The 72,089-nt window shown below is 37.3% G+C and overlaps 1 protein-coding gene across 1 annotated transcript; it reads right to left on the bottom strand.

The window, feature by feature from the left end:
* Positions 1 to 11,820: 11,820 nt before the first annotated feature.
* LMNTD1 (lamin tail domain containing 1) lies at positions 11,821 to 69,909 on the bottom strand. Its single transcript, XM_027838578.1, has 10 exons — positions 69,787 to 69,909; positions 65,542 to 65,750; positions 57,424 to 57,619; positions 51,556 to 51,742; positions 45,546 to 45,665; positions 32,565 to 32,764; positions 31,265 to 31,437; positions 17,170 to 17,267; positions 15,988 to 16,049; positions 11,821 to 11,905 (listed from the first exon to the last, which is right to left on the bottom strand). The coding sequence occupies exons 1-10, from the start codon at positions 69,891 to 69,893 to the stop codon at positions 11,821 to 11,823; spliced, it is 1,437 nt and encodes a 478-aa protein (XP_027694379.1). The 5' UTR covers positions 69,894 to 69,909.
* Positions 69,910 to 72,089: the final 2,180 nt, after the last annotated feature.

Raw genomic sequence — 72,089 nt, 5'->3', positions numbered from 1 at the left:
GAAGACCTACTGATTTGTTTGGGTGAAGGCAATTCCACACTGGGAGTTCCTCACATCAACGCTATAACAGATTTGGAAATGTTAAGTGAAATCAGGCTTTTTGTAAAATACATAACTGTCAGTCTAGGGAATGTGGATTTTTGAATATGATCATGGGAAAGGGTAATGAAACTTGAAGCTTGACCCTTGAGACTCAACTTTTCCTAGAGGAAATGAGAAAAAGAGGGCTCTTTACTTTTCATAGTTCTCATTTGATTATGAATTTCATGTTATGGGAGTCCATTTTCTAGGGAGGGATGGAATCTCTTATCTAGCTATTTTTAAATAACAAGCAACGGAGGTAGTGTGATATATGTGATAGATGATATGGATGTGTGATACTTGATTTTGGATATCCACGGCAGGGAATGATTTGGCAGTCAAGAGACTTTCAGGCCATTTCTAAATAACCATGCTATCTAATTTTTTTATTGACTACTGCGTAGGTTTTCTTTTTTTAAGCAGATGTTTATCATTTTCCTTAGATATCTGACCTATGCCAATAACTAAAAAGAAAGTGGGAACTGCATTTACAAACCTGACTAGGGACAGACTTTTTAGTGTATGAGGATGATTCTATGGAAATTTTTATTAATGGGAAGACTGGTTGTCAATAGATACTTGTGCTCTTGGCTTTCTACCATGGAGAATTCAAAGAAGGGGCAGAGAATAATACTGAATTTACTAGTGTAAGAGGAACTGGTGAAAATTTTCAAGCATTTATTTTTCTGATGCTACTACATTTGTTAGTTGACACATGCAGAGCATTTAAGTTACTACTGTCCTCCATGCCATCACCACTCCCTTCTTTCCCCACCCAAGGAAAGAGGGGTATATGCAGAGACAGTGAGGGGACACATGAAGAGGCCTGGGTTGAAAGTGTTCCCCTAACTTACCTTCTTCCTACCCATTTGTGACACAGTAACATGAGGAGTAGGGAGATAAAGGAATAGGGTATTAGCTGAAATTGGAAGGAAGGACAGTTGAGGAATATAAAGTACGCATAGAAATCAACAGGATCGTTTTATGAACAACAGATATGAAAGCTGAGAAGAAGAATAGAATATCAATGAAAGGGGAAAGAAGAAATGGTAAGACTGAGTAATGAGGCAACGAAAACTGGCACAGAATTTAAGACTGGAGACTAAACCAAATAAAGTCTCCCTTTCAGTCCTTGGTTTATGCTTCAATTTGCACAAATAACCCTTTAACAAAAATCCAAATGGAAAGATTTTAAAAGAGATCCTATAGAATTGAGAAGCTGGTTTTTTCTTGGCTGAGGAACTCTCCAAGGAAAAAAAAAGAGAGATAAGCCCTAAACAGCTACTCCTCTGTAAAGAACAGAGCTCAGTATTAAGTGCTTTTTGTTGTTCAGTCATGTCTGACTCTATGTGACCCCATTGACCTTTGTCCATGAGATTTTCTTGGCAAAGATACTTTGCCATTTCCTTCTCCAGTGTGCCTCCAGATGAAGAACTGAGGCAAATAGGAATTAACTGATTTGCCCAGGGTCCCAGAGCTAGTAAGTGTCTGAGGCTGGATTTGAACTCAGATCTTTCTGACTTCAAGCTTCGTGCTCTAACCACTGCACCACTTATCTGCCCCACAATAAGTTCTAGGACCCATCATATTTAAAATCTATAAATGATCTGCTGGAGTAACTGGACTTTGAAATCCAAGTTTGCACATGGTACTTTCAAGGTCCTATAATATCTGACTGCAAGGGTCCTACAACTTTTGCTGCATGTAAGGTCAAGAGAATATAAGTACACAAGATGTTTTTGCTTTCAAACAGGGTTTTTTTTGACACTGTGACTCAAAGTTATCACTATCCAGCGCTACTGATAGCATTTTACAATGTAGTCCAAGTATATAGCACATAACCTTGGTGTAGGTCCTTGTATTCCTCATATGGATAATTTAAATAGCCTCCTTATTGGTCTCTTTACCTTTCATCCATCCTAAACACCAAAGTAATCTTTCTAAAGTACAGATCTAATTTTACTGATTTTTGATCAAAAACCTTCAACTGCTCCCCAGTTTTATCCTCAGGATAAAATAAAAATTCCTTAGCATGGCTTTCAAGGCCCTTCAAAATCTGACTCCAACCTCTTTCTGTCCCACTCATTATTACCTTTTACACATACACATTGTAACCAATTTAGACTATTTGCAAAGACAAAAACCTGAACTCACCTTGCATTTTCCTATCTCCATGACCTTCCCTGTGTGTGTAAGGTAGCTTGCCCTGCTCATCGCCACAGTGTCTAATTGTAACAGGGTACCCTGCTTCCGTGTTTCTCTACCGTGTGTGTGGTTGGGGGGAGGGGGAGGTAGTCTCCAGTTATTAGCTGTGTAACCAGAACAAACTACATCTTGAGAAACTGCCAGACTGGACAATATTTCTTCTTCAAGTTCTTTCGTGCTGAGCCCAGAGGGTGAAGATCACACAATTCACCCACAGCTTGGTGTATGAACTGCACTGGAAATGGGGAATATCTTCCCTTTCTTTTGTCACAGCTCCAAGAAATGGACCCAGGTATGTTTTTGTTCTGTGTCATTTGTCCCCAGTTTCAGGTACTGACAGCAATTCCCACCAGACCTGGGAGTTTGAGCCATTGGCAGCCCTTGGAGGCTGGATTCCAGGTTGGATGTTGTAGTCGGCTAGCTTGGCACAGAAGCCCTGAGAAGCCAGGGTATCTGGGACTGAAACCCAAGGGGAACTTTGGACTTGGAACTTGAGACTATACTCTATAGGAATTGAACTAAGCTATAAACCTAATCTCCTTGTCTTTTTCAGTGATTGAGGTCATTGGCAGAAAGGTAGGAGGGAGATTAAGGTCCATAATTAGGAAATAAGTTTATACATTTGTAATTATTTTTGTTGTTCAGTTGTTTAGTTGTGTCCAACTCTTCATGGTCCCATGGATCATAGCACTCCAGGCCCTTCTTTCCTCCACTATCTCTCAAAATCTGTCTAAGCTCATGTTCTTTGTTTCCATGACACTATCTGTCCATCTCATCCTCTGCCATCCCCTTTTCCTTTTGCCTTCAATCTTTCCCAGCATCAGGGTCTTTTCTTTCCTTTTTAAAAAAATTTTTTTTTATTATTTTTAGTGAGGCAATTGGGGTTAAGTGACTTGCCCAAGGTCACACAGCTAGTACGTGTCAAGTGTTTGGTCTGAGGCCGGATTTGAACTCAGGTCCTACTGACTTCAGGGCCGGTGCTCTCTCCACTGCACCACCTAGCTGCCCCTCATCAGGGTCTTTTCCAATGAGTCCCATCTTCTCATTATATGGCATTATATTTAAGCTTCAGCTTTAGTATTTGACCTTTCAATGAATAGCCTGAAATAATTTCTTTTAAGTATTGACTGATTTGATCTCTTTGCTGTCCAAGGGACATTCACAAGTCTTCTCCAGCATCACAATTCAAAAGTGTTGATTCTGTGGCACTCAACTTTCTTTATAGCCCAACTCTCACAGACATACATTGCTACTGGAAAAACCATAGCTTTGACTATACAGGCCTTTGTTAGCAAGGTGATATCTCTGCTTTTTAGCATTTGGTGCAGATTTGATATAACTTTCCTTCCAAAGAGCAAGCGTCTTTTAATTTCATGGCTGGAGTCATAGCTAATCTAACTCTAAGTAGGTAAATGAATGTAGGGTGCAGGGGACCTGCCCCCTATAATTGGGGGAACATCATCAGTCAGGGCTGGAGCCATTGGCAGAGAGTCTAGACATGTTCAACCCCTTTAAGGGTACCAGAGAGCCCAGAGGAAGGGTTAAGATCAAACACACCTGTCCTTCAGGCAGAAGAGGTCATGGTAGTAAGCATTACACTTAGAATGCCTTCCCCCCTGTATATTTCTGTTAAAATCCTATTCATCCTTTAGCTTCATTTGAAACTCCCCCCCCCACCACACACACACACACACACACACACACACACTGATGAAACCTTCCCTGAGCATCCTAACCATAAGGAATTTCACCCTCCTCTATGCTTCTATAACATTTTGCAATTTACCTCTTCTATTGCAATGATCACGTTTTGCCCTGTGTTATAGTTACGGTATTCTTACCCTTCTCATTACTAGACTGGAACATAATGAATGGAGGATGTAGAGGTGAGTATTATGAAAAATATCTGGAAAGGTAAATAAGTACCAAATGATGGATGACCCTGAATGCTAGGCAAAAGTGTTTGGGTTTTATTTACTAGGCAAGGAGCCATTCAAGGCTTTTGAACAAAGGAGTAAGTCCAGAGCTATGCAGAAGAAAGATTTTTCTGGCAGAAGTATGAAGGACAAATTAGAAGGTGAGAGGAGAGGTGAGAAAACCTGTTAGGAGACAACTCCAATAGTCAGCTGTACAGATGAAGAGAAGGTATGATATCCTAGAAAGAGTGCTAGGCTTGGAGTCAGGAGAGACTTGGATTTGAAGCCTGTCTCTGATACTTAAATACTTTAATCTTGCTGAGCTACAGTTTCTTCATATGCCAGACTGGGATAATAATATCCATTGTAGCCACCTCAAAGGGTTGTTCTTAGAATCAAATGAGATAATGTATATAAAAGCCTTTGTAAACCTTCAAGTGCTATATAAATGTCAGCAGCCACATAGTAAGTGTTTAATAAATGCTTGCTGATTTATTTACTGATTATTAAAGGTGGTAGTTGAAGTTGTAGGAGTGGATAAGATTGCCGAAGGATAGAGTATAAAAAAAGAAATAAAGAGGTTTCAAGAACAGATCCTTGAGGAACATACATATATAGGGTCAGGTAACAGGTGAGGCATGTGATAGTACCAGGGTTCCCTTCTTCCCTCAACAGGGATTAATTTTTCCAAAAAAGCATCAAAGCTGGTCCCCAGGACCTGATTAGCTCCAGATTCCTGGTCATCTAAAGGCATAAAAACCCACCTACATGGAGTTGGGGCCCTCTAACTTGATGAACAACTTGAAGTTGCCTTTCCCTGTTGATTATATGCATTTCCTGGGGGAGGGGATGTATACTGAAGTGGGGCTGTATCTTTGTTGCATATCCTTGCCTCCCACTCACATGGAGAGAGGAGCTCATTGAGTTCTGGAGAAGGTGTTTGGGAGGTTAAAGAAAATGCCATATCCAGCATTCCTTGATTGCTGTGGACCATGTTACAGAATTTGGACTGCCAGCATAACAAAACTGAAAGTGAACTGGCTCAATATATTCAGCAACTAGAGACTGAGATTTTGACTTTTAGAAACCATGCAATGAAAGCAGAGGGGTTAGTGGCTACGGAAGTGGAGAGATCTTTTCTGTTGTGGATGGAGACTGACAGGTTGAAACTAGGAATCCACTGCATTGTTTCTGATTCAGAAGTTCTAGTTCCAGAGGTTCCAGTTCCATTGTATCTTGCTGAGATTGGAACCATGACACAGGAAAATGAGAACAGAAGTGGGGAAGAGATTTGGGAGTCCAAGAGATTGGTTAAAAAAAGTCCCAGAATTACTTGTGCTCTAGGGAGGAGGGTGCCTGCCTCCTCTGTGGGAGCAGGGAGTGAATTGGGAAGGTTTCAGGAGAAGTTCAAACAGAAACATGATGAATCCCTGAAGCAACAGCTCCTGAGGTCATGGTATAATGTAGCCAACGCTGAGACCCTCCTTGCAGTTGAGTTCCATAGGCTTGGAAACTCTCTGAAGATTTGTTATTACAGTCAGCTAAATGGATTTGAGCCTCCAGAAGGGGAGCTTTGGTCCCTTTTTCAGATCACCGAAATGGATGCTTATTAGCACTTGGCCCCATAAAGATGAATTCCTATTGTAGTTGCAGCTTGCTGCCCAATTAGGATCTACAAGGGGATCTGAAGTTCCCAAAGGAAATGAGATAGAGAGATTCATACCCTAACCCAGGCTGCCTTTGACATGGTTAGAGCCTGCCTTCCGGGTGGAGCCCAATCAGTGGTTTCAGACTTTAGTTATGGGTCTCCCCCACCAGACAGCTACAGTATTGTGGGCTAAAGACCTGGTGAAATTTGAGAAGGAAGCTGGAATAGTTGTGGCTTGGGCAAATATGGCTATCAGTGTGAAGAGAGGTTCTGGGAATGGGGAAGGAGTTATAAACCCTGCTGCCCTACTAGGTGAGCAGAAGGAATAGATGGAACCTTTGGTGTGGCTCTTAAAATATGAAGTTGATAAGAAGTAACTGATGACCAGCCCATGAGGATGCTAGTAAGACTGCTCAGGGAAATTTAGCACCAGAATACGAAGGGCCCTTTAGCTCTTCCTCAACATAAAGCATCTTCTAAAGCCCCTCTCCCATTGGATCACCTGGAGGCTATGAAGGGCAGCAGTATTATGAATTCTTACTAGTCAGTACCTGCGAGGGCCCTGTACCACTTCTGAGAAGCAACTCAACACTTGTTATGAGATCTTATTTATTACTGATACTCATGGTCATACAATCACCCTTTATCTGGTGCTCCTTATACACTGGGTGATTCAAGATGGCTCCTTTAACAAGATGGGTATAGCATAGGAGGCTACTATTATTAAATGGAAATGGCACATTAAAAATCACACTTGGCTATGTCCCTCTGGTGTTAATTCTTATCATAAATATGCAGCGACTATAGCAGAGACTGGGATTTCCAGTGCAGTTCTTGGAACCCTACCTCCTCTGCTAACTCAATGGTCCTCCACCTCTAAGGACCTAGCTCCTGAGGAATGCCATTTTTCCTAGTTTACTGATGGTGCCATCTGCTCTGAGAGCAGCATATGTAATGGACTTCAGCAGCAACTAATCAGGTAACAGAGATATTTGTTACCATAACACTAGTAACTTCCTTCCATCATGTCCCAGGCACTTCTCCAGCCACAATTCCAGATCAGTCACCTCACCTGAGCCTGCTCTCATGAATAGCCATTCCATTAACTTGGTCATTTCTTACGCCCTACTTCTTCACCCCACCACAGCTTTAGACAAAGATGTTTATACCTTGAGCTTGCCATCACACACAAATGTTTCACTTCCATTTCCATATTCATGAAATCTAAAATTATTTTATCTGATCATAATTTCACCTCTCCCTCTGCCTTGGAACTCCAGACTGTTCTTTGTCCTCAGCGCATCATCCAATCCTTCCACCCATCAGTTCTGTCCCAGGCCATCAATCCTACATTGGCTATGCTTGCTTCCCTTCCTCTTCTTGATTCCTTGGTAAACCAGTTCCAAATACATTATAACTCTTCAGCTTATAAACTGGTGGTTAAGGTGGAATAGTCATCTGTAAAATTATGATGGTGCAGATAAAGTAAACAAAGATTTGATCTCCAAATGCTAAAATGATTAGACCAGAATTCCAAACTATATGAATAAAGTTATGAATGGTAGCTATAAAGCTACTAAATAATGTTGGAATAATCTGTCCCTTGGGGCTGCTTTTGGGAACTGACCACTAGGCTGGATGGTTATAGGTCTGATATATATAGTATGACACTTTCTATATATTTACCTTGTAAGAGCAGATATGGCAAAAGAAGCAGCAGGAGATGAAAAAGTAGGAAATAGATTTAAAGTTGGAGGTGATGCCAACATATATCTATATGACATTTTAGCTTCTCAAAACAGGTTCATGACTATTATAATGTTTACAGATGATGAAATTAGGATCTATAGTTGTTGTTTTTTTCGGCAAGCCTCAGGATATGTGGCTAGTTTGTGACAGAGCTGAGATGAGAACCTAGCTCCACTGACTTTTAGAATGGTGCTCTTTTCCAACATGCTCAACTACCTCCTCATTATTAGAAATATTACCTTGAGAAGGAGCCATCATGGAAAATTCCAGCTTTGGTTGCTTTAGAGTTCTGAGGAAGAGTCCTTGAGGAGTACAGGGGCCTGAACAATCCTAGGCTGTATACCCTGGTCCACTGAGTAACAAATAAGTGTGGATCCAGAACATGTGCTCAAAAGATTAAAATACTTAAATACTTCCTATATGTAAGGCAGGGTAGCTAGGTGACACAGTAGATAGAATGCTGCGCCTGGAGTCAGGAAGAGGAATCTTCCTGAATTCAAATCTGGCCCCAGACAGTTATTAGCTGTGTAACCCTGGGCAAGTCACAATTTGCTTCAGTTTCCTCATCTGTAAAATGAGCTGGAGAAGGAAATGGCAAACCACTCTAGTACCTTCGCCAAGAAAACTCCAAATGGGGTCGTGAAGAGTTGGATGACTAAAGTGACTGAACAAAAAAGGTATATAAGGCTTTTCTTGAAAACCCTCCTTTGATGCTTCATTATCATTATATGAGGATGTGGGGGTGACTGAATTCCTGATTGCTATGCCAAGTCCTAACACACACACACACACACACACACACACACACATTGATCATTTGGTCCATATCACCTCCCTCTACATATATTTATATGCACACACACACACACACACACACATATATATATAAATTTATATTTGTGTATGTATATATATGTATAATGTCAATATGTGTCTAAATACACATATAAACAATCCTTCAGGCAAGGCTTGTACTGGCTGCCTTGTGAAGGGACTTAAGTCACTAAAGACCCCGGGAGTTCTATTTTTTCCCAACTGGAACAGGCCTGTGTTGTACAGAGGGTATTTTAAAAATCTCTTTGGAGAGAGGGACAGGGGAGAAGGGTTGGCAGTAGCAGATTCTGCCTTTTCCTTTTCCTGGCTAGCTGGGTTTATTAAGAGAATCTAACAGAGAGTGACAGAATTCTGGCTTCTTTGAGAAACTGCTAGAACAACAAATAGTGAATCTACTCCATTTTCCTATTGCCTCATTCAGTGGGAGACAAGGTTCATTACTAAGGTTTTTTTTTTCTATTTAAAAGTTTTGCTTACTGACAATTTATATTTTTAAACATGGTTGCTAGAAAAAAGATAATTTTAAAATGATTTTTCAGTTTTTGTTTTTGCTTTTGATAGTGACAGGGAAGGGTAATTTGTGGATATCTGATTATGCTAAATTCTACTGGCTGGGAGATCACCCTCTTCCATCTGGCAAGAAACCAATTGCCTGGGGGCTCAGAACATTTTACTAGTTATTTGAAGTTTGTTATTTAAAGTTCTTTTTTAATTTTTAAATCATCACAAGCTAACTTCATTACCTATAAGTAAACAGGTATTAGCTCCACTCACTGAAGCAAATGAGAGCAAAGGGTGGCAGAGACCTAGCAGAGACCTCTAGAGAAGGTCATATTATGAGCCAGTCAAGGTGACTTTTCCTGGTGTGTGTGTGTGTTTTAATGTGGTAGCAAATATATGGGCATTTTTTTTCTTTAAATCCTTAAGACTTGGGTTCAAGAATTGATATATATGAGAGGTACTGTGGCATAGCTGATAGAGACCCAAATTTGGAGTTAGGAAGATTTAGCTCAAGTCCCATCCCTGACTCAGCTATGTCATTTAATCAATCTCTCAGTGTCTGAGGCAATTCTCTCAGACCATAACTTGTAAAGCAGGTACTGATATGTATTGGTAGAGAAAATGTAATAAGAGCTAACATTTCCTCATCAGGTGTCTCCCATTTCAATGAAACCATAGGTTTGGTCCAAATGTATGTGTATGTGCATATCTATCTATATTTGCTACTGCAACTCATTAAACAACTACTAAGGTGTGAAAGGACTATTATTCATATTGGTAAAGGAAGAACCTATATGGATGAAATCACAGATCCTTGAAGTATTTGTACGAGTCAAGGCTTAGACTCTTCCTCTGGGAAGAAGGGTAGAGTCTTTCATTCAATTAAGAACTTCTTCATATCTGGCTACGCATAGCCTATGCATCTCAGTGCTTCAGAACCCTATAGGTCATCATCCAAATCCCATTCCTAACTCTTTCTACTTGACTCCTTATTCTCATCGCCCTCAAACCTCCCACCCCAAAGTCCCAACCAAAAGTATCCAGCCTTTTCACTATGCCCTCTGGAATGCCTGTTGCATGAACAACAAACTTGTCTCTGTAAAATCTTTTCTTCTTCTACTCCATCCATCTTCTAGCAGTCACCAACAACTGGCTCCCTACTGATGACGCAGGCTCTGTGGCCTCCCTTTTCAGTACTGGCTGTACCTTCACTCATTCCTCTCAGCTCACTGGGCAAGACAAAGGAGTTGGGATACTCCTTATTCTACAATGCAACTTCCAGGTTCTTGCCCTACCTCCATCACACAGTAACCTCTCCTCCTTAGAGGTCCATACGATCCACATCTTCGATCCTATCAAAATATCCTTGATCCTGCTGCATTCCACAAATGCATCGCCTCCATGTTCAAGAATTCTGGAGACTCTTTATCTGACCATAATCTAATGGCTTCCCACTTCTTGCTTTGCTTTCCCTTATTAAACCCTGCTTTTCATCTGCATCATGACCTTTGATCCCTTGGCCTTTCAGTTCTCATTCAAGCCATTACTCCTGCACTATCTATTCTCTCTTCTTTTCTCTTTCTTGACCCCTTGGTGAATGAGTTCAACTCTACACTATTCTCTCCTCTAGAATCTCTGGCCTCCTTTTCATATTACTTATTTCACCATTTCCAAGGCTCAACCTTAGATCATTCCTTTTACTCCTACATAAGTACTGGTGAATAAAGATAAAGAAAATCATACAACTATACTAATTGAGTCCACTACAATTTTATGTTATATAACCTCAACTGGGCCTTCACTGTTGCTAGACAATCTTCTACACCTCCCTTATTAACTCACTATCCCATTTTCCACAGTAGCTCTTTTAAACCTTTGTATCTTCCCTCAAACCTCCACCCCCCAGATGAGAAAAAATGAGGCCATTTACCATGACTCCCTCTTCTCTCTTCTCCCTCATCTCATTCATATGGTTTTGCCACTATCTCCTCCTTCATTTTTGTCTCACACAAAGAGGTAGCCCTACTCCGCACTAAGGCTAACCTCTCTACCTTTATAAGCAATACCATATTTCCATACTCCAACAGATTACCCCCTCTGTCATTCCTACTCTATTACTTATCTTCAATCTCTTGCCTACTGGCTCCTTCCCTCTTGCCTGCAAAAATGCCCATGTCTTCTCCATCCTCAAAAAAACCTTCACTTGATTCTTCTATCCCTGTTATCATATTATATTTCTTCTGCTCTTTGTGACTAAAGTCCTTGAGAAGACCATCTACAAGAGGTGCCTTCCATTTCCTCACCTCATACTCTCTTCTTAACCCCCTACAATACATCTTCCAATCTCATCATTCCACTGAAACTATTCTTTCCAATATTATTAATGATTTCCTTAATTGTCAAATCCAATGACCTTTTTAAAATCCTCATTCTTCTTGAATTCCCTTCAGTCTTTGATATTGTTGGATCACCCTCTTTTCTCAAAATGTTCAAGACACCACTCTCTCCTAGTGTTCCTCCTACCTACCAGACTGCCCTTCTCTGTCTCCTTTGCTGAATCCTCATCTGGGTCACACCCATGTACCATTGGTATCCCACAGGGTTCTTACCTGCACCCTCTTTTCTTCCCCCTATATACTACTTCACTTGGGGATCTCATCAGTTCCCATGGATTTAATTATAGTCTCTATACTGATGATTCTCATCTACATAGCTTGCTGTAACACAGGAGCTTCTGGGCTCCAGTCTCTAGCATGTTCACTCTGGATCCAGGCAGACAGGAAGATAGCAGCGGAGGCATGATGAGGGGTTAATTTACTTTATTCTTCTCAATTACTCTTCTTGTAGGGGCCAGCGAGAATAACAGTAGGAGCACCAGCTCCTACATCATCCCCCTAAGTCTCGATGGTGGTGAGTCAAGACAAGCACAGCTTTCACATTCCACATTCCGCATTCATTGACCAGTGCCCACCTGATTTATAGAGAAACAGACAAAGGAGGCATTTTGCCAGCAGTAGGCTCATAAGTTTACATTAACTTTAGCAGTATCATGGTGACAGCACAGAGCAGGTGCAGTGGACTGTTTACAATCTAAGCTCAAATACTTATATGACTTATGATTATATAATGAGGCACACTCGCAGTAAAACTGTTTACAGGCCATGATCCTGGAAACTAGTATCTAAAAAAGAAAACAAGTCCATATCATTTTACATACACTTGCCCTAAGTTTTTTGGTGATCTCCAATATCACATTTCTATCTACCATTCAGACATCTCGAATTGGATGTCCCATAGACATCTTAAATTCAATAGGTTCAAAATTAAACTGGCTATCTTTCCCTCTAATCCCTCTCCTCTATCTAGTACTGATAAGGACAACATAATCCTTCTAGTCCCTCAGGCTCACAACCTAGGTGTCCTCCTTAACCCTTCTGTATCTTTCACTTGCCATATCCAAACTGTTGCCAAGGCCTATCAATTTCACCTTTGCAACATCTTTCTAACATGCCCCATTCTTTCCTATGATACCGCCATCACCTTGGTGCAAGCCCTCATCACCTCATGCTTGTGTGATTGCAATAGCCTGCTGATTGGTCTGCCTGCCATAAGTTTCTCCCAACTTAATTCAGCCACCAAAGTAATATTTCCTAAAGTGCAGGTCTGATCCCTACTCAATAAACTCCAGTGGCTCCCTGTCACCTCCAGGATCAAATACAAAATCCTCTGTTTGGCATTCAAAGCCCTTCATAACCTACCTTTGTAGTCTTTTTACACCTCTCTCTCTACCATATATTCTTCTTTCCAGTGACACTGGCCTCCTGGCTCTTCTATGAATAAGACACTCTATCTCTTCACTCCAGGCATTTTCTCCTGAGGTCTCCCATGCCAGAAACATTCTCCCTCCTTATCTTCACCCCTTGATTTCCCTCAAGTCCCAAATAAAATCTCATCTTCTAAAGGCAGTCTTTCCCAACCACTCTTAATTCGGGTGCCTTCCCTCTTTTAATTATTTCCTATTTATCCTATATGTAGCTTGTTTGTACATATTTATTTGCTTGTTGTTTCCTCCAGTAGATTGTAAGCTCCTTGACAGCAGAGACTGTCTCTTGCCTCTTTTTGTATTCCCAGTGTTTAGTCCAGTGTTTGATGCATAGTAGGCACTTAACAAATGCTTATTAACTGACTGAAGCTCTAAATACATGGTTGAAATTTTGGAAGACGTACTCTAGCGCTGCTCTTTTGCCTACAAAGACTACTGATGATTCATAAAGCCAGTTCTGAAGATGTTACATATTCTAGCATCTCATTTCATTTTTCTTTGTCTCCTATCCTTCCAGACTTTTCTAGGATCTTTGCTACCACATGTTGCATTAGTTTGCCAAGTGGAAAAATAACCTCTCCCCTTCTAAAATTCTTTAGTTATCCTCTGCTACCCTTACTGTTATGGGAACTCTTGAGAAAGTTGTATATGCAGCTGGTTTTCATTTTTGCTGCATCACCACACCTATGCTATCCATTAGTCTCACAACAAACTCCCCCATTCCCACTGGAAAGCAAGGGGATCTGGAAGTTATTGTACTGGGGGTGGAGCACATTTTTAACTGCTGCACAGGAATGTGACCCATAGTCAGAGGACCTTGAATATTGAACATTGCTTTTGTTTTATTTGTTTCAAACTATTATTGTTCAATTTGTCACTTTGGAAATAGGCCCTCAGTTTATTTTGTAGCAAATATCAGCATTAAGACTTTAAGACTGTTTAATCTTTTATTAGTGAATGCAAAACATCCTTCACCATTTATTAAAAGGATCAAGGAGAGCTAGTGATCATAAATGTTATCATTAGTGTGAAAAGGGAAAACCAAAGAAAATCCAAACATCTCTTTACTTGTATTTCCTTCAGTCCCTAATTTGTCACTAAGGAATGTTTATGAATTTAGTGTGTACTAATGAAAGCTGAAAGATGCCTTTGTTTCAGAGAAGGATTATAACATAATCTTTAGTGAAATGCTAAACTGTTAGGACATGTACACTTCAGACTAATATGCTTTGGAAAAAAATTGTTATTTAGCTGACAGAAACTCCTTCATTCCCTCCTCCAAAATCCTCCCTGCCCCCACCCCCAAATCCCAAATAGCTTTTGTTTCAAGAAAATATCCTAGGATATGAAAATGGCCAGACCTAAAGACACCACCAGATGGAGGTGGAGGCTGTGAAAGATGGAGCTAAGATATCTTCAGGGGATTATAACTTTGCAGAGTAGGATGCTTGGGGCCTGCTTGGGGGAAAGAGGATTTAAATTTACCAATGCTACCAAAATGAAGAGGACCAACTAAAAAAATTTATGGACATTTCCTAGTGAGTCCTATTAATAACAATGGAGGTAATAAAAAATAAAAGGTTTAGGTGCTTAATGACTAAGAAGAACACTTGACAATCTTTTCTTTCTTTCTTTTTTTTTCCTTTGGGGGGGTTGCTAATCTCATGTCATTTCCTTGCCTTGGTATGTAGTAAACATACCAACACCTCTTATTCCAAAAATTAATGTCATCTAAGAATATTTCCAGTCTGTATTGAGCCAGGAAACTGAAGTACAGTTGAATTGTGGATACAAAAATGTTTTCTCAGATGACACAATAGTCCAGAGGGATAGAGACTGGGAAGGTAACTAACTCCCCAAGGGTGGTTGTGGATACCTATCATGGGATGTTGAAGGTGCTGGATGGTAAGTGGTGATTAGTGGTAACTGCTGTTAAGTCATTTCAGTTGTGTCTGACTCTTCGTGACCCAATTTGGGGTTTTCTTGGTAAAGATACTGTAGTGGTTTGTTATTTCCTTTTCCAGTTCATTTTACAGAGGAGGAAACTGAGGCAAATAGGATTAAGTGACTTGCCCAGGGTCCCATAGCTAATAAGTGTGTGAGGCCAGATTTAAACTCAGAAAGAAGAGTCTTCTGGCCAGATACTCTATCCACTGACTCATCCAGTTGCCCTGGTGTTAAGGAAAGTATAAAGGACTTGGAGGTTATGCTAGAAAAAGAAAGAAGAGAGCTACTGAAAAAACCCAGGAGTAGGCAATTAAGATTGAAAGTCAATCTAGAATTATTAGCCTGCTAGAAAGGCATCAGAATCAAGAACATGTGAAGATGATCAAAGGACCCAGCTAAGAAAAGTGATAAAAAGTAGTTTGGAGTTCCTACATAAAGAGGAGCTGGTTCTGGAAATTTCTGTAGTTAAAGTCTTGGACATACTATGGAGTTGGGGTTTAGGTGGTTTTGTTTTTGACCTGAAATCAAGGGATGGATCTGAGTTCCAATCAGAAAAAGATCTTGCTGGTTCAGAGATCAGGGAACTGAGAAAAATAGCTCAGGCTAAGGATAACTTAGCAAAGAAAGCATAGTGACCAAAAATTAATTGGGTCACCTGGGGGAATACTGAGAAGAGATTGCATTACCACTTTACACTATCTCAAAATACTAATATATGGTCCTTGAATTTGTAATCTACCTATAGACATCTGTTTCTCCAGCTTTCCTAGCAATGCAAAATACTCACTTAAAAATAGCTGCCTATTTGAGGCATAATGAAGTGAGCTCTCTGGGGAAGAGATAATAAAGAATAAGCCATGAATTCCAGGGATATGGTCCTTGGAAGAAAAAAAAACTAACTTTGATCTTCTGAATAGGGCAGAAGAAAATTATTCGAATAGTGATGGGAATTGGCCAGTAAACCTGATGTTTGGTGAGCCTTATATCTTGTAGTATAGTGAAAGAATACTGAGCAAACAGTCAGGACACTTGGGTTCTAGACCCGCCCATGTCACTAACTCGCTATGGGATCTTGGGCAAATTGCTTAACCTCTCTGGGATGGGCAGATTAGATGCTAGTCCTAATGTTTAATGAAAAGGCAATTTTTAACATCCAAGTTTTCATTTTTTAGATGCCAAACATATTGGCATGTTAATATATCATGTAACAACAGAGCAATCAAAGATATCTACATGGCTTTAATTTAAGTATTTCATAATTAATATATAGATATAGATAGTGCTTCATGTGAGGTAGGCAGATCTCTTCATAGGGTGAAGTATAAAATATCTTTCTCAGTGTCAACTAAAATAAATGTGTAATCCTGGAGCACATATTGAAATGTTATCACCAATATAGCATAATTTACAAAGGCTTTAGATATAGATTCCAGGAAGACCATAGTCAACTTCCCTTCCTCCCAAATAATAAATACCTAAGAAGGATCCTTGGAGCCAAATCTCATTTTCAAAACGTCTTTAGCCTCTCTCCACCCCTACAGTCCTCTAGTTTAATTTTAAGAAACAATAACACATTTGATCCTCAAGGCAATTTTGGTAGTGTAAATATTATTCTCCATTTTACAGATAAAGAAGCTTGTCCATGCGCTAGTAAATGGCAGAGCATAGACTTGAACCTAGGTCTTCTGGCATTATATCTAGCAATCTTTCCATTATCTTCAGACATACCCACAATCCCATCTGATTCAACACAACATTTTCATAACAAGTTATTCCAACCCCATGCCAACTGTAAACTTATAGTACTGAATGGACACCATCAGTTGGTAAGCAATTTGCTGGAAAAGGCTCAACACAGAACTTTAGGGATAGGTGAAGGCCATTTGTGATTAGCTCTTCCCACTGTAGTTAGGAATTGGGATTTCTATTTAGTAGATAAAAAACAAAACAAAACACTGAAGAAATTTGTCATGATCAAAGCTTAAAAAACCATTTCATGGTAGAAGCAAGAGTTTCTAATGGAAATAAAGGTACCACAAAAAGATTCATTTTGTATAAAAATGGACCTACACTCTCTTTCACCTAAATAATTTCAGCTAATATTATGTTAATCACAAGGGGTCAAAAAAGACTGTTAGTGGAACTGCAATGTACTTTCAAACTATTTTTTCCAGGTCCTTCTAGAGAAGTTTTATGTTTTAAGCAGTTCTAGGCAGTGGGGGATAGAGTATAAAAGTGAAGCTTGTGTCCTACCCTCTTAGACCTTGCTAGCTAATAGGGAAAACAAAATAAGTGTAGATAGATCATCACATTTTTATGGGAAATTAATGACCTGAGACTATTACAGAATATCCAGTTCCACAGTAGGTTTTAAAGAGACTTCTAATGATGAGGTTCCCGCCCCTCCCCCCCCCCGCCCAAGAGGAAAAAAAAATACACACAGGATTTACAACACTGTTACTCACCCCTGGAGATGGAGCTGATTTCCTGCTGCTTTTGTGATTCAGGTGGCTTGTATTTGTAGTTTTGTTCCTTCGGGTTCCAACAGACAAAGAATAGGGGGCTAGGAAGGGAAGATGGAATATAAGAATGTTAATGTTTCAAGATGAGATTTTTGTACTAAAACAAATTCTCTAATAAACTAACAACAAAAATAACAAAGGATTTCCTTTTTATTTACAAACCAAAGCCTTCAGAACCATTACATAGTGATTTGAGACACAGTCCTTAAGCTCTTCAATGCTTTTTAAACTACATGAAAGGAAACTTTTAATTATCATTAAGTTTTCCATAGGCTGATTTTAAAAAAAGGGAACAAATATAATATTTCAAGTCACAAATGATCACAGCTTGGGTGGGGGAGAGGCATCCTGAAATGTATCTTTTATCATTATACAAACATTTTAGTTTGCAAATTAATTTTACCAGCCAGAAAATTTCCTCATAAACTTCATTAATTATCTGGTAGGGGAGGTGCCAGGAGTCAACTGAAATACACCACATCATAATTTCTATTGTAATCCAAATTTTAAAAATATTATTTCTGGTTCTGCCTTGATTTTCTTTTCTATCCTTAGCTTTTGTTCCTTGGTCAAACCATGTTACTGGTCTTAGAAACAAACTGAATGTTACTAGTTTTGTATCATTTGAACATCTACACATATCACAGGTATATGCAAAGTTGGGTTGTAGTGGTTGTTGTCCTTTGTTCTCAAGGAGGACCAAAATGGCATCATTATGTTAAGAGTCAAATTATACTGTGTCCGACTGTGGCTGCTCAGACCTATATAAGCTTAGAATGCTCTACCACAGGTTGGGCACAAATAGTCCATGTGAACATTTGGGGTGAATTCTCTAAATTTGTGCATCTCATGTTTCTTTTAAGCTACTTCAGTTCTGCTTTGCTCATATAGCACAGTGCCTTCTTTGATGCAGGTACACCATGCTGGGTAGTCCTTTCCCAGCATCTTTACATCACACAACCAATTTGAAAGTTCTTCAGAGAGACCTTGAGAGTGTCCTTGTAGCAGTTCTTCTGACCATTATGTGAGTGCTTGGCTTGTATGAGTTCTCTGTAAAATAGTCTTTTAGGCAAGTGTACATTTGGCATTTGAACAATGTGGCCAGCCCACTGGAATTGTGCTCTCTGCAGTAGAGTTTGAATGCTTGGCAGAGTTGTTCGACAAAAGACCTCAGTGTTCAGTACCTTATCCTGCCAGGTGATCTTCAGAGTTTTCCTAAGACAATTCAAAAGGAAGCAATTCAGTTTCCTGCCACAGTGCTGGTATACTGTTCAGGTTTCACAGGTATACAACAACGAGGTTAGCATAATGGTGATCTTCAGTTTGATAGTCAGTCTAATACCTCTTCTCTCCCATGCTTTCCTTTGAAGCCTACCAAACACTGAACTAGCTTTGGCAATGCATGCATCAACCTCATTATCAATGTGTATGTCCCTGGAAAGTATACTGCCAAGGTAAGTGAACACTATTCAAAACTTTTTCATTTGTTATAACTGATGGTTCCACACAAGGATAGTGTGGTGCTGGCTGGAGGAGCACCTGTGTTTTCTTGGTGTTAATTGTTAGGCCAAAATTGGCACAAATGCAAAGTAATTTTTAAAGAAACAATGAGTTTCAAAGGAGTCAGAGTGATTATATGGGTAACAATTTTAATGAACATTCAAGGACATCTCAAACAGATAATCATTGTCCATTGTTTGCTTCAATTTGGAAAGAAGAAGAATTTTAAAGGTAGATTGAGGATTTTCTTGGAGGAGATGAGAGGAAAAGGGAGAAGAGAAGAGGAGAAGAAGTTAGATTATACAGTAACCGACAAGAACTAAAATTTAATGTGAAACTTGTAATTATTCTGAGCTCTTTATAGTTTTAATTTTGTTCTGTAGTGTTTCATTTGCCTTTTTTTAAGCAATAGAGATTGACTACCAATGCTATCATTTCAATACTTTAAGGACCCCATTTTGATTGATATAAGTTTTCCTCTACCAAATACTTAGTAGATAGTCACCAACCTTTTGGTGATTACCTTCTCTGCACTTAGTCTGGTCATTATGTGACAGATATTTAAGTCTGTGTCTGGTTCTTTACTTTAAAATGTGCAACTGTGGCAGTGTTAGGGAAGTCCAATGGCAAAGTCTCAGCTACAAAGTTGGAAGGGACTTCATTAGCCACCCAGTACAACCCATATCTGAAAAGGATTCCTCACTAATACTTATTGATAAGTCCTTATCCAGCTTCTGCTCTAAGACTTCCAATGATGGTGAACCCACTATCTCATAAATTTTCTGCTTTTATAAAAAGTCTAATTGTTAGGAAGTTTTTCTAGACATCAAATCTTAATTTTCTTTTTTGCAGCTTCCCCCATTTTTCTCCTGGTTCTGATTTTGCTGATATCATGTATTGTCTGAGTTCTCTGTTATCTAGGCTAAACACTTCCAATTCCTTCTACTGATAGTGACATGCACTCAAAGCTGCTCACTATATTGGCTGCTCTCTAATTTATCAGTGTCCTGTCCAAATGTTGTCTGATCATGGCAGAATACAGAGAGATTGTCACCTACTTATTCCTAAAAGCTATGCTTCTCTTAATGTAGCTCAAAGCTGTGTTAGTTTTTTTTTGATTGCCATATTACATTGCTGAAAACAGCAGCATGAAAAACCCAAGCTTTGACACAGTGCTCCCTCCACCTCAGGAGCAGATCCCAACTTTAACATAAAGTTAAAAGTCAAGAAATAGTCTGGAAAATGAGCAAACAACAAAAAAAGAACTTAATCACAGAAAATTACTATGGTGACAGAGAAGATCAAAACAGAAACTCAGAAGAAAAGAACAAAGTCAAAACAGTAACATCCAAAGCCTTCAAGAAAAATGTGAACTGGTCTCAGGGCCAAAAATAATTTTTGGAAGAGCCCAAAAAGAATTTTAAAAATTGGGGGTAGCTAGATGGTACAGTGAATAAAGCACTGGCCTATGTGACCCTGGGCAAGTCACTTAACCCCAGCTACCTCACCAAAAAAAAAAAAAGGATTTTTAAAAATCAAATGAGAGGTAGAGGAAAAATTGGAGAAAATAATGAGAGTGATGTAAGAAAATCATGAAAGAAGTCAACAGCTTGGTAAAGGAGGCACAAAAAAATTACTGAAGAAAATAACACTTTAAAAATTAGAATAGGCCAAATGGTAAAAGAGACACAAAAATCCACTGAAGAGAAGGATGCCTTCAAAAGCAGAATTGGCCAAATGGAAAAAGATATTAAAAAAATTCACTGATAAGAAGAAATCCTTAAAAGTAGAATCGACCAAATGGAAAAGGAGGTACAAAAACTCACTGAAGAAAATAATTCCTCAAAAATTATCATATCCTAGGCCCTCATATCCTAGAACCAGACAGTAAAATAGAAATGGAAAGAATCCACTGATCACCTCTTGAAAAAGATCCTCAAGCGAAAACTTCTAGGAATATTATAGCCAAATTCCAAAGTTCCCAGGTCAAGGAGAAAATATTACAAGCAGTCAGAAAAAAAAATTCAAACATCATGATGCCATAGTCAGGATAACACCAGATTTAGCAGTTTCTACAGTAAAGGATCAGAGGGCTTGGAATATGATATTCTGGAGGGCAAAGGAGCTTGGATTACAATCAAGAATTACCTGCCCACAGCAAAAGAGAGTATAATTCTTCCAGGGAAAAATTGACATTTACAGAAATAGAGGACTTTCAAGCATTCCTGATTGAAAAACAAAACAAAACAAAAACAGCTGAATAGAAAATTTGACTTTCAAATACAAGGCTTATGAGAAGCATAAAGAGGTAAATCAGAAAAGAGAAATCCTGGGGCAGCTAGGTGGTGCAGTGAATAGAGCACTGGTCCTGGATTCAGGAGGACCTCAGTTTAAAATCCGGCCTCAGACCAAATACATGACACTTATTAACTGTGTGACCCTGGGCAAGTCATTTAACCCCAACTGCCTAAAAATAAAAAGAAAAAAGAAAAGAGAAATCCTAAGGGATTCAATATGGTTAAACAATTTACATTCCTTCATAGGAAGATGACACTTGCAAGTATTAAGAATTTTATCATTATTAAAAGCAGTTAGAAGTATACATAGACAGAAGGCACAGGTGTGAGTTGACTATAATAGGGTAATACCTAAAAAAATAAATTGAGGAGAAAGAGGGATGCACTGGGGGAAGGGAAAGGTAAAATGAGGTAAATTCTCTCACATAAAACAGTTATAAAAGAGCTTTTACAGTAAAGGGGGAAATGAGGGGTGGGGTGGCAGAAAACGCTTGAACCTGACTCTCACTGGAATTGGCTCAAAGAGAGAATAACATATACACTCAGTTGGGTATAGAAATCAATCTTGCTATACAGGGAAGTAGGAGGGGAAAGGGATAAGAGAAGGGGGGGACTGATAGAAGGGATATTGGATTGGGGGAGGTGATGGTCAGAAGTAAAACACTTTTGGGGAGGTACAGGGTAAAAGGAGGAAGAGAGAGAGAGAGAAAGAAATAGGAAAAAATAGGATGGAGGGAAATACAGAATTAGTAACCAAAACTGTGAAAAAAAAATTTACAGCAAGTTTCTCTGATAAAGGTCTCATTTCTTAAATATATAGGGAACTAAGTCAAGTTTATAAGAATACAAATTATTCCCTAATTGATAAATGGTCAAATGATACGAACAGATAATTTTCAGATGAAGAAATCAAAGCTATTTCTAGTCATATAAAATGCTCTAAATTACTATTGATTAGAGAAATGCAAACTAAAACAACTCTTGTGGTATCACCTCACACCTATCAGATTGGCTAATGTGATAGAAAAGAAAAACAACAAATGTTGGAAGGGATGTGGGAAAATTGGGACACTAAAGCACTTTTGGTTGATTTGTGAACTGATCCAACCATTCTGGAGAGCAATTTAGAACTACGCTCAAAAGACTGTGTAGACCCTTTGACCCAGAAATACCACTACTAGGTCTGTATCCCAAAGAGATAAAAAAAGGGAAAAGGACCTATATGTACAAAAATATAGCAGCTATTTTTAGTGGTGGAAAAGAATTGGAAATTGAGGGTATGCCAATCAATTGGGTAATGACTGAACAAGTTGTGGCATACGACCATGATGGAATACTATTGTGCTGTAAGAAATGACAATCAGGATAATTTCAGAAAAAACCTGGAAAGACTTATATGAACTGAGGCAAAGTGAGGTGAGCAAAACCAGGAGAACATTGTACATAGTAACAGTAATATTATACAATAAATAACTGTGAATGATTTAGCTATCCTCAGCAATATAATGATCCAAGGCAATTTTGAAGGATTTATGATAAAAAATGCTATCTACCTCCAGAGAAAGAACTAAAGGAGTCTGAATCCCCCCCCTTTTTTTTGTTCTTTGTTTTCTTTCACAACATGACTAGTATGGAAATATGTTTTGTATTACTGCACATGTACAATCTATATTAAATTGTGTGCCTTCTCAAGGAGGGGGTTAAGAAGGAAAGGAGAAAGAGAATTTGGAACTCAAAATTAAAAAAAAGAATGTTAAAATTGTTTTTACATGTAATTGGACAAAAATAAAATATTTAAAGGATAAAAATATTAAGCACCACAGGGTCAAGTACCAATCTCTGGGACACTTCGCTACTGTGACCTACATAACATTGGACAACTAACAACCACTCTCCAAGTCTAGTCATTTAATTCCTTTTGACTCAAGATAATAAGCTTTGACTTATCTAGTCCACATCTTTCCATGTTTTTTACAAAATGACTATGAGAGATTTAATCAAATACATTGTTAAAACGTAAGTAAGCTATATCTACAATTGTTCTCTGATCAATTAGTTTAGTAACTTGTCAAAAAAGCAAAGGTTAATCTGGCATGACCTATTCTTTCAGAGCTAGCTCTTTGTAATCATTGCTTCTTATTCTACATGTTCAATGAGTACAATCATATGTTCTAAAAATTTCCCAGGAATTAAAGTCAAGTTCACAGTTCTACAATCTGTAGACTCTGTTCTTGTTCCTTCTTTGAAAATTAAGACTACATATTTTCTACACTCCTGGTACAGTGGTTAGAACATTGGGCTTTGAGTCATGAAGACTCCTCTTCATAAGTTCAAATCCAGCCTCAGACACTTACTAACTAGCTGTGTGACCCTGGACATGCCACTTCCCCCTGTTTGCCTCAGTTTTCTCATCTGTAAAATGAGCTGGAGAAGGAAATGGCAAACCACTCCAGTATCTTGGTCAAGAAAACCCCAAATGGGATCACAAAGATTTGGACACCACTGAAAAATGACTCAAAGTCAAAGTTAGAATATCCCCTCTCCAGTCCTATGAGATTTCTCCCATTCTCCATGATCTTTCAAATGTTATGATAATAGCCTAGCAATCATCCAGTCTTTCGGCATATAAGGATTTAATTCATCTGTGTTAAGTGACTTGAACTCATCAAGACCAACTGGGTGCTCTTCTGGGCTGGACTATCATGGGATGTTATCTATCCTTCTTCTGAACTCTGTGAAATTCACATTCCCAAATCTAGGGTACACATCAGACTATTTCCAACATTTCTCTCTTTCCCTTATCATAAATTCTAGGAAGAAGCAGTTACTTCAACCCAATGTTCCCATTATTCCCAAATCAGCAACTTCAATTCCTTCCTTTCAAGTGATATGAATATCCAGCACAGAATTATCACTTATTGGTTCCTCCAGCTTTTGAAGGATGAAATTTTCATTAAGGCATTTCAATCAGTTATTAGCGAGTCTGTTTTTAGAAGAAAGGGAGCTCTAGCAAATACATGGAAAATGAGCCTCTTATCACTACATAGCATGTATTTGTGTCGGATCTGTGATCTTTTTCTGGAGTTGTTCTTTCGGTCTGCATGATGTATAGTATATTCTGATGATGAAATCCTTTTTTGTTTCCGCCTTCTTTGGTCTTCACTCCAATGTTCTCCACCTACACAATCTTATTATTCAGCTCCTACACTCTTCTTCCACAGAAACCAGAAGTAGTCTGGTATAGACCCCCCAAACTCAGGGTCAGCTCCATGCTACAATGAATCAATGGAGTAGGATTTTTAGTAAAGAGTATTTTTATTTTTGTAGAAAAGGGGACTTTTTGCGGAGGAGCCAAGATTGCAGAGGAGAGGAAACACTTAGCTGACCTATCCCAATATTCTTCTCCAAATAACTTTAAAATAACACCTCAAATCTAAATCTGAAATGGCAGAGTCAACAAAAGGTCATGGTGAGACATTCCAGCCCAATACAACTTAGGAGATTGGAAGGAGAGATTTGTGACCCACGGGTGGTGGAGTCCATGAGGATGGAAGACCAATGGTGCAATTAGGTGGTGGCAGCAGAAACGCAGCAACTTTGGGAATTCTCAAGCCAGAGGCAGTAAGGGCACCTGGCAACTAGTCAGAAAGAGATTACAGGTGACCCTTGTGTTAGCACAGGGTACAGAACAAGGTGCTATCTGGCAGCTCCACTGCTTATACCCACTTTTGGGTCATGGTTCAAGAATAGAGAGGAGCACTTTTGGTCAAGAGGTTGTGGGAGCACTGAGAAGCAGTATTGCTTTTGGTCACAAGGGAGCAGGGGTTCTGAAGAGCAGTATCACTTCTGGTTCCAAGGGAACAGGAACCCTGAGGAGCAGTAATGACGGTAATTCCAAGAAAGCAGGGGTTCTTCCTGAGTAAGGACCAGAGCCGAACCCAGGAGAGTAGTGACTGCACCTCTCCCTACATCATACCACCCTGGAAACATTGAAAACTTTCAAACCCCACCACTCCTCCTCTCCCTGAACTAGCTTTGAAACTAGCAGTATGAAAAAAGCCTGAAGCTTGGGATAGCACCCCTTCCCACCCACATGGGGAATAGATCCCAACTTCACCATAAATTTAAAGTCAAGAAAATGGGCTGGGAAAAAGAGCAAATAACAACAAAAATGAACCTGACCATAAAAAGCTCTTGCAAATTCAGAAGAAAACAATGAAGTCAATATAGTTACAAGTAAAGTCTCAAAGGGAAAAATGTAAATTGTATACAAGCCTGACAAGAATTTCTAGAAGAGCTAAAAAATGATTTTTGAAATCAAATAAGAGTGGTAGAATAATAATTATGTAAAGAAATGAGAGTGAGGGAAGAAAATTATGAAAAAGACGATTAAAAAGAGGTAAAAGATGGTAAAAGAGGTACACAAAATACTGAAGAAAATATCTTAACAGAACTGGCTGAATAGAAAAAAAGGTACAAAACTTCACTAATGAAAATAACTCCTTAAAAAGCAGAATTGGCCAAATGGAAAGAGAGACACAAAAGTTCAGTGAAGAAAATAATTCCTTAAAAATTAGAATTGGGCCAGTGGAAACTAATGACTCCATGAGACATCAAGAAACAATAAAACAAAGTCAAAAGAAGAAAAAAAAAGAATATGTGACATATCTCATCAGAAAAAGAACTGATCTGGAAAACAGATTGAGGAGAGATAATTTAAGGATTATAGGACAACCTGAAAGCCAAGATCAAAGAAAGAGTCTACATGTCATAGTTCAAGAAATTATTTTTTTATTTCAAGAAATTATTATTAAGGAAAACTGTTCTCCTGGACTGATCTCTTCACTTGTACAATCTATATCATATTGCTTACCTTTTCAATAGGTGAGAGAAGGGCAGGAGGGAGGGATAAAATTTGGAACTCAAAATTTTAAAAAATGAATGTTAAACATTTTTTACAATGTAATTGGGAGGTATTTAATGAAATTAAGATTTTTTTTAAAGAAAAGACATATTACTGGACCATGTATTATATTCTTCTTCTCTCTCTCTCCATATCTGAGGAAAGCCTATATAGTTAGGATCCTAGATTTAGAACTGGAAAGGACCTCAAAGGTCATCCTCATTTTACAAATGAGGAAGCTGAAGCTTGGAGGGGTTAAGTGACTTAGCCAATATCACACGGCTAGTAAGAGTATTCCTAACTCCAAATTCAGAACTCCATTTACTATAGATTATGTTAATTTATCTATACATATCCAAAGGCAATCACTATTCATAGACACTCATAGTTCGAAGAGAACTCAGGTAAACCTGTAACATTTCCAAGAAGCGGTCATTCAACCTCTGCTTGAAGACTTCTAGTGAGGGAGCACCAACCTCCTATAGCAGTCCACTCTAGTTTTAGACAGCTCTAATTTGTGACAATCATTCAATTAACATGTATTAAGCACCTTCTATATGTCCAGCATTATGCTGGGTGGGGATACAAATAAAATAAATCAAATAATCCCTACTACTTGCAAGGAGCCTACATACAAACAATTATCTAAATAATAATAACAGCTGACATTTGACTACCATTTGAAAGTTTTCAAAGCATTTTATACACTTTATCTCATTTGATTTTCACCCTCTGTACTACATTCTACAAATACTTTTATCCCAATTTTACAGATTAGGAAACAGTTTCAGAGATATTAAATGACTTGCCCATGAAGACATAGCTAGTAGATATCAGAGATAGAATTGTAATCCATATCTTCATTGAGTTCAAGTATAATATCTTCCTATCTATTTTATCACATTGTTTATAAGTGTAGTGAATGGGGGAAATAATCACTTTCTATGTGATTGGTCTTAAAACCCCAAACCCATAAAGTGACAAGGTATCAGAAAGGATACAGTTTCTTATAAAAGCTGAATATACTACACATCTCCTCATAAATAAATGAGGTTAATTAGGTGAAGTCTTCATACATCTCTCAACAATATCCACTTTTTTCTTGCCAAATAATAGCTCATATTTATGGAATGCTTTAAGGCTTTACAAGGTATTTTAAAACAAATGTATCTTATAGATGAGGCTCAGAAAGGTTAAATAGTAGCTAATAAATAGTACAGCTTTCAAAGACTGATGTCACTGTTCATCAAATTCTTCCTATCGTGGGGAAGTGATTTCTGATAAGTCACAAACACTTCAGGGTGAATTTGTTTAATATGTTACCCCTCTTAGAAGTGTTTACATTTTATGAAAGGACTAAAGGGAGTAAAATCCAAAGGAATGGATTTCTAATAGTGCAATTTTAGATTCTATGATGTCTAGGAGGGAGAAAAATCTTTTTAGGCAGAGAGATCTTACTGTAAGCTTTCAAATAACATCATATAGGTTACTCTGGGATCTACAAACAAGATTCTCAATAGTCACTCTACCAAAAAAAAATTAGTTTTCATAGAAACCAGGAAAACAGCATTTTAGTAAGTTCCAATTTCTCAGAAGGCACTGCAGAACATAATTTTGTAGTAATTGTGTTATTAAATGCCTAGGTGCTGTTACTTCCACCCATATCCTCCCACATAGCTAGTTATGACAAAACTTCTTTCCCCCCTACCATATCTACTTCTGAATGCAATGAGTCAATCATTGTACTGTTCAGTATATCAAAGCATTAACTTTCTAAATAGTTAAGTTACTGGTCTGAAAGAGTTAAATTGGTTTCCAAAGATACATTATTTTATATTTTATATATTTATATATATATTTTATATAAGGAGTAGCCTGATCATAGAGAGGATCTAGCTTGTTATCTGTCATCTACAAAATAATCCCCAAAGGATAAAAGTTGTATGTTTGCATAAAACATATGCTGTAAACTTCTGAAATGATATATCTCACCAGAGGTCAGCAAACTACTGCACTATAGTTTTACTGAACCTTGGACTTACTCCTAAAAGGTCTATTTTAAATTACATATTGAAAGCAGATAAACTGGGGAAGCTAGGTGGTGCAGTGGATAGAGCACTGGCCCTGGGGTCAGGAAGACCTGAGTTCAAATGGAGCCTCAGACACTGTGTGATCCTGGGCAAGTCACTTAACCCTGACTGCCACCACCCCCCACCCCCAACAAAAAAAAGCACATAAACTAAAGCTGTTCAAGAGACAAACACATTTTGGAGCTAATAAACATTTATAGAAAATTGCTATCTACAATTTTTTGAAATTTAGTAGTAGGATTATCAGTAGTAGTTGTGAAACTTGCCTTAGTTTTTGTGAGACAGAAGAAGGATTTTCTCAGGTAACCTGAGTCTAAAACACTTAGGACCCATGTGACTTGATCTGAACCTGACGATTTACTGAAATAACATTTTTACCTAGTGAAGTAAGTGGATGACTAATTGTATATATTTCTAAAAATGAGGTTTAAACAGTACAATATAATTCACTATAGTGAAGTGATCACTCACTTACATGTTCATGTCACTTTGTTCTTAGAACTAATACCCTGAAATTAAACACAAATATTTGAAAATGTTCTATTACTTCAGTTGTAAGAAAAGACATAAAAATGATTTTCACTTGTCTGTCCATTGCTGAAAATAATCCTTAGGAATATGAGGTATTTTATCCTAAATTCCTTATAAACACTAGAGGGAAACCCCACAGTTATTATCCAAGAACATGTGATCTCAGTCAAGGAACAGATGAGAAATTTTATGTTTCATTTGTGCTGAAATTTTTTGTTAATTTTTTTTTTTAGTGCAGCAAATGTGATTATAGAAAATAGAGCATTTTGTTCAGTGTATTAGTGTCACGTCATTGTATTTTGTTCAGTCTGGCTGTAAAAGATCCAAGTAATTGGCCTTTTCTAGTTGATCACACCATGCTGTTTAAAATCTTGATCTTGAGATTGACTTGGGTAATGTAAGTTATATTGCTGACTATCCCCTTTAATAATTCTTTTTCCTCCTTGATATTTTGGGGGCAAATTTCTGGTGCCCAATTCAGTGAATACTATAGGAAATATGCTCCCAGTAGCAATGAGTTCCTAATAATGTTGTGATAAATTTATAGAACTCTTGATGAAGGTATTCATGACCCTATAAAATAGGTACATGTCTGAAAAAATGTCCATAAAGCGAAATTCCACATTCAAAACCTCGATTTCTCATTGACTACCATTATAGAATTAGAAACTGTAGAGACAGAAGGAACCTCAAAGATCATTTAGTCCAGGCCCTGACTCTGAAGAAATATATTCTTCCTCTGACAAGAGGTCATCCAGATTCTGAATGAACACTTTCATTGATAAGAAAATTGCTGCCCCACAGGTTAGTTGATTTTCATGCTTGACTATTATATTTTTTAAGTTTTTTTTTCTTAATTGAACCAGATTCCACTAGTCTCTAATGGTATCTACTAGGTCTACTTCTATTCTTTTGAGATATTAGGAAAAGTCTAATCCTTCTTCCAAATACCAGCCCTTTAAATATTTGAAGACAGCATATTTCTCCTCTCTATTTAGGCAACATTTTAAGTTCCTTCTACCATTCTCTACGTAGAGACATGTTTGTGGACTTTTTGTCACAAGATAGCCTTACTCAATGGCAGGAATTCTCTGAATTGTATTTCCTAGAAGGCTGTAGATGAGCCTGCAACATGGCGACATCATCTGTGCAGACAATGATGGAGTGAGAAGGCTCCTAAGCTAGACCATAGATTAGCTGTGACTTTGAAGATCAGGATAGGCCCTTGATACTTTGGTGAGAAGACTTAAGTTAATATCTTTTTGTTGAGCAGCTGGGATTGATAGCTTTTCATCACAGTAAAACCTAAAAAGATAGTTTTTCTACCTTAGTGACCAAGAAAAAATACATTTTTCGCTCAGGCTCAAAATCAGTCTTACAAAATAATAATTTATAAGACAACCCAACCATACACCTGCTAGATGGTGTCTTTCTTTTCATTCATTTATTTGAATATTTCTTGACTTCTTACTATGTGCAACAAACGAATAAACAAATGTTAATCACTTTCTGTATACTAGGTGCTGTGGCTATGAATAAAAAAAAAAGTTAGTCCTTGCTCTCAAGGAGCTTACATTCTATGGGAATGATACAATTATGTTCCCAGAGCAGGAAATATAGGACAAATACAAAATAACTACAAATTGATGGAGGTGGGTAGAATGGAATAACAACTGTGAGAATCAGGATTAATGGCTTGTTGAAGGAGGTGGCACTTGAGCTAAATCTAGAAGACAGCAAGGAATCCCAAGGGGTAGAGGCAAGGAGAAAGAGCATCCCAGGCATCAGTGATAGCCTGAGAAAAGGCACAAAGGTGGGCAATATCATATCAAGTATAGGAAACAGCAAATAGGCCTGTTTGGCTGAAGCACAGAATATATGATGGGAGTAAAGTTAATAAACCTGGAAAAGTAGGGTGGGGACAGATTGTGAAGGGCTCTCAATACCAAACAGAGTTTGGATTCTGTTTGAAAGGCAGTGGGATCCACTGAAGCTTCTTAAGCAGAGAATGACGTGGTTAGTCACTCAATAAATACCTATTAAGGGCCCAGGTGCCAGGTACTGTGCTAAGTGATAGGAATACAAGTAAGAAAAAGAAATACAGTCCCTGCTAACAAGGAGCTTACAATCACAATTAATACAACTTACCAAAAAAAAGCTAAAAATGGGGACAGGGGAGAGATGGTACCCAGCACAGGAGCATGATGGAGAAATCCGAGGGACTGCACCCAGGTGGGCAATGGGAAATAGCTGGCTTGGGCACTTTCCTTAAATGGAGGTCTTGGGAGTTCTCCACTCTGCCCTCCAATCAGAGAGTCTCCAGGGTCAGAAGGTACTCATGATATGTAAGACCAGGGCAGATGTGATCTTGTAGGATGAGTGCAGCTGGGTGGGAAACAGAGAGATGGCTGACCCAGGTGCCCTCCTTAATTGGAGGTTTTTCGTTTGATCTTGCTGTAGATTTAAATGCCACTTTGATAGTGGTGTGGAGGATCAAACGGAGATGAGAGACTGGATGCACTGACACTAGTTAGGAAGCAGGGGTCTGTACTAAAGTAAATTAATATCAGTTTGACCTTATTATGGCATATTGGATGGCCACAAAATGAGAATGGGTGGTTATTCAACTCTTCCTCTTGGAGATTATGTATTTCAGTAGAAACTTAATCGTGCTGTCCTTCCTCTTCCCTTTTGATAATAACTGGTTCATGACTCACCTGGTATTGGGTCAGTTCTGCCTGATTGTAACCTTGACTGTCCGCACAATGTGCTCCCATCATTGCCCACAGTAATCGGTCTGAACAATGAATAGTTGGGATGTACAGGACAATTGTAACTAAGGCCCCATGGGCTGCGATTGGGGAAAAGAGTTGGTGGGATTTCTTTTTCTCTGCAAAAGAAAAATGAAAATCAAAATTATGTTTTTATTACAGACAAATAACTAAAGAGTAGTTAGATAGAAACTATGCAAATTGGCTAAGATTGTGATAACTAAAATTGCATTTCAGATCCAAAGAAAATGGTCCTGTCTCTAAGATCCACTTATCTGTAGGAATTAAAGAGACATACCTGATGTGAATGTTATGTACAGATATAAAAACAAGATCCATGTTAAAATATGCATTTCCTAGCACACTCATTTCAGCAGTCCATTCCCTCCACCTGCCCAATTACAGTATGAATTTAAGTACTCGACGTTAGGTATGACATGTGCTTATTGAGCGCTTCACCTCTTTACTGCTTCAGTACCTTACCTCTTTATTGTTGTTCAGTCATTCAATTATGTTTGACTCTTCATGACCCCATGGCCCATAGCACACCAATACTCTTTAGGATTTTTTTTTTTTTAGCAATGATATTGGAGTGGTTTGCTAGCTCCTTCTCCAGTAGATTAAGGCAAACACAGGTTAAATGACTTGCCCAAAGTCACACAGCCAGTAAGTGTCTAAGACCAGATTTGAACTCAGGTCTTTCCTAACGCTAGGCCCTAGAACTCTAGGTTCTATTCACTGAGCTACCTAGGTGCCTCCAGGGCAAACAGAGGTTAAACGACTTGATCAGGGTCACACAGCGAGTGTCGGAGGCCAGAGTCAAGTCTTTCTGACTCGAGGCCCAGCACACTATGAACTGAGTCATCTAGCTGCTTCTGTGGAGGTGCTAATGAGTAATGAAATAGCCAAAAAATTTGGGTACATTGTATGACATAAACCCTTTGATACCAACTCTCCTTACATTTGTGCCTGCTGTTGGAAACCCCCAAAAATATTTTTCTTTTGCTTGCAACACGTAACAATGTAAACATCTGTAACACAGTAAAAGCTGTTACATAGATTAATAATAGTAATTCACATTTACATAGCACTTTACAACATGGATCCTTTTCAAATTTGGAGCAACAGTTCATGTTATTTCTTATCTCCACTGGTCTATTTCTCTATCTGCTGCCATCTTGTCACCAGATGCTTGGATAGTACTTAATTAACAACCATTCTGAACAAGATAAATATGAGTATGTACCTCTTAAGAAAAACATGAACTTGCTCCTCCAGTATTGTTGTGGTTTGTTGATCTTGTTTTATTTTGATTACTGTAGATGGTGTCCGATTCAGCTGTACTTTAGGTGATGAAATTGCCAGTGGGCTTCTGGTATATTTTTTGTCAGTGTCAAATCCCTCCCAAGTTTGTTGCCAATGGATAGGAGTATACCAAGCAATTGCCTAAAGAGAACAGTCCATTAATGTAATATATTATTCAAGAGCATTATTCTTTTAATTTCTTAGGCCTATTACATTAAAATGTGCTGAAGAGATGATCAAAATTGTATTATCCACCATTAAATCTTATTTTAAAGATTTAAAGAGGGTATACATTGTTCAGCAATGTAAATTTAGGACGACATAGGAAGATAGAACTAGTGAAGTACTGTATTCACAACTGTTAGATCAAAGTAGGAGCAGATAATAGAGGAAGTTGTCAGGAGTATAACATGAAGGGAAAGTGAAAGGAAAAATGCTTTTTTAATATTGTTTTTCATAAGTACACATTTTTAATTCCAGAAAATTTTGCCCTCCATGGCACCTAGGTACTTTATGATGTCAAGTTAAATGTATTATAGTGAAGGACAAAGCCACCAGAGACAGTTTCATAGAGGACACAATCTTCAAATTCAGGCTTGTGAAATTTTCATATGTTTTGTGGGACCCACAAATGCCTTATATTTCTGTAATCCTTTGGATTATCTCTATTTGCTTCCTGGTTATGAGTGAATAGGAGGAGGCAGAAGGAGACGCTAAAGTGTTAATAAAACAGTGGTGGTTGTTGGGAGGCTAAGAGGGAGTGAAGGTTATAAAGCTCATATACTCAACTACTATAGTGGTAGGGAATTTCAGTTTCCTAAATGTTCTACATGTTTATTAGAATGATAAATTAAGGTGAAGGCTGGCTAGGCACAAGCAATTATACCTTTATTCATAGGAAGCATGAGTATCAATTTGTACACTTAAAATAGAGAGATACTAAACAATAACTTCTCATTTGCACTTTTTAATTTTTAATTTTATAAAACTATAGACTTGAACTTAAGCTGTAACAATGTAAAAACTGCTACATGGATTAATAATAGTAACTCATATTTACATAGCACTTTGAGGTATCCAAAATGATTTCCTCACAATGACCCTGTGAAGGAGGCACTGGTTGTATTATTATTCCCACTCTGGGCTATACAAGGTGTTAAGGGAAGCCTCTGGTGTGAGGGCTACCAAGCCCTTTTCAGGGCCACTTTCTACCTTTCGTGTCCACTTGCCACCCAACTCTCACCTGTGGTTCCAAGAAGCTGTAGCACGTATAGCAGCCATACCCTGATAAAACCATTTTGGCAGATAGGCTAAACAAAGTTGAGGGTAGTTGATGGGCTTCAAACCTGTTGGTGAGTTAAGGGGATGCATACCCCATGCATGTGAAGACTTTAAAGACTTCTTTGGTTGATTGGGAGGATGAGAACAATTTGTTCCAACAGGCCATGAAGGTGGAAGCAGGTGCTGTGGAGCACTTAGAGCTTCATTAGACATCAACAATGCCAAGGTCATCCACTGTATCCTGAGCCATCACCAGTCATCTTGACTTTGTCTTGTCACTGCACTCTAATGATTCTTGGAGAGAGTGAGGCTCACAACTCTACATACAGGCAGCCCAGAACATAGGGTTGTATTCTCACTGAACTGAAGCAGTAGTGGGATTTGGCAGCCCCCTGGGTGTCTGAGCAGCCTTTTTAAAGGCCTGCACTGCTCACCTCCTGATGTAAGGAAGGGGCTAGAAAAAGTGTCCTAAAAATTGTCTGCTTTACCTAACCTAACCCTGGTCTGCTTATTGCAGTAGACAAGGTTCCTACCCTGTGGCTGAAATACAAAAAAAGGACAAAAACTTTTGTAAAGATGATTCCACTCACCATTGATACATAGAATGTGTGAATGTTTATGGACAACACAAAATCCAGTAGATCTGAAAGATGAATAGGTCTTATTGCAAGAGAACTCGGCAGGTATCACAACCAAATAGCAGATCTGAGTGAAACAAAGCTGGCAAATGAAGTCCAGTTTACCAAAGTCAAAGCTGGATATGTGTTTTTCTGGAGTGGTTGCCATGATGATGAGTGCTATGAAGCTGGCATAGGTTTCACAATCAAATCTAATCTAGTCAACAGGCTAGCATGCCTCCCAAAGGAGTAAATGACAGGTTCATGATAATGTGATTTCACTTGCAGGAAAGTGCAATGCCACCATCATCAGTGCATGTGCTCTCATCATGATGAACCCTGATGAGGTCAAAGCAAAATTTTATGAAGCACTGGAGACCCTCATCAGCAATGTGCTGAAAGAGGACAAGCTTGTAATTTTGAGTGACTTTCAGGCCAGAGTAGGCACAAACTATCATATAAGGCAGGGAGTCCTTGGGAGGAATGGAGTCAGAAAAAGCAACAGCAATGCTCACTGAAGACTTGTGTGTCTCATGACCTTTTCATCTGTTCTTCTGTTCATCTAAATGCAATAAAACTTCAAGGATGCACCCTTGCGGCAAACACTGGCATTTAATAGACTACGTCACTGTAAGGAGAGGAGACAGATGGATGTGAAAATGGTAGTGGTGATGTGTAGTGCAGTGCTGGACAGATCATAGACTTATCATCTCCAAACTAAACATTTGCATTCAGCGAAAGTGGCAGCCCCACGACAAAATGACTGCCAGAAAACTTAATGTCAAGATTAGAGTGCTTCTCCATACATGAACACATTACTAACTTGGAGGGAAAGCTGAGCCAACATATGGTTAGCAACATGGAGCATTAAAGGAGTGGGCAGCTTTCTGAGATTTGGCGTATAGCACCGCATTTACTCATCTGGGCCAGAATACTAGTGGATTTCAGGATTGGTTTGATGAAAATGATGGGGAAATTCAGAAGTTACTAAATGAAAAACAAGAGCTCTACAGGATCAAAGAGAGGGATTGTTCTTCTGTCTCTAAAGAAGGCAGCATATATTTAACTCCAAAAAGAGTAAAGTGCAACCAAAGCTTAGAGAGATGCAGTATTCTTGGCTCAGTAAGAAGGCAGATGAAATTCAGTTTTACACTGATAGTAACTATCCAAAGAACTTTTATGATGCCCTGAAGGCATACGGGCTGCTGCTGTTGTTGTTGTTGTTTGTCCTTCATTCTTGAAGAGAACCATGACCACAGGAAGATGATGCCACGATTTGCAAGTGAAGTGAGGGAGGGCTGTATAAAATCACCAGCCTCACTTTCTCCTTGGGAGTCATCTGAGTCCAGTGGCAAGATATAGATCAGGAGGACTGGAGATGGCCCCTGCCCTGAAGGCTATTTATGGGCCAAAGACCTATGGTGGATCTCAACTACTCAGCACAGATTAGAGCTACATTGATTAGTGATAAGAACACATCCTGGACAGATGGGCTCAATACTTCCATAGTGTTCTCAAAGACAGTTGCTGCACAATGTTGAAACCACAGACTATTTACCTCAGGTTGAAGTCAGTCCCTCTCTGGCTGAACTCCCAACTGAAGAGGAGGTTCTGAATGTCATTAGGTTTCTTTGGTGTGGCAAAGTGCTTGGCACTGATTCTATTTCAGCAGCGATTTACAAGGCAGGGGGTCCACTATTCATACAAAAGCTGACTGAAATCTTCCGGGTTATATGGCAAGAGTTGGTTATCCCCCAGGAGTTCAAGGATGCCTCTATTGTCCATCTCTATGAGGGAAAAGGAAATAGATTGTCCTGTGATAATCACAGGGAATCTCTCTCTTAGTCATTACTGGCAAGATTCTTGCCAGAATCCTCCTTATTTGGCTGATCCTGCACCTGGAAGATGGTCATCTACCAGACAACCAGTGTGGCTTCAGAAAGAGCCGAGGAATGACTGATGTGATATTTGCTGCCAAAAAACTTCAGGAGAAATGCTAGGAGCAGAACAGAGGTCTATACACAAAGTTCATCAATATTACCAAAGCCTTTGATACTTTCAGTCATGAGGGCTTGTGGAAGATCATGGCAAAATTGGGTTGTCCAGAAAAGTTCATTAGTAGTGTATGCCAGTTCCATGATGTCATGCTTGCACAAGTTCTGGAGAATGGATAACGCTCTCGTCCTTTTCCTAGTTACCAGTGGAGTGAAGCAGGGCTGTGTACCTGCTCCTGTGCTTCTCTGCCATTTGTGCTCATTTTGGCCTGACAATCAACACCAAGAAAACAGAGATTCTTCCCCAGTTAGCACTGCACCATCTATAAATGGAACCATCAGTTACAGCAAATGGAGAAAATTTGAATGCTATGGATAAGTTCACTTACATTGGTAGTATACTTTACAGGGATGTACAGGTGGATGATGAGGTTGATACACATAATGCCAGAGCTAGCTCAGTGTTTGAGAGGCTCATAATAAAAGTGTGAGAGAGAAGAGGTATTAGGCTGCCTACCAAACTTACGCTCTAAAAAGCTGACTTCATTGTTGTATGCCTGTGAAGCCTAGACAGTATACTAGTGCCATGAGAGGAAATTGAATTTGCTTCCACTTGAATCAATTTAGAAGGATTCTGAAGATCACCAAGCATTCAAACCCTATTGCAAAGAGCACAACTCTGATGGACCAGCCACATTGTTCAAATGCCAAATGTACATTTGCCTAAAAGACCATTTTATGGAGAACTCATTTAAGATAAGAGCTCATATGGAGGTCAGACGAAGTGATACAAGAACACTCTCCAGATCTATCTGAAAAACTTTGGAATTGATTGGGAGACTGGCAAAAGACTCTCCAGAAAGGTGCACCCACATCAAAAAATATGCTTTGCTCCATGAGCAAAGTAGAATTGCAGTAGCTCAAAAGAAACACAAGATGCACAAATTTAGAGACATCTCCATTCCAAATGTTCATGTAGATTATTTGTGCCCAATTTGTGGTAAAGCCAGACTTCTGAGCTCATATTGGTCTGATTGGCCACAGTCAGATACACTGGCATAGTGATGTCATTTTGATCCTCTTCAAGTATGAAGGACAGCAGTCATTCCCATTTTGGATATGAAGAAACTAAGCATGGTAGGGAAAGGAAGGTAAAAGTGATTTCCATAATGTGACACAATTACGGAACATTGGAGCTACGATTTGAATCCATGCCTCTCATTTGAAATACAACTCTCTTTGACTTTAAATGAACACAAATTAAATAAACAAATACTACAATTGATGTTCAACTAAACTAAATACAGAGAAGGAAAAGGTGGAATATCAAATGTTAATTTAAGTTTATTGGATTTGAGTGGGAAAATTTCATTTTTGCTTCATGTATGGCTGCACTTCTTAGGGGATTGTGTCTTATTTCTTGGTCAGAAGTGCCAATCCAGTCGGTTCTATTGAGAAGCAGATTATCTTTGAATATTTTCTCTAGGACGGCACATGGAAAAGTGCTGGATTTGGAGTTAGAGGTGTGGCTTTAAGTCCTAGATGATCAAATCATTAGCTATGCCACTTTGGGCAATTTGTTTCCTCTTGGGGCCTCTTTTTCATCGTCTGTAAAAGAAGGTGGTTGCACTAGATGACTTCTACATCTAAGATTATAACTGTAGACCCCTCCAACTAAGGGAATATATATTATGCTTCTTTTTCTCCCCAGTGTCTAGGCCAGTGTTCTAAAAATAGATTTAGAAATCAAAGGGATAGGAGGGCACTAAGTTCAATTCCTTTAGTTACAGATGGGAAATTGAGGCTCAGGAACGTGAAGTGTTTTGCCCAAGGTCACACACACAGTCAGCATAGGAAGTAGGATTTGAAACCTAGACTGGACAAGCATTTGTTGGATTACGTACAGTACTTCTTGTGTATGTACTAGACTGGTCACTGAAATGCTTTCAAATTCTCAAATTCTGTTGTCTAAATTCTGAACTGGTGACCAATCCAAAACATGACACTGTCTTCTAATTATAGCACTGGCTCAATAAATGTTTGATGATGATAATAGAATAAGGTGAAATAGCATCATTGATTTCAATATCATTTCTAAAAGTTGGTTATGTAGCTAAAGAGATTGATTTCCTGTAGAACAGCCATTCTGTTGTCGTTCACTTGTTTTTCAGTCATGTCTGACTTCTCATGACCCCATTTGGGGTTTTTGTGGCAAAGATATTGGAGTGGTTTGTCATTTCTTTTTCTAGCTCATTTTACAGATGAGGAAACTGAGGCAAACAGGGTTAAGTGACTAGCTCAGGGTCACACAGCTAGTAAGTGTTTAAGGCTGGATTTGAACTCAGGAAGATGAGTCTTCCTGACTCCAGGCCTGACATTCTATGCACTGTGCCTGGACCAACTAAACTGCTCCTTAGAGTCTGTGGAAGTGGTTAACTCTTACAATGTAGTAATGGGGATAGTGGGAGTAGTGTGGATGATGGCTAGTACCTATTTAAAGGTTCATAAAATTTCTGAATCTTAGCAATCATTTAATATAACCTCTTATTTTACAGATGAGTGAAAAAAAGGTCCTTAGAGATACATGACTAGTTACTAGAAGAGAGGGGTTAGAAGTGAGCTCTCTTGATTCCCCTTCCAGTGTTCTGTTACGACTATGAGCAAATATTCTCCAATGTCAGTGAAAAGGTATTTTAGTGCTTTAAGTCATATTTTCTATTTTTTAAAAAGTGTGCCTGACTTTTCTTTGTCCAGGCCAAAAGGGGCACTTTTCAGGCCCCCAAAATGTGGCTCACGTTAATTCATGTCTAACTATTTGCAGATTTTGGCTTCTGTACTATGAGGTTTTCAAATTTTTTATTAGATATTTCTACAGCTTACTTCTTCAAAAGAGCTTTGATTTCATCAGTGGGAGCATACATAACCTACACCAACACACATCATAACTTTTCCCTACGTGGAAGATTTCACAGACCACTGTGACCAAAACATGAGTGTATCAGTGCGGCAGGTAAGTGACACAGTAGATAGAGTACTGGCCCTGGAGTCAGGAGGACTGAGTTCAAATCCAGCCTCAGACACTTGATACTTACTAGCCATGTGACCCTGAGCAAGTCACTTAACCCTGACTGCCTTCCCCCCCACTCCCCCCAAAAAAGAAAAAAAAAAGAGCATATCAGCAGAAGTCCTTCATCTGATTATAGGGCTGCATAACTTACACACTAGAAAGAGTTTTTAACAGGTCATAATGTAACCACTGAATGACATTTTAGTAAGCCTTTGGGATCACTAAGGGATAATTCAGTAACTTGCCTTTTAAAAGGAAAAGTTCAGGGCAGCTAGGTGGCGCAGCGGATAGAGCACTAGCCCTAAAGTCAGGAGGACCTGAGTTCAAATCTGGTCTCAGACCAAACACTTGACACTTACTAGCTGTGTGACCCTGGGCAAGTCACTTAACCCCAATTGCCTAAAAAAAAAAAAAAACAAAAAAAATCCTCTTCCTACAGGCTGTATAACTTAAAAAAAATAAAAGGAAAAGTTCATGGTCATAAATGCAGAAGTTCCTTGCCACGGGGGTAGAGGTAGAAATGTTCCCTTGCTTATCAGGTAGAATCTAAACTCCTTAAGAACAGGAGCTATTTCAATTTGTCTTTGTATCCCTAGCACCTAGAACGATGGCTGGCATATAGCGCCAGGAAGGCACTTAATAAATGCTTGCTGAATTGAATTGAATTATTCTTTATTACTGAATTTATGGGAAATCAAAACCTGGTTCAAATATTAGTTCTCTAAGTTTATTTCTAAAGATCACATTGCAATGTATTTAATATTTGTAAAATGGAATTTTAGGATGCTATTTCAGGCAACTAACACAATTCCTATCACCATAGCACCTAGAGGTTTTACCCTTTTCCTATGTTTGCTAATGTTACTGTCTTTTCATATATGATTCCTAATGTTACAAACCCTACTAATTCATTTTTCTATAGCACTTTAAGGTTTAGCATCTACTTTCTAAATCACATTTACATTTTCTATAGCATTTTAGACAATGCCATCACAAGACCCTCTTTTATGAAGGGTATTCTGTTTCTTTTAAACAGAGGAAGAAACTGAGGTACTAGAAAACAAAGAATTTGATAAAGACTCTCATGCTATTTTCATGGATAAAACAGATGTGAATTAAATAATAGTAGAGTTGTGTGGATTTGGAACTGGGTAAATAGCCAGATCTCAAAAATTAATCATTTATGGTTTGATACTTGGCCCTGTGCTATTTTAACACTTTTACCTATGACCCGGATAAAAGCATAGCTAGCATGCTAAACAAGTTTAAAGAATCACAGAATTTTAGAGTTGGAAAGGACCTCAACAGTCATCTAGCCCATCCCATAGCTGAAAAGAAATCTCCTACTACAACATTTGATCTGACAAGTGGTCATTCTGCTTCTTCTCAAAGACCTCTCTTCAAGGAAACCCTCTACATCCCACTCAGGAATAGTTATATTTTTCCTAATGTCAAGCCTAAATTTTCCTATTTGCAACTTCTACCCATTGTTTCTGTTTCTGACCTGAGATCTTCAACAGAACAAATGTAATAACTGAATCTATTTTCCACTTAATAGCCTCGTAAATACTTGCCTACAACAATTCCCACTATTCCAAACAAAATCTTCACATTTCCGGGTTAAACATACACAGATTTTTCAAATGATCCTCATGTAACTTGTAAACTCAAGGCCCTTTTTTATTCCAGTTACCCTCCCCACTTATCTGTGTTCTTCTTAAACTGCTGCACCCAGAGATGAACACAGCAATCCACATGTGATCTGACTGGGCAGAATCCTGTGGGACAACCACTTCCATATTTCCAGAAGATTGACTTCTCTTAGTGCAGCTCATGATCACATTAGTTTTCTTTTTTTCTTTCATCACAGTTTATTTATATTGAACTTGCTATCCACAAAAAAAAACCCAGATGTTTTTTCAGACAATTGCTATCTACCTATGCCTCCTTCATTTTATACTTGTGAAGTCAATTTATGAAAGATAAATGTAAAACTTTTATCTCTTATTATATTTTACCTGATTCAGTCCAATGTTCTAGACTGTCAGCATATTTCAAATACTGATTTCATTATCTAGTTTATGAACTATCCTTCCTAGCCTAGTGTCATCAGGAAATATGATAAGCATTTTCTTGATAAGCAAGTGTCTTTAATGAAGTCGCTGATAAAAATGTTAAACAGCACAAGACCAAATGCAGATCCCTAGTGCACTGTAATGGAGACCAATAGCCAAGCTGAGAATGACTGCCCTTCCAGTCTAGTCATTCAACCAATTTGGAGTTTATATAATTACACTATCATCTTTGTAAATGACACAATGTTAGGAAGGTTAGCAACATACTGGATAATAGAATCAGGATTCAACAAAATTTTGACAGGCTAGAATGTTGGGCCAAATCTGGTAAGATGAAATTCAATATTCTGAACCCAAACACTTGGGTTCAAATTATCAGTTTCACAAGTATGAGATCAGAGGTATGCAAGCTGGCCAGCAGTCTCTCTGAAAAAGGTCTGGGATTTTAGTGAACAGCAAATTCAATATAAGTCAACAGTATAATGTAGTAGTCAAAAAGCTAATTCAATCTTAAGCCCCCAAAAAAGGGATGAGGCATAATTTCTAGGAATAAGAAAATGGTGGTCCCACCGTACTCTGTCTTAGTCAAACCACAACTAGAGTTCTAGGTCTAGGCCTAGGTGCTACATTTTAGGAATGCTATTGATCAACTGTAGTGCAGCAGAGAACAACTGGGATGGTGAAGGCCCTTAACATGCTATATCAAACTGGTTGAAGGAACTGGGGAAGTTTAGCCTGGAGAAGAGAACATTAGGGTACTGTCCTCATAGCTATTTGGAAAGAATATTTGAAGGATTGTCTCATGGAAGAGGCATTACACTTGTTCTGATTAACCTTAGAGGGCAGAAATAAGAGCCACAGGTGGAAGTTGCAGTCATATTTACGCTTCTATAAGGAAGTGTCCTAACAATTAAAGCTATCCAAAAGTGGAATGGGCTGCCTCAGGAGACAGTGAATTCCCCCTGACTGGAAGTCTTCAAGCAAAGAGGGAAGGACATCTTGGTAGGTATGCTGTAAAAGGAATCAAAACTCAGGTATTGGTTATACTAGATGATCTTTGATGACCCTTTCAATTCTGGGATTTTATGGATCTATGACTTAACCAAGAGATCTTTATCACAGATAGAGCCAGAATTTACCAACTTTCTATTTGAATCTCCCCCTTATCAATGAGTGTAGTGTCCTTATCTTAAACCAATATTAATTGCTAGTGTTTAAGGAATATTCTATAACTTATTAAAACACAAATAGTTGTTTTTAAAGTAGGACTTTGATGAAGTATCACGAATATTTCATGAATGAAATAAAAGTCCTGCTTGATTTTATTGGCTTTTATAGACCAGAAGTAAAGAAACCTTTATCAGACCCATACTATGGATTTGGATAAGTTGCTTAACCTCTCTGGTCCTCAGTGTACTCATCTGTAGAAGTGCAGGTTGAACTAGTTCGCTGTAAGTCCCTTTTAGCTCTAAATTCTATGGGTGTGATTGAGATGACTTCTAGGCTCTCTTCCCTTTGCCCCTCTCACCACACCCCCAATTGAATTTCTATGTGGAATCCCTTGTGGATGTAAAAGGACCATAATAATGTCTGCACTTTGCTCCCTGTTCTTCACTCTTCTGATCTCATCTTTATCACTTCTTATACAACTCTTCCCCCAAATTTAGGTAAATAAGAATGTACAGGAAATAGCTGACTCCCTTTGAACACAGGTATTAAAATATGGCTCAAGACTATACATAAAGCATCTATGTACAGAACATATAGTTTGTATAAGAAGCTTCAGTGTTAGTAACTGAGATGTCTTCCAAGAAGATCTCTGATCTGGGCCTCTCCATCTCTGGAAAAGTAATCTAAAGTCCCTGTGCCTATATCTGTAAAAGAAAAATCAAGAACCTCTATTTACAAAGTACTTGGAATCTTGAAATGAAAGGAGGTATTTAAGTACAGTATATAATTAAGATGCAGGAAACAGTGAAGGAGAGGAAGAGGTTTTGATGACCTGCTTGGAAACAATGTCCTCTTGGGTTGTACTCCAAGATCAGCAAAGGATTTCTGGGTTGTTGCCTTAGGCAAATAACAAGCTCTCTTCATGCCTCCTGTTCCCCACCTTGGGGATTCAAATCATATATTACAGAAATACTAGAAAATTTAGTGTAACCTTATAAAGAGCCCTAAAGAGAAGTGCATGAAAGCTGATAAAAGACTACCAAGGGTCACTGGTTATAGGAATAGGCAAGTTTTGTGACCTTGATTCCTTGAACTGGCCATTTCTGTAGCCCTCCAGAGAGGAGGCTCGTGAGAGCCCCCGCTTTTACTTTTCATGGGGTACATAGATGCTACCCCTGAGAGTTCAGTGAAGCAACTAGGTCATTTAAGGAGACTCAGAACAGACAGTCAAGAAGGGAAGCCTAAATTCCCAAAGATGCTGAGAAGGAACTGCTTCTTTATCCCTCTGATTTGTACTACAAGCCTTTCAAAATTTTATACTGTAATGCAGAATGACTACAGCCTGGTCTGTTCAACAGCAGTCTTCATAGCCAATTCTCTCTTCAATACACAGAGGCCCACCCTCTTGAACCACTAACAATTTCAATGCATATTTGACAACTTCTTTTGTTAGATCTTACATCTGGCCTGACAGATGAAAGTCCTGGACTTGCAAGCAAGAGGACCTTAGTTCAAATCCAGTCTCCAATTATGATTAGCTAATGTGAAAATGGGCAAGTCACTTAACTGCCCTGAGCCTCAGATATCTCTCCATGATTTATTCACTAAGTTATGGAAGGGTTGAAGTCTGTGTATGGAGAGAGTTCCCACACCACTGAGACAAAGAGCCTTGACATACTAAAAATTAAAACCCACTGTTTTATAAGTTCAGATTTTTCTGGAGAATATAATAAAGGCACTCTACATTCATTAGGTAATGAATTCCCTGACAATAAAGGAATTTAAGAGAGACTGAAAGAACCACTATCAGAGATATTGTAGAGGGGATTCCCACATTTTGTAGGGGGATGGCCTAAATCAGGTTCGGGGAACCTGCGGCCTTGAGGCCAAGTGTCCTTTAGGTCATCAAGGGCGGCCCTTTGCCTGAATCCAAACTTCACAGAACAAATTCCCTTAATAAAAGGATTTGTTCTGTAAAACTTGGACTCAGTCAAAAGGCTGCTCCCAAGGACCTAGAAGGCCACAAGTTCCCTACCCCTGACCTAGATGAACTCTACAAATCTATGAATCTTGAAGGAAATTCTTACTCATCTATTGTATTAATGGCAATATGATTAAGTAAATCAGACTGCAGGTGAGACAGAAAGATAGGATTTTTACAATAGCTACCAAACCTCTCGATTCTATTGTTTATTTATTAATTATTTATTAGTTATTACTTTTTTTTTTTACTAGTTACCAGAGACAAAGACAGCACAGAAAAGGCCTGAAATATTGAATTTCACCTCCCATTCTCATTTTTTCCTCCTGTATTTCTCTAACCTGAACCTAAATATCATTGATAATGTAGGGGGTGGATGTCCAGGCATTGTTCATAGTCCTCATTGCTACCCGGTGCACACACACTCTGCATCATAAAATTTCTATTTTATCCTGTTCAGTGACTTGTCCAAGATTATATAGGGATTTGAACTCAGCTCTTCTGATTTCAAGTTCAAGACTTTTTCTGCTTTATATACTCTTTAACCAATTTTGGCACATTTGGTATTGGAGAGCAGATGCTGCTGATCTGTCTCAATCTATGATTGTATTTACTTGTGTTTCTTGCTAAATTTTTAAATATGCCAAAGTAACCTGGTAAGCCAAAGGGATTAGGGGACATCAGGAGGTCTATCTATATATTAAATTATAAGCAACTATTATGAATCCAACACTGACTTCACCATTGGGTTTACACAGGATGGTTGTACAGTTGAGACTTGTTCTAAACTTGTCTTGTTCCTTCCAAAGAAAATCTGATGGTGGATTATGCTTTACCTCAGATGATGCTGCCCAAACCTACAGGAAATAGGGAAAAAAAAACAACAGACATCAAATAAATAATCAGTCTCCAGGTAAATGAACTCCTTGATTCTCTTGTTAGGTCAAAGTTAACTGGAGCAAGAATTAGAGTATGTTCTGCACTAAAGATTGGGAGGAAGGGGAGATCTACATGCTATTTTTCATAAAATTTCTAATATTAATAAAATATTACATCTGAAGACATTACAGAGATGAGGGATGAAAACTGTGGCAATCTACTACAAATGTTAGCATTTATCCAGAGAACAGAGCAATGAAGCTGAAATGGCAAGATCAGGCTTTTGGTAGGAGGAAGGGGTTTTTTGGCCATTGAGTTGGATCTGGACCTTCTCAGGAGGTGAGATGTCAGCAGTTGACATCAAGAGTGTAAGCGGCTACTGCTACTCCAGGGAGATGAGGTGTGTTGTGGGAGGAAGTAACTTTCTGCTAAAGGTGAGGAAGTGACAGTTGACTTACCATATCCAATCAAGAGATAAACCATCTTTCAAAGACAGAGACATCTGAAATGTGCCAGAAAACATCTAGCAATGTATTAAGTCTGAGGACTGCCACGTACTCTTGGTGATTCAAGTGAGCATGACATGTATCATCAGAAAGAACTCTAAAATATGAAGACCTCACCAAGAAACTGGAGAATTTTGGGATGAGTGCATTGTTTTCATTTCTGTTACCAAGTGAAGCCAGGGATTTTGGGTCAGAAGGAAGGATATAGGAAGTGAACAGCTGGCTTAGAAAATTGCTTCAGAGAATGGGATTCAGCTTTCTGGACCTTGAAGACACAGGGAGGCAGGGCTGTGTCTTACCTAAATTCTGTATGTGATTACATACACACAATAGACTTTCTGAAAATGTTTGTCAAATGAACAAGCTTGTATTCAGGAATGTTATATATCAAATGATGCCTGGAAATTACTTGCTTAGATACTGACCTAATTAAGAGTTAAAAACTGAAAAGTAAAGGGCAAGAAGAAAAGAGTTCAGACATAGCTGCTAAACCATATATTAGAGAGCTCAGCAGGTATGACATTGGAAGAAAAATAGGAGAAGAGGTGCCAAGAGGTGGAGGTAGGAAGGGATTCCTGCCACAGAAAATAGCCTGTTCAAGGTCACAGACATACTTAAAAAGGAACAAATTCAATAAAGGGTAGGACTGTGCTTTAGGAAGTTAATTCACCTTTGTGAAAAGTCATGAACTTGACTGGAAGAAACACTGTGGAACACATTTGGATGAGAGGCAATGGAGAGAAAAAGAAGTGATAATATGGTGGTAACTTCATGTTTCATGCTGCCAGGACAGCTAGAGGAAATGGATGATGAGATTGAGCTCTTTCACCCAAAGTGGGAGAGGAAACAGCTAGAATTGCTGATGAATGTTCATGAGTTAATGGTTTCTACTGCAGAGGATTTAATACCAATCAATGTGTTTAACCTTATTTAACTAATTCATGATTGGTGTATTCAAAGGTTGGCCTTGGGGCCTCAGTTTCCTCATCTATAAAAGGGGGATAATAATACTTGTACTAATGCACATTTATTATGAGGAAAATTATTTTCAGATGTTAAAGCACTATGTGACTGTGAGTTACGATATGAGGAATCACAGAGAATGGGAAAGATGTGAAATTGTAGGTAGGCTAATGTCCCAATTTTCAAAAATGAAAACAAGAGGGATACTTCAAATTATAGGATGGTAAGTTTAATATCAATTTCTGGGAAAATTCTAGAATAGATTATTGAAAGGATGGTTTGTGAGTACTCAGAAGGAGAAGTGGTCATGATGGAGCACTACTATGAATTTGTTAAGAATAAATCCTGTTATACTACCTTTATTTCCTTTTTTGACAGACTTGGTAGCATGGTAGATGTAAAATGCTATAACATTTTACAAAGTCTTTCATCCCTGCAGACAAGATGGGGAGATATGGATTAGAGGATTTGTTGTTCAGTTGTTTCAGTCATGTCTGACTCTTTATGACCCCATTTGGGTTTTTCTTGGCAAAGATATTGGAGTGGTTTGCTATTTTCTTCTCCAGCTCATTTTACAGATAAGGAAAGTGAGGCAAACAGAATGAGCGACTTCCCCAGGATCACACATCAAGCAAGTGCCTGAGGTCGGATTTGAATTCAGGAAAATTAATCTTCCTGATTCCAGGTCTGGCATTCTATCCACTGTGTCTCTTAGCAGTGAATAGACTGGAGGATAAAATAATTACATGGTTTCAGAACTAGTTGAATGACAAACTCCAAAGAGTGTTGGTTAATTTCAACCTGAAGAGAGGACTTTAGTGGAATAATGAAACATTATTTATCCTTTGTTTTCAAAGAGGACCAATGATATCACAGCATGATGTCTTGACTAGTTCATGAGTTGGATTTAAGTGAGCAGAATTATATAAAGTTTGTCAGTCTCATTCTCTCTTCCACAGTCATTAAAGTCCAGTGGCAAGACAAAAGTCAAGACAACTGGCAATAGCCAGGGATGCAGTGGATGACCTTGGGATCTCTGATGTTTGACCAAGTTATAAGTGCTTTATAGTACCTGCTTTCAGCTGCCTTCATGGCCACTGGAACAGATTGTTCTCATCTGCCCATTCTGCTGGGAGAAGTCTTTACATGCTTAAGGTAGACATCTCCCTAACTCACTAAAGTGATTAAGGCCCATTGGTTACCCTCAGCTTGGTTTAGCCTGTTTACCAAGAAAATTTACCAGGGTATAGCTGCTGTGCATGAAACAGTTTCTTGGAACCACAGGTCAGAATTCAGTGCTATGCAGGCACCAAAGGTGGATGAACAGACCTGAAAAGGGCTCAGTAAACTCTCACACCAGATGTGCTAGCCCTGTTGTCTGTGTTCATTTCAACATTTCCATCAATGAATTGAATGAGGCATAGATCACATCCTTATAAATTTGTGAGTGACACAATGTTGGAAACTAACATATTAGATAACAGAATCAGAATCTCGTGTAACTTGAATATCAAAGGCCATATCATAAAAAAATTTTAAACAGAACCAGATCAAGTATCTTTTACAGCTATGCCTAGGAGAGAATTCTTAATGAAATAAGGGATATAAATAATCATAAAAGATTAAATAGATAATTTCAATTGTATAAAACTGAAAAACTTAAATGAGCAAAATCAATGCAGTTAGAATAAGAAGGGAAGTGGTCAACTAGGAAGAAAAACCTTTGCCTCCAGTATCTCTGATAAAGGTCTGAAATCCAAGCTATAAACTGAATACAAGAATAAGAGCCATCCTGTAATGGATAAGTGGTCAGTGTATATGTATAATATTGCTCCAAGTTACTAATAATCAGAAATGAAAATGTTAACAAAAACAGTTTCAGCTCACACCCAAAAAATTAGCAAAAATGACAAATTATGGGACTAATCAATGCAGGGGCAAGATTGTGGAAAGATAAACTAATACATTGTTGGGGGAACTATGAACTAGTCTAACCATTCTGACAAGCAATTTAAAATTAGGTTAAGAAAATGACCCAGATGAATTGATCCAACTATTCTGGAGAATAATTCAGACTATGCCCAAAAGGCAATCCAACTATGCACACTCTTTGATCCAGCAATGCCACTACTAGGTCTGTATCCCAAAGAGATCATAAAAAAGGGAAAAGGAACTACATGTACAAAAATATTAAAGCAGCTCTGTTTGTGGTGGCCATGAATTGGAAATTGAGGGGATACCCATCAGTTGGGAAATGGCTGAATAAGTTGTGATATATGAATGGAATGGAATATTGTTGTGCTATAAGATAGGATTTCAGAAAAACCTGGAAAGACTTACATGAACTGATGCAAAATGAAGTGAGCAGAACGAGGAGAACATTGTATACAGTAAGAGTAACATTGTACAATGATCAACTGCTCTTCTCAGCAATACAATGATCCAAAACAATTCCAAATAGACTCATGATGGAAAATGCTATCCACATCCAGAGAAAGAATTGATGGAGTCTGAATGCATATTGAAGCACACTATTTAGGCTTTTTTTCTTTTTTTTTTTTGTTCTTTCTTCTTTCACAATATGACTAATGTGGGAATGTTTAACATGATTGTACATGTATAACCTATATCAGATTGCTTGCTGTCTTAGAGAGAGATGAGGGAGGAAGAAAAATTTGGAACTCAAAATCTTTCAAAAAATGAATGTTGAAGATTGTCTTGACATGTAATTAATTGGAAAAAATAAAACAGTTAAAAAAAAGTGACCCAGAGATCTCATTGCCTGTCATATATCACAAAGGTCAAAGACAGGTCTTATGCATCAAAATACTTTATAATTGTACTTTTTATAGTAGCAAACCAGTAACAAAGTAAATGCCCTTCATTTAGAGTACAACTATACAAATTCTGACACATGAATATAATAGTATATTACTGTACCTTAAGAAACAATGAATATTAAAAATTCAGGGAAGCATGGGAAGACATGAGCTGATATAAAACAAAATAAGCAAAACTAGGAAAATAATATGCGCAATAACTACAACGCAAACAAAACTGAATACTCTGTAGTTATAATGGCTGAGCCTGGTCCAGAAGCAAAGATAGAGAATTTCCCTCACTCCTTTTTTTTTTAAATAGAGGTAGGAGACCATAGATAAGGAACATTTATATATGTTTCTCAGTTGCTGTGTTATGAACTGTATCTTTCACTTTCCTTTTTATTTTTCATCATAAAGGATACCTCTTGGGAATGGGAGGTAGAAAAGGACATGTAGGGAAAGAAGGTAATATAAAAAATAAAAGATATCATTATATTAAAAAAAAATCAGAATCCCAAAAGATCTTTGTAGCCCAGAACTTTGGGTCGATTCTAACTTGATGAAATTTAATGGGAAGGTACAACTGCAAAGTTTTACACTTAGGCTAACAAAATCAATTATACAAGGGCATGATTGAGGAAAAATGGTTAAAAAGCAGTTAGTTCGTGTGGAAAAAAAAAGGATTTTAATAAGCTATCAAGATTAGTAAACAGGGTAATGAAGTAGCCTAAAAAAATCTTCATGTGTGTGTGTGTGTGTATACATATACATGCATATACATATACATATATACACATATATATGTGTGTGTGTATATAAATAAATAAATAAATAGATAAATAAATAAAATCTTGGACTACATTAAGAGATATACAGGATTAACATCAAAAGAAGTAATGGTTTCACACTGCTTTGGCCTGGACAGCCCACACTTGGAGTACTTTAACGAGTACTGGTACTGCACATTAGAAGAGATGTTGAAAGCTGGTATGAATAGAAAGGGGGTTGACCAAGATGGTGAGGGGACTCAAAATGCTATAGGAAATTGGGATAAACTAGGAATATTTAGCCAGAGGAAGACAAGACTTAGTGGGAACATGATAGATGCCTTCATGCCTGGAAGAGATTATATAAAAAAGTTATATGGATTTCATGAAGTTTCAGGTAAAGATATAGGAGATAATAGCTATTTTAACTTATTATCATCAAAGGGTTATCATGTAAGAGGGTTGGCATTGGAGAGTGGAGTTAGAACCAATGAGTAGTAAATATAGGGAAACATATTTCATCTTAACATAAGGAAATGTTTCCTGACAATTAGATCTGTTTAAAAGTTGAAAGGGATGATTGAGGAAGTGAAGAGTTCCATATCACTGAAGACCTTCAAGAAGAGACTGATGGATAATTTGCTGTGGATGTTGAAGACAGGTTTCATGCTTTGGGTAAAGAATCTCCTAAGTGACTTTTGAGACTTTCAACTATAATTCTATGCTTCTATAACATTAATTATAGAATTATTAACATGAAATTATTGGTTCTTCACAATATTATTCAGTATACTTATATCTTATACTCACAGTTATTGCAGCATTGGCTGGCATTCTAATATTTGGGTGGAATTTATACAAGGAGACTGCATGGCCATTCACATTTTGTTGGAGAATATGATCTCCAATCGCCAGTTCTTTGTCAGGAGAAGAGTTAATCATCTTCACAAACAAACCACTGCCACTCACTTCAACTATTTTAATGTCTCCAAGAGCACTATAAAATAATGTAATGTACTTTTAAAAGGTTGTACCTTTTGTGATCAAAGCAATTTAATAGCAGAATAATAAAAGACCCTGGTATGTTATTTAAAAATCCAAGAAAAATGAGTTATTATAGGGATGAAGCATGTGGCAGTAAAAAGAGCATTGTATTTAGATCCTGGGTTCAAAAAGCCTGGATTCAAATCCTGGCTCTATTATTTGCCACCCAAGTGACCCTGGGCAAACCACATGATCTCTCTGGGCCTCAGTTTCCTCAACTGTAAAATGAGGGGATTGGATTAAATGACTTGAGGTCTCTTTCAGTTTGGGATCTATGATCTTATGAATCCTTTTCCAGATCTAAATCTACAATCCTTTGATCTTATTGGATAAAACTTTGCACCCAGTTATAGCTCAGATATTGATGTTATGTGACCATAGGTGAATATCTTAATTTCTTTATGACTCCTTCCTTTACAAAATTGTTATCTCTCTTATGTTCTCTGGGAACATGAGATTGTATTTATTTTAATTTGTTTTCCATTTTCATTTCTTGTTATATAGTTCCTTGTGCACAAAAGCCTCAGGGTGGAAGTGTTGTACTCTACTAGAAATAGCCTGGGGTAGAATGTCAGGAAACTGCCTAAACTTTGCCAATAAAGCATTTTGTCCATGTCTATTTTTTCTTCTGAAAAATGGGAATAGGGAAAGCTGGGTGGACCAATGGATAGAACACTGGCCCTGAAGTCAGGAGAACCTGAGTTCAAATCCAGCTTCAGACATTTACTAGCAGTATGACCCTGGGCAAGTCACTTAACCCCAACTGACTCTCAAAACAAAACAAAACAAAAAGAAAAATGGGGATAATAATGCCTGTCCTAACAATTTCAGAGCTGCTATGATGATGAAATGAGAAAATGTATATGAAAAATATTTTAAAGTTGAAAGGATCATACAAACACAAGATATTTTTATGCTATAGGTGGAAAATGATGTCTTTCTTTTTAAATGAAGAAATTAAGGTGTTTTTTTTGGTTGTTGTTCAGTTGTGTCTGATTTTATGTGACCCCATTTGGGATCTTCTTGGCAAAAATACTGGAGTGATTTGCCATTTCCTTCTCTAATTCATTTTACAGATGAGGAAACTGAGGCAAACAGAATTAAGTGATTTGCTCAGGGCTGAGACAACCTGTATCTGAAGCCAGTTTTGAACTCTGGTCTTCCTGACTCCAGGCTGGGCACTCTATCTACTTCACCATCTAGGGGCTCTTAAATTAAGTTATAAACCAGCATAAACATTGATAGATTTCTTCGTGAGACAACTGCAAATTATTTGGGTGTGTATTTTCAGTCCTCAAAATATTAGGTCAATTATCACTAGAAAGTTTCCCAGACTAATCTTCTCATAAGAATTTTAATGGGAGAAAGCCAAGCTGTCTTTTTCTGAATACTCCATAGGTTTTAAATGATCTTAGCCAAGATATTTATATTTTAACATATTTACTTGTGATATGGTTATGACACTTATCTTTAAGAATATTAATAAAAATCAATGTTTTGAAAATTTCTCCTTATTTTATCTTGTTCCATGTCATTCTTACTGGGTAAAAAGAAGGTCAGGATAATGACCTTTAAAAAAACAAAAAACTTCTCTATGCTGTCATCTCTCTTATTGAATTATTCTTTTAAAAACTAAAAATAACAAAATGAGCTAGTATTTGTTTTTATCCTGAAGACAGATAGTACTGAGCAGGTTATGATGGACTGAGTCACTTGCTGAAATTACCGTCAAGGTGAGGCCATTTTCCCTAGTCTAAACTGTTCAGCTGGGTTGTTCAAAGGGTGATGCTAATAAGATCAAGGTTGTGACTTCACAGGCCATTTGTTTTATAGGATAGAGAGTTTTCCACTGAAAGAAAATCCCTTTCCTGGTTACAAATTCTACCTTCAAGGGGGCCTGGGTAGAACCATGTATAACCTAGGGAAAAAATTCCACTTCCCTGATAGACAAACAACTCAAAGTACATGCCTTACTATTTGGTGGGATTCACAGTATACTATCTAGAAACAAAGAATCACAGATTGATAGAATCAGGATTTAAGATATTTAAGGTATCTGAGGAATTATCTAATCTAAGGGTTCTTAACTTTGGGGTCTGGGTCTGTGGGGATAGTTTATGGGATCCATGAACTTGGATGGAAAATATTTTAATAACTGTATTTCAATATAATTATTTTCCTTTGTAATCCTACATATTTTCTTTTATGAATTAAAAAATATTTTTTGGATGGAGAAGGGTTTCATAGGCAGTTTTAAAGACTGCCAAATGGGTCCATGACTTAAAAAAAGGTTAAGAATTCCTGATCTAGTCCAACTGTTTTATTTTATAGATGAGGAAAGAGAGGCTCAGAAATCATGACTTGCTCTAAATCCTTCCCTGTGTTGCTGGCTGTGGCAGTTCTAGAAACTGAATCTCTGTATTTTCATTTTAGCTCAGTCTTTTTTCCTGCCATCTCATCGTGCATCACCTTGGCAAAATCTGATGCAGTCTCAACAAAAGAAAGGCTTGAGTTCATTTTTATAAGCACTGGGAAGAAGGGGGTCTGTTTGATCTGAGATACATATAAGTTTTTTTGTTTGCTTTTTGTCAGTGCTATATATATATGTATGTACATATAGCATATATAATGTGTGTATACACATCCATCTATCAATCAATTGACTGATCAAATTTGGGGTATTTGGGGATGGTTAATTTCTTACAAAACTAAATGCCTACTTCTTTCCTTGAGAGAAAACACTCATTACATGCCTCTCTAGACATGTTGAGAATGAAACATTTTATTATTTTACTTTATGAAGTTTTTTTTTTTAAACAGGAGATTCTTTTGTCCCTTTTCCAATACAAGCATTCATCATTTCTCCACAGGATGCTACTAAGTACTAACTTGTAAATTGCGTATTTAAACAGATAAGCACTTGGCTATTTTAAAATTACTCATACATGCAGTTAATTGATATGCATGCATTTTCTTAAACCTCTGATTACTCAAAAGTGCTATTAATTTATTAAGCTTAAAGATGCATTTTGCCCTTAAGTTTGATATATCAAATGCATATAATTTGCTTTACCAAAAGACTTCTCTATAAAATATCAGAATTAATAATTTCAATTGCCTTCCTTTTAAAAAAAGACCCAAATTTATGGGGAAATACTTCACAAATTGACAAATAATTCGATATATGAAGATAGGACCAATATTTGTTAGGTAGACTTCTAAGTTACTTTTTTTTAATCCACACACACATGTTAGGTAAGAAAATGGATTAAGTAACCTATTCCTTCTTCTATGCCTTCCTCTTAACCCCTCAACTCTAGCCATAGTATGCACCAGTGAGAGCTTTATATAACTGGTTAACCAAGATAGCATTATCTTACCAATATCCTTTTCTTTCTCCCTATAAACATGCCATCTTTTACTTATTATAAGACCTATGACTACATTAACATTCTTCCTCTGAATGAAAAAAATATTAAGTACTTTAAATGTTTCAGCTACCAAGCTCCTTTGTAAAATTGTCATCTTTGCATTATTTGCACTGACTTTAGGTAGGCTCTCCAAGACAGTTCCATGGTAGCAATCTTATTTTAATTTGCTTTTAGATGCTTTCCATTACTCTGCAGGTAATGGAAAACCAGTTAACCTGTTACTTGGAATTTGCCTTCGGGCTATTGGATTCCACTAGTTTGTACCTCCCTAAAACTTGCAATTAGTTGACTGGCGGGAGAAACTATCAAGATTTCCTCATGAATTCAAATTGGACTTGGTAGAGGATTTACTCAGTCTGACTAATGATGGGGTTGGGAGCATTATATCTGCCCAAAGAGATCCATACAAGGTCTCTGCTTGTCTCAAATGTCTAAAGAATTAGAATAGGTAGGTAAATTCTGTATTCTATTTCCCTAGTATTTTTTCTCATAGTCTTGCTTTTACTTTCCTATCTGAACATACTTAGTTCCCATTGAGGTGCTGGTGGGAATGGGAAGACATCCTCTACCATGGCAATCTAGAACCCATCTGGTATGGGGCAAGAGGCTTTGGGAAGCCTTCTCTCCTAACCTTCCTGCCAATTCCTCATTCCTCCTTTCCCCTTATGACTGACTGCCTCCCTCCATCCTTACCCCTCCAAGAAGGAACTCAGAATCTTCCCTCCAGGAAACATTCTGTCCTGTACTCTCAATCTTGCACTAAAACAGATCCAACATCCTGAGGCAATTTCCAAAATTGACCTGTGGTACTTTAAGTCAAGAACGATGTAGCCAGGCCTCCTAGAGCCGATTTGGATAAGAGTAATTCTTCTCTAGATACTGAGATAGGAGAGTGAATAACTGTATATAAAAACACTGCTTTTAATGTCTCACCTGAATTAAATTTATATCAAACATATCACTTCCATTCTTTGGGTGTTTACACAGGTTGGAATTCATGAAAACATCTGCAAAACTGTCCCAAAGATTTATAAATCTTTGACAATGTAACCTTTAATTGTATTCAGTCCTTGCTTGGCCCTCTGTTCTTCTTTCTCTACTCTTTCCCTTAGAGAATTCATCCATATTCATGGTACAAACTATCTCTATGTTGATAACTCCCAAATTTTTATCTTTACTCCCATGTTGTTACTTGAAATCTCCAACTACTTTAAAGATAACATGTCCTAAAACAGAATTAACTAGTGTTTCCTCTTCTAAACTCACAATTTCTATCAAATGGTACCCGCATTCACCCAATTACTCATATTTGAAATGGTAAAGTTATCTTTGACTCATTCCTCTTATATCACTAAATACTGTCCATTTTTCCTCTGAAACATCCCTCACGTTTTTCATTGTCTATTCTCATCACTACCACCCTAGTCCATGCTCTTGCCTCCTTGAGATCAGATTAACAAGGTAGCTTCCCTGACTCATCTCTCATCTCCTCTATTCCATTCTGTATAACACTGACAGAATAAATCATCCTTTAGAATCAGTTTAATCATGTCATTTCATGCTTTGAAACTGTCAATGGCATACTATTTTTTTTTATCACATCAAATCTGAATCAATATAAATCTAAATTTAAGGTTCTTCATAATCTGGCCTTACTTGAAGTAGCTGATGTTATTTCTTATCATTTCAATCTCCTTTCTGATCAAACCTTTTATAAAAGTTCTAATAATCATCACACTAGATTGGTTTGAGAAAAGGTCACTTTTCTCTCTTCCTGCTTTAGGTCATTTTTACAAGCACCAAGAAGCTGGAGAAAGGCCAAAGAGCAAAAAACAAAACAAAACAAAACAAAACAAAACAAAACAAAACCAAAAACAGGGAAGAAATGGGCCTGAATAATCCACCAACTAGATAACTGGCCCTTGAACAACTGAACTGCCTGTATTTTTAGGTTTTTTCTTTTCTCTTTTTAGCTTTGGCTTATCTGGCATATTTTATCTAGAGTTAAAATACACCATTTACTTGCAGTTTGCAGCTTTTTAAAAGGGGGTATAGAATATGACTTAGGGCTATGGAATAAATCAGTGACCATGAAAAATGAGAACTTCTGGTTCAAGTCAATTTCCTGTCAGTTCCTGCCCTCCAACTGCAATCACATGAACCTTTAAGTTAAATGGTAACAGTTTCAAACAAGAACACGTACCTAGATTTAGATATGTTGGCCTCATTTGGAGACAAAGTTTTATTTCTATCAGGGAATTCAGGAAGCGTAAGACGTCTCTTTGAGTCGAAGAACAAAGAGTGAAAGTAGTCCTCTCCATCTCCTAATATAGCAGGCTGAGGTGTTAGAACTGCAAAATGTGGCTTCTGGAGCACAGAGATAGAGGGGCTGCTACCACCTTTTCAAAGGAAGTAGAAACCAAGAGTGCAACAAATAAAAAGAAGATAAAAAAGAAGCAGTGATTTACATCTTTTCCCAATTATAATGCAACATTACATAATTCACATTTCTTATGATCAGTATAAAATTATCTCCTCAACGAGAATTTAAAGCCTTAAACATGAAGCTACGAAATGCCATCTGGTAAGTGAATATTTTTAGTGACATATCAATGTATATCCTGGAAAAATTGGTTCAGATGAATGATGTCACTAGTACAACAATCATTTTGGTGTTACTAGCAAAAACATTATTGATTAGGAGCAGTAAATACATCTGAGTTCTTCTCTTCCAAATTAAAATCTATCAGAATTTCTACAAATATATCCTTGTTTGGTATGGGAAGTAAGGGAGGGCAACTGGTATGCCCCAACTTGCCCTCCCAAACATAAGTCTTAAATAAGTTCTGGTCCCTTTCCTTTCTTAAAGAAGTTTTCCAGAACTTATGGTGCCAAGATGGTGGAGTGAGGCAGGAATTCCCCAGAGCCCTACTGAATTCCCCTCCAAACAACACCTCAGAACCAATTTAGGAGTGAGGAAACAGCTTACTAGCACAATAAGAAAGGTCTGTTTCACTGGGGTTGGAGGGAAGCCCCATAAACAAGCAGGGCACCAGGCCACACTCCAGAGGGGCCCTGGCAGCAAGGCTCTGAGCCCTAGGGCAATCCATCAGTGAGACCACCCCTGTATAAGCCAGCAGCCCTGAGGCAAGTCAGTAGTCCTAGACCAGTAGCACAGCAAGGCCCCCACCCTCAATGTAGAGAACCAGTGAGGATCTGCCCCCAGTGTAGGCCACCAGCAAGGCCCTGCCCACATTGCCGACCAGTAGTGAGGCTCCGCCCCCAGGCCAGCCAACAGCAAGAGATCTTGCCCTGGGGCAGGCCGAGAGTGAGACTTCATCCCTGGGGTAGGCCAGCAGCAAGATTCTGCTCCTATCAGAGAGGTCCCACCTACAAGATCCTGTCAGCTATCAGAGAGGCCCCACCTACACAGCAGGCCAGCAGTGAGATCTCACCTCTGGTACAGGCCAACAGAGAGGCCCTACCCCTAGTACAAGCCAGCAGGGAGGCCTCTTTATTCCAGTGTAAGCCAGAAGCTAGACCCTGAGGCCCAGTGAAAGACAGTGCTAAGGCCTTGAGCCCTGGCAGAAGAAACTTGGGACACTGCAGGAGCAGAGTCCAACTCTCACATAAAAGTACAAAATCAGAAAACAGGCAGAAAAAAGAGCAAAAAACAACAAAAAAGAATTAACTATAAAAAAATACTATGGTAACAGGGAGGATTAAAGGCACAAACTTAGAAGAGGACAACAGTGTCAAAATGGCTACATATGAAGCCTCAAAGAAAAATGTAAATTGGTCTCTGGCCCAAAAAGAACTCCTAGAAGAGCTTAAATAGGATTTTAAAAAGCAAATTAGAGAAGTAGAAGAAAATTTTGAGAAAGAAATGAGAGTAATGTTAGAGAATCATGAAAAAAAAAGTCAACAGCTTGGTAAAAGAAACTCAAAACAATAGAAAAGCATATACAAAAATTCACTGTTTAAAAAATTGAATTAGCCAAATAGAAAAGGAGTTGCAAAAGCTCACCGAAGAAAATAATTTCTTAAAAATTAGAATTAGGCAAATGGAAGCTAGTGACTCCACGAGACATCAGGAAATGATAAAACAAAATCAAAAGAATAAAAAAAATAGGAAATGTGAAATTTCTCATTGGAAAAACAACTGCTCTGGAAAATAGATCCAGGAGAGATAATTTAAGAATTATTGGACTACCTGAAAGCCATTATCAAAAAAGAGTCTGGAACGGGGCAGCTAGGTGGCATAGTGGATAGAGCACCAGCCCTGAAGTCAGGAGGACCTGAGTTCAAATCTGGCCTCAGACCAAACACTTGACACGTACTAGCTGTGTGACCTTGGGCAAGTCACTTAACCCCGATTGCCTTACCAAAAAAAAAAAACAAAACAGTCTGGACATCATATTTCATGAAATTATCAAGGAAAACTGCCCTGATATCCTAGGACCAGATGGCAAAATAAATATTGAAAGAATCCACTGATCATCACCTGAAAGAGATCCCAAAACAAAAACTCCCAGGAATATCATAGCCAAATTTCAGAGCACCCAGGTCAAGGAGAAAATCCTGCAAGCATACAGAAAGAAACAGTTCAAATATCATTGGAGCCACAGTCAGGATTACACAGCAGTTTCTACATTAAAGAACCGGAAGGCTTGGAATATTGGAATATCCTTTGCCTTCTGGCAAAGGAGTTTGGATCACAATCAAGAATCACCTATGTATATGAGTATAATCCTTCAAGGGAAAAAAAATAGAAATTTACAGAATAGAGGACTGTTTTGTTTTTGTTTTTTGTTTTTTTTTGGCAATTGGGGTTAAGTGACTTGCCCAGGGTCACACAGCTAGTAAGTGTCAAGTATTTGGTCTGAGTCCGGATTTGAACTCAGGTCCTCCTGACTCCAGGGTCAGTGCTCTATCCATTGTGCCGCCTAGCTGCCCCAGAATAGAGTACTTTCAAGCATTCCTGATGAAAAGACCAAAACTGAATAGAAAATCTGATCTTCAAATACAAGACTCAAGAGAAACATAAAAAAGATAAAAAAGGAACGAGAAAATAGAAGAGATTTAATAAGGTTAATTCGTTTAATTCCTTCATGGCAAGATGATATTTGTAACTCTTAAGAACTTTATCACTACAAGGACAATTAGAAGGAGGATACATAGAAAGAAGGTGTAGATGTGAGATGATTATGATGGGATATATCCAAAAATACAAAATTAAGGGGTGAGAAAAATGATTGTACTGGGAGAAGAGGGAAAAGGGAATTAGAATGGGGTAAATCATTTCACATAAAAATGGTATGAAAGGGCTATCACAGTAGAGGGCAAGATGGTGGAAGGTGGCAAGCAAAGCTTGAACCTCACTTTCATCAGAATTGTCTGGAATAACATACATACTCAGTCGGATATAGAAATCTATCTTATCCCACAAGCCTATAAAAAGGAACAGGGAAAAGAGTAGGGGGTTCAGGGAACCAAGGGAAAGGAGGGCAGATTGCAGGAGGTGGTAATCAGAAGTAAAAAACAAAACTTGTGGGGAGGGATAGGGTGGAAGGTGAGAGAGAGAGAGAAGGATAAACAAGAGAAAAACTGGTTGGAGGAAAATATGGGAAATACACAGTTAGTTATCATAGCTGTAAATGTGAATGAGATGAACTCACTCATAATAGAAACTGACAGCAGAATGGATTAAAAAATCAGAATCCTACAATATATTGCTTACCAAAAATATATTTGAAGCACAGACACACACAGATAACGAGCTGGTATAGAATCTATTACGCTTCTGCTAAAGTAAAAAAAGCAGAGGTAACAATCATGATCTCAGACAAAGCAAAAGAAAAACAGTTCTAATTAAAAGAGATAAGAAAAGAAACTATATCTTGCTAAAAGGCCCAATAGATAATGAAGTAAAATCAATACTAAACATATATACACCAAATGGTATAGCATCTAAGTTTTTAAAGTAGAAGTTAAATGAGTTACAGAAGGAAATAGACTATAAAAATATACTAGTGGGGGACCTCAACTTTCCCCTCAGAACTAGATAAATCTAACCAAGAATTAAATAAGAAAAAAGTTAAGGAGGTAAATAGAATTTTGGAAAAGTTAGATATGATAGATCTTTGAAGAAAAATGAATGGGAATATAATGGAATATACATTTTTCTCAGCAGGACATGTTACCTACACAAAAACTGACTATGTATTAGGGCATAAAAGCCTCACAACCAAGTGCAAAAAAGCAGAAATATTAAAGGCATCCCTTTTAGATCATAATGCAATAAAATTGTATTCAATAAGGTGCAGTGGAAAGATAAATTAAAAATTAATTGGAAAACTAAATAATCTAATCCTAAAGAATGAGTCGGTCAAAGAACAAATAATAGAAACAATCAATAGTTTCATTACAGAGAATGACAACAATGAGACAACATACCAAAATTTATGAGATGCAGTCAAAGCAGTACTTAGAAGAAAATGTATATTTCTAAATGCTTGCATCAATAAAATAGAGAAAGAACAGATTGATGAATTGGGCATGAAACTAAAAACAAACAAACAAACAAAAAAAGAATAAATTAAAAACCCCAATTAAACAGCAAATTGAAAATACTAAAAATCAAAGGAGAGATTAATAAAATTGAAAGTAAGAAAATCATTGAACTAATAAATAAAACTAGAAGTTGGTTTTATGAAAAGTAGATAAACTGTTGGTTAATTTGATTTAAAAAAGGAAAGAAGAAAACCAAATCACCAGTATCAAAAATGAAAGGGATGAATTCACCATCAATGAAGAGGAAATTAAAACATTAGGACCTATTTTGTCCAATTATATGCCAATAAATCTGACTAAATGAAATAGATGAATCTTTATACAAATGTAAATTGCCCAAATTAACAGAAGAGGAAATAGAATACTTAAATAACCCAATCTTTGAAAAAGAAATTGAACAAGCCATCAATGAACTCCCTAAGAAAAAATCCCCTGGGCCAGATGGATTCTAAGCAAATTCTACCAAACATTTAAAGAACAATGAATCCCAATACTATATAAATTATTTGGAAAAATAGGTGAAGAAGGAGTCCTATCAAGTTCTTTTCATGACACAAATATGGTGCTGATATATAAAGCAGAAACAGTGAAAACAGAAAAAAAAAACTACAGGCCAATCTGCCTAATGAATACTGATGTAAAAATTTTAAATAAAATACTATCAAAGAGATTAGAGCAATATAGCACAAGGATCACACACTATGACCAGGTGGGATTTATACTAGAATTCAGGACTGGTTCAATATCAGGAAAACTATCAACATAATTGACTATATCAACAACAAAACCAACAGAAATCATATGATTATCTCAATAAATGCAGAAAAAGCTTTTGATAAAATACAACACTCATTTCTATTAAAAACACTGGAGAACATAGAAATAAATAGAGCTTATCTTAAAATGATAAGTAATATTTACTGAAAATCACCAACAAGGATTATTTGTAATGGGGATAAGCTAGAAGCCTTCCAAATAAAATCAAAGGTGAAGAAAGGATGCCCAATATCACCACTATTATTCAATACTATACTAGAAATGCTAGCTATAACAATAAGAAAAGAAAAAGAAATTGAAGGAATTAGAATAGGTAATGAGGAAACAAAACTATTACTTTATGCAGATGATATGACAGTATACTTAGAGAATCCTAGAGAATCAACTACTTGAAATGATTAACAACTTTAGCAAAGTTGCAGGATACAAAATAAACTCATATAAATCATCAGCATTTCTATATATTACCCACAAAACCCAGCAGAAAGAGATAGAAAGAGAAATTCCATTTAAAATAACTGTAGACAATATAAAATATTTAGCAGTCTCCCACCAGGTTAAGCCCAGGAACTATATGAACACAATTACAAAACACTTTTCACATAAATAAATTAAGATCTAAACAACTGGAAAAATATTAATTGCTCATAGGTAGGCTGAGCCAATATAATAAAGATGCCATTTCTACCTAAATTAATTTACTTATTCAGTGCCATTTCAATCAAGCTACTAGAAGTTATTTTATAGAGCTAAAAAATTATAACAAAATTCATCTGGAATAAGAAAAGATCAAGAATATGAAGGGAATTAATGAAAAAAAATGTGAATGAAGTTGGTCTAGTCATACCTGATGTTAAACTGTATTATAAAGCAATAATTATCAAAAACAATGTGGTACTAAGTAAGAAAGAGTGGTGGATCAGTGAAATAGATTAGGTACACAATACATTGCAGTAAAGCACCGTAGTAATCTATGTTTGATAAACCCACAGATCCAAGCTTTTGGGACAAAAACTTATCATTTGACAAATACTGCTAGGAAAACTGGAAAACGGTATGGCAAATACTAGGTTTAGACCAACATCTCACACTGCATACCAAGATAAAATCAAAATGAGTCCATGATTTACACATAAAGGGTGATACCATAAGCAAATTAGGAGAGCAAGGAATAGTTTACCTGTCAGATCTATGGATAAGGGAAGAATTTAGGACCAAACAAAATATGGAGAGCGTTAAGAAATATAAAATGGATCATTTTGATTATATAAAGTTTAAAAGGTTTTATTAAGGGGATTTTTTCTGTGAAGTTTGGATTCAGTCAAAGGGCCACATTTGAGGACCTAGAAGGCCACATGTGGCCTCGAGGCCACAGGTTTCCCATATCTGGATTAGAGAAATGCAAATTAAAACAACTCTGAGGTACTACCTCACACCTGTCAAATTGGCTAACGTGACAAAAAAGGAAAAATGATAAATGTTGGAGGGGGTGTGGGAAAACTGGGACACTGTTGGTAGAACTTTGAACTGATCCAATCATTCTGGAAAGGAATTTGGAATTATGCCCAAAGGGCTCTAAACTCTGTGTAGCCTTTGAACCAGCAATACCACTGCTAGGTCTGTATTCCAAAGAGATTTAAAAAAAAGAGAAAGAAAAGAACCTATTTGTACAAAAATATTTATAGTAGGTATTTTTGCTGTGGTTAGGAACTGGACATTGAAGGGATACCCATCAATTGGGGAATGGCTAAACAAGTTGTCTTATATGATTGTGATGGAATTTTACTGTGCTATGAGAAATGACAAGTAGGATGATTATCAGAAAAATCTGGAAAGACTTCTATAAACTGATACAAAATGAAGTGAGCAGAACCAGCACAACACTGTACACAATAATAGCAATATTATATGGTGAAGGATTGTGAATGGCTTAGTCATCCTCAGCAATGCAATGATCCAAGACAATCTCAAAGGACTCATGATGAAAAATGCTATCCCAGAGAAAGAACTGATATTGTCTGAATATAGACTGAAGCATACTGTTTTTCATGTTCTTTCTTTTCTTCATTCTTTTTTTGTTGTTGCTGTTTGAGTCTTCTTGTACAAAATGACTAATATGGAAATGTTTTACATGATTGCACATGTATAACCTATTTCAATATCAAGGAGGAAGGGAGGGATAGAATTTGGAATGCAAAACTTAAAAAAATGCTAAAAATTGTTTTTAATATTTAATTGGGGAGAAAAAAATACAATTAAAAAAAGTTTTCCACAAATGAAATCAGTGCTTTCTTTATTAGACCCTTAAATTGTAACCTTTATAGGAACATCAGCCCTCACATGGGCTGACATTCCTTTAGAATGGTTTAAGTTTAAGGTGGTTCAGTGCAGAATCTGATTCCAATGTCTGCACAATTTTCCTCTTTGGAAACTCCTGGTAGTAGAACACAGTTACCACTGATCTCTGTAGAAAATCTCAATAGGTTTTCTATCAATTGGTATACAAAAATTGGTGCCAAAGAAGTGTAATAGTGGAGTTGTAAGGGAAGAATTTTTCCACTAAAAGCCCTACTCTCATGGTTCACTGTAGTGTGTAGAGATAGCATGGTTCTCAAAGGAGATACCAGTTGAGCACAAGTTCTGACTGATCCTATTGAACTTGAAAGTTTTAGCATATAGCGCTAGTAATGGATGTAGGTTTGTTGTCTGAGTATCAGCTTAGCTAAATTTAGAAAGGCTCCTCTTCAACAATAAGTTAGCTACCAGGTACTGACTTGTTTTAACCAAAGAAACTCATGAAGATAATTTAATAAATGGTACGTGAATGGACTATGGTGGTGAGCTATAAAAATTTGAGAATAATGATTATCTTCTGTCAGGTACAACCTAGACATGGCCATTTCTGGCTGCCATCCTCACAGAGAATTTCTTTGAAATTTATGTTTCATTTTTTTTTTAATATTATGCTTACTTGTGTTGTCAGTTCTGTTAAAATTTGTCGAAGATGATCTAGAAGATTTTGGTACAACTGAAGATGAAGTTAATCCTGTAGTTAGAGAGCTGGACACATACTTTTTGAGAGTTATGCTATGGTTTGATGGCTCCGACGAATAAGGTGAATAAAAGTGGATTAAGGATTGTTGTCGCCAGTCCGCACTGTGTAAATGTTTTTCTTCATTTCTGCATTCAAAAATAGTATAAAATCTTAATTTAGTCATCAAGGTAGGAAATTAATATAAAATAGACTAGGAATATAAGAGACAGGATGTCAGTAATATTTAGCTTTCTTTTAAGCACATATTTCACACTCTATGATATCTTGTATTACTAATCTTGGAAATCTAAATGAAACTCTTTGTTATTGTTTTATTATATACTCTTCTAACTTAATCCTTGTGGTTTAACTAATATTTATATATTAATAAGGATTCCATTGTTTATTTCTACTCTCAGAAATTACTTTTGACTGATATATCCCATATACAAGTAAGTACTTTCAAACAATACCTTTTATGTTTAGGAGTGAGAGAAGGGTGAAGAGATAATAATTTTAATCACAATAAAAATTATCATTTCTACAGTACTTTAAGGTTTGCAGAGCCTTTTACATATGTTATCTCAATTAATACAGATGTAGAATGGAGAAATGCATTTGAAGTCCTATTATTATTTTAGTGAATTTTATAATGAACATAGCTGAAAGAGTATTTGGTTTCTAAAAAGCCTGTACTGACTTTACTAATGGGTGATCATCTATAAAATGAAGGAAGCTGAACTGGACAATTTTCTAAGGTTCTTTCCAGCCTTAAAACCATGTACTCTTTTGAGGATTTCAAAGTACTTTTATCAATGGAAAACATCACATTCACTTACTCAGTATCTCTTGAAAACTCCATTTTTTAAAGACAGTCATGGAGACCCAAAGCCTTTTCCTTAGGCCTTCAGGACAACTGCTCCCCAATAGATTCTCTAAGTATATCCTTATATTGATTTGCATTATTTTATTGAACTTAAGCTTGTAAAAAATTCCAGAGCAAAGGCCTCCATCCCTCCACAGAGACATAACTAGTTTCTTACCTTATTGCCCTCTGCTCAGATGCTCTCCTTAAGCTACAGGCCAAAGGATTTTTACTTCCTTTAATCACGCAATCACCGGAACCCATATGGCACAGTTTTTGCTGTTTTAAGTTAGATGTAACTTCACTAGAAGTCCTATTATCATGGTTAAAATTTATATAGTGTTTTAACCCATGCTCTCACTTTATCCTCACAATAATCCTGTAAGGGAGGTGGCACAGGTGTTTAGTTTCTCCATTTTAAATAAGAGGAAACTGAGGCTTAGAAAGGTTAAATACTTTGTTTATGGTCACAAAGTTGTAAGAGGCGAAATTCAAACCCAGGTCTCTTTTGGGTTCAAGTACAGCACTTTTCTAGTATACCATTCTGCAGGATTCATATCCAACCCAAGATACTCGGTAGCAAGTCACTTATACTCTCTGAGCCTCAGTTTTCTTGTGAGTAAAACAGAGATAATAATAGCAACTGCCTTTCAGGGTTGCTGTGAGGATTCAGTGAGATAACACCTACAAAGACCTTTGAAAAACTTAAAGTACTATGCTAAAGTTATTATTACTATTCTTATTCTAAGAATCCTTATACCATTACCTACTCTATAGGATTGCTGTGATGAACTATGAAAATGCTTTGTAAATGTTAAGCTCATTATCTCTTTCTTTCTCTGTGTGTGTATACACATACATGTATATATATATACAGACGCAAAATATGCGCATGCTTAACATGCACACATAAACATATATATATACACATATGTGTGTCTGTGTATACGTGCCTGTTAAGCATAAAGATCAGAATTGCATCTGTGACTTAATGGAGTATAGAACTGCCAGGTGAAGAAGTTTCCTCTACCAATATAGGTTGGCATATTCTTTGCAACTTATAGTTTTAGAGAATTGCCTGAAGCAATGAGACCTGAAGCAAGTGACTTGCTGGGATGCAGGCAACATGCATTAGAGGCAGAACTTGAACCTAAGTCTGACTAGTTGTAAGACCAGCTCTCTATTCAGCTCTCTATTCTATGCATAGGCCGATTTATGTATGTATGTATATGTATATACACCCACACACATATAATACATACACACATGTGTGTGCGCATGTATGAATGTGTATATATATATGTATATATATAATCAAATGCCTTATCATTTTTACAATTCAATATAACTGTTGGCTTTCAACTGGCTTGCCCTCATCTTCTCTCTCAGATGCCATACCCAGTGAGTACAAAGTCTTAAAGACTCTGGGTCTGTGCATCACTCACACTAGGTCCATAGCATACTTACCTTGAATTGTTGAGTTGGATTCTCAAACTTCTTTTAAACCCCCAAACTAAAAAACACTCAACTCTCACTCTAACATTTAATACCTTGACAGTCTAGGAAGCCAAATCTGTAAGCAAGGCTTTAACTTTCAAAAGAACATGATGGCAAAAATTTCTGAAAATTAATGAGGGCGGGAGGCAGAGTGTGAGACTATTTTAGTTACAATCAAATGGAATGACACAGAATAATGTAAAGACATTTTTTAAACACAGAGAAAGCAGGAAATAGGTTTTCCTTCTTCCAAACTCCTCATTTTCATTTCAGGTTTCATTTCAGGCAACTGGTCATGTCTTTTTCACAGGCTTCATTTTATAAGGCTCATCTTTTTTTCTTTCTCCCTCAGTAAAACAAAACTTTTCAAAGGAAAATGAATTATTACAAAGCAGAAACTTCTTCTAGAAGTCTCCATGAATGCTGTGGTCAGGGAAAGCTGGCACAAGGCTTCTGAGCTTTCTTACCCCTTAAATAGTTTAAGACGTTTCTAATGGACACAATAGTATTTAAGGGGCTTAACTGCTTCAGCAATGGACTTGTACAATACAGTCCATTGTTCAAACCTTATACTGATCTCAGCACTGAACTTCTAGAACAGAGATGAAAATATTCCTAATGTTTCAAAAACATTTTCCTTTACAGTGTAGAAATTTATCTCCTATTGTTAGTTTTGACTTTGTCAAAGTATTTACTTAAATACTAAGGCAGAGAAATTTTTTAAAGAATTACTAACCCAGCATTTCAATGTTGTTATAATTGGGGAAGTATTGAATCAGTAATATCAATAGTTGCTGCCTTTTAGGTGACCTCAGAGGTCTTTAAATATCAGAAGATGGAATTGAATTAAACATTAATTAGAAGACATCCAGGTCTGAAAATAATACTAGCTCATCTATGTTTATAGATTTAGCAACTGAGTATATATATATGGGAAGCTACATTTTTGTTGTAGAAACTTGTTGAAATCAATGTCAATGTTTAAGACTCCAGGGTAATTGTTATGTTATTAGTAATGGTAATGCTGGCTTAGTACTTACCTTTCACAGACTTGTATTTTTGGTAATTTATATTTGATAAACTTAGAGAACTCTTTAAAAGGCAAAATAAGTCCTCAGAAGGTCCCTGGAAATTTCTGGACTGACTCTGGATTTGGATAAGCGGTTGCAAAGAGATATATAAATTCCCTTCATTGTCAAGTTGCATTTGCTGATTCTATGAAGGCATTTATTTATTTATTTATCCACTCATTCAACAACTGAGTGTAGAGTCTAGTATGACCCTTGTATAACTGATGAGATGTTCTCACTTCTGTTTAAACCAAGAACTCAACCTTTATAAAAGTGTTTGTTTTGGTTGGGAATAGAGTTTGAAGCTCTGTTCTTGTTCTAATCTGTGTGTTCCAAACTAACACAGCCATGGAACACTTTTGGCCTTTCAATGTAATGATGGAATCCATAAATGTTAATCCAGGATACCCTAAAAGAATAAAGGGAGATTGGAAAAATTTAGGAGTATTAAGCCAGTTCTTAGAATATGAAGTTTTTATACCTGAATCATTTTGCATTTATTATCATAGAGGAGAAGATATCACCAGCATTGAAACTGTCTCAAGTATATCATATTCACATTGCAGGGAATACTAGGGTTGTACAAAATACAATTTGCTATTTTAGAGAATTTGTGAGTTCAAGTATATTTCAAATTGATTTACTTGGTTCTTAAAAACACATATATAGTTCAGTTCAAGTGCTTGGTCCTAACTTCTCAAAACTTAGTCACTATTTCTAATGTGACTTTTCTAGTTGTGAAGTCCTTACCCATTCTCTTCCTTTGGCTGGCCTTGAAGATCGTAGACTTTACTTTGTAAGCATACTTCACTTTGTAGAACTGTAAGATTTTCCTGAGGTGTCTTCTCCTCTTTCATCTTGACTAGAGCATCTCATGTGTCCTAACAAATCAAATCATTATGTCAGGCAATGAATCCAGTTGTAGTTCAGGTTTTTAAAGTGGCCTAAGTTAAATCAATTGAACCAATTAACTGAAAGTAAACCACAGGCACCTGTCAGGTTTAACGTCAGGATTAATGATTAATGAGAAACGTCAGAAATGTCTGATGCCAGAACCAAGATTTTATGTGAATATCTATGTGTTCCTTATACTATACAGTGAATGAATTTTGTAAATAACTAAGCTCTATGGACATTGTACTCTTTGTACCTCATTTTCTCTATCTGTATATAATGCTTACCCATCCCTACCTAATAAAAATACTGTGAGGATAAAATTCAAATCTTAAATATGAAAGCCCTTCGGCACATCTGCACAATAACAATCTAGAATCTTATTATTGATGATGATTCTTTTTGACTGAGATTTATGAATTATTGCCTACTAAAATGGTTCTTGTCAGTGGCCAAAGAAATTGCTGAAAAAACAACAACAAAGTGGAACTAAGTAGCATTCTATAGCTGAGGAGTTAAGATTCAGGCTTTGACATCTAGATTAGGGGTCAGCAAACCGTGGGTCACAGGCCAAATCCAACCAACTGGCTGTTTTTGTACAGCCGACGAACTAAGAATGTTTTTCACATTTTAAAATATTTTGTAGTTTTAGATATTTTAAAAATGTAAAAATCAGTCTTAGCTAGCAGGCCATACAAAAAGAGATGGGCTAGATTTGGCTCATAAATCATAGTTTGCCAACCCTTGATTTTTAGACAATACTGCCTCTTTTAAAACCATGAGATAATGTCTAAGTGCATACAAGACTTCAATTTAGGGACAATTTAGCATAGTGATGTTTCACTTGCTCTAGAGAATACTGAAGCAAAGTAATGAAATCTATGTACAAAAGCATCATTTCCTTATAAGTATTTTGCTTTCAGCCAAAATATTCAAAGAAAGTCAAAATGCCACATTTATTATTATGAATTCCTTACTGCGAGCATAAGAATGGTGCCCAAAGAATGGTGGTACAAATCTCAATCAGGAAATCTTATTAAGAATATCTTTCCTTGAACAAATGGAAAGACTGACAATGAGGATAATGAATCTACTTTAAGTAAAAGGAAACAATACAGTCTAGTGGGTCTAAATACCGAACTAAAAACCTGGGAGCTAAATAATGACCCTAGCTCTGCCTATAATGAACACATTGATTTAGAACAATTTAACTAATCTCTTGGTACATCATTTTCTCCATCTGTAGGTCACCCCTACTCCTTCCTATCTTTTGTGAGAATAACATGAGAATAACAGATGTGTAAAGCTAGGGGCAGATTAGTATAATAACAATACAGATTATCACTGAAAATTATTATTGGATGAGATTTAAACTTAATTAATTTAATTAAATCATACTGCTTTGCATAGTAAGCACTTAAATGCTTCATTCATTCATTTACAAATTAGTATCAGAGTAAATGATGCAATTTAAATACAAAAAATCAGCATATAGCAACTGCTAATATTTTAATATTTCAAACTTAAAAGATAATAAGCATTTTGCATAACTGGCAACTTAGTTTTGTAAGATAAAATATGTGACTATCTTCACCCATCACACTGATGAAATGAAATCCCTTGACAGTGTCATTATGGACCAATTATGGAAGTTTAGCATAAAAAGATTTGTAGGCTTCTACTTAATTTAGAGAAATTAAAATGGACTTATCATTGCATATCAGTCCAGGTTCCCAAATTCTCTCTAGTGAAGTTTCCTACTTTCAGAAAATTTTTTTCATGGGTTATATACAGAAAGAAGCTAATTATGACCTCACTTAAAAACCACAACATTGCATAGCTGATTGCTCATTATTTATCAAAGCAGTTTAAATAAAATGTCAACTGAGAGGAGTTTTGAGAAGTGTTGGATGTGAGAGTATTTCCATTTTGTATTTCCCTGATGAGTTTATTTTCCCCTGCTTTTCCTTCCCCACTGGATGATGACATGTCTGCAACTAAACAGATTTCTATTCTTATGCTACTCTAACCAGAGGAGTGCTTCTCCCTACAGACAGAGGAAGAAGCATTTTAAACAACCTTGGAGCTCAAGGTTTAGCAAAGCTTTTGCAGTAGGCCAAGTGCCACATTTATCATATTTGTGTGCTCGAGAAGAATTC

This window comes from Vombatus ursinus, unplaced genomic scaffold (assembly GCF_900497805.2).
Source record: "Vombatus ursinus unplaced genomic scaffold, bare-nosed wombat genome assembly UNPS02014830.1, whole genome shotgun sequence".
In the NCBI taxonomy this organism is placed as follows: Eukaryota; Metazoa; Chordata; class Mammalia; order Diprotodontia; family Vombatidae; genus Vombatus; species Vombatus ursinus.
The sequence above is the reverse complement of the archived record's forward strand: the minus strand, read 5'-3'. Positions and strand labels throughout refer to the sequence as shown.

Coding starts and splice junctions, on each gene's coding strand:
- LMNTD1 (XM_027838578.1), bottom strand. CDS start 69,893: ATGAAAGAGGAGAAGACACCTCAGGAAAATCTTACAGTTCTACAAAGT. Junction 57,620..65,541: donor TAACAGAACTGACAACACAA/GTAAGCATAATA, acceptor TCCTTTGAAAAG/GTGGTAGCAGCCCCTCTATC. Junction 16,050..17,169: donor AATCAGCTCCATCTCCAGGG/GTGAGTAACAGT, acceptor CATTTATTTTAG/TTGACACTGAGAAAGATATT.